General features: G+C 40.5%; 2 protein-coding genes across 5 annotated transcripts; one reads left to right on the top strand and one right to left on the bottom strand.

The window, feature by feature from the left end:
• The first annotated feature begins 249 nt into the window (after window positions 1-249).
• On the top strand, window positions 250-2259 carry Arln (allregulin). Its single transcript, XM_048456936.3, has 2 exons — window positions 250-563; window positions 1474-2259. Coding segments are annotated over exons 1-2 (204 nt in total). The 5' UTR covers window positions 250-360; the 3' UTR covers window positions 1475-2259.
• A 1554-nt stretch (window positions 2260-3813) lies between these two features.
• Usp53 (ubiquitin specific peptidase 53) lies at window positions 3814-58945 on the bottom strand. Of its 4 annotated transcripts, XM_048456800.3 has the most exons (16): window positions 58806-58945; window positions 41013-41675; window positions 34965-35057; window positions 33515-33649; window positions 28613-28726; window positions 28452-28534; window positions 26594-26699; window positions 25311-25457; window positions 24483-24632; window positions 22727-22889; window positions 22150-22299; window positions 21151-21294; window positions 19705-20437; window positions 17872-17948; window positions 8354-8450; window positions 3814-6983 (listed from the first exon to the last, which is right to left on the bottom strand). In XM_048456800.3, the coding sequence occupies exons 2-16, from the start codon at window positions 41154-41156 to the stop codon at window positions 6128-6130; spliced, it is 3192 nt and encodes a 1063-aa protein (XP_048312757.3). In that variant the 5' UTR covers window positions 41157-41675; window positions 58806-58945; the 3' UTR covers window positions 3814-6127. The 4 variants fall into 4 exon arrangements, with proteins under 4 accessions (XP_048312757.3, XP_085533884.2, XP_085533885.2 ...); XM_085677758.2 differs by having other exon boundaries at window positions 28452-28726; XM_085677759.2 differs by lacking the exon at window positions 58806-58945 and adding an exon at window positions 45128-45251 and having other exon boundaries at window positions 28452-28726.
• Window positions 58946-59480: the final 535 nt, after the last annotated feature.

Genomic DNA, 59480 nt, shown 5'->3' with positions numbered 1-59480 from the left:
TTCGCAGCGGGCCCTGGGAGTTGGCGCGCGTTCCCGAGGAAGTGGAACGAGGCGCGCGCGAGTTCCTAGAAGAGCGGAGCGCCTGCGCATGGACGGAGAGGCGGGACGAGGCGCCTGCGCGTAAATGGTGAGGCGGGCGGGGCGCCGGCGCGCGGTCGGAGAGTGGGGGGGGACGGGGCGGGGCGCCTGCGCGTGGACGGAGAGGAGGGGCAGGGCGCCTGAGTGGTGGGCGTGGCCTACTGGCGTTGGTTGCTAGTCTGAGGCGGGCAGAGCGTCAGACTTAGTCCGCTTCTCGTTCGGCCATAGCGGAAGTGCGGAACCGAGCGGCTGTCAGGTGCGCCGAGCTGCAGCGAGAGCGAGATGGAGATGAACCAGTCAGCTTCAGGCACCGACGGTGTCCGCGAGCGGGGAGGCTCGGGCGGAGCTGAAAGAAGGGAGCAGAACCGAGATGAGCGGCGTCAGTCCGGGACGAACGGGCTCCCGAAACACTCCTACTGGCTGGATCTCTGGCTCTTCCTCCTTTTCGACCTGGTGTTGTTCATCTTCGTGTACCTCTTGCCCTGGTGAGTGCGGAGTTGAAGTGTTCGGGGTTTGGGGGTTGCTCCTGGCTTGTCGGGGAGGGGAGACAGCTAGAGTTAGCCGAGTAGGGTGTGGAGCTGGGAGAGAGAGCGACAATGGACTTCCTTTGCAACCCTGTCAGTGTGGAGGAAACTTGGCTTCCCACTTTTGCTATGTCTTGGGCTCCTGAATCACCACGAAGGAACTGAAGTTAACTTCTAGAAACGTTAGTCTTTTATTAGAAGCCGTAGTAAATGATTAGTAGGGTGTAATAGATTAAACGTGATTATAACTAAAAATGATTTGGGTATCGTGTACGTGCAAAAGCAGGCCATGTAAACTTGACATGTCTAAGCTTTGCCAGTTTATGCAGGTGTGTTTATCTTCTAAAGTATTTCTATTCCTAGTAAACTTGACATGTCTAAGCCTTGTCTATTCCTAGTAAACTTGACATGTCTAAGCCTGTCTATTCCTAGTAAACTTGACATGTCTAAGCCTTGTCAATTTATGCAAGTGTGTTTATCTTCTAAAGTATCTATTCCTACATCTGCCAAAGAATGGAGTATCTTAAACTTCTTTGCCACCCATTTCCAGCCCCCGATTTTGTGGCAAATTAGAAGGCAGAGGAAGGGGTAGGTGGGGAGGATGATAGAGTGGTGAAAGGGTAGGATTTTTTTTTTTTTTTTTTGGTAACTTTTCCTAAGTCATTTTGGTAGAGATAGACATTTCAAGAAGAGCGAATGTTCTGATTTTCACCTCTGGATAGAAAATTCAAGACTTCATGACCTAGAACTTTTGTTTTTCCTTACCAATGTAAATTATGTAGGGATAGGCATATGATTAGGTGTTCAGCTTGGCATTAAATGTCAAAATAAGCAGATACAGGAAACGGTAACCAGTGTTTGGTTTTTACAGACTGCTTTGCCGAGATGTCAAGAGCGTGTGGCTTCTGGGGTGAATCCTGACTACTACAGACTTCTTGAATAAAGAGGATTTCCAGCAGCTGAATTCCAGACCTCTAACCTTTCCTTAAGGCCTGACCTCCTTAAAATAGCACCATGTATTTCGAGCCTGTTTTTAGTGCTTGAATTAATATGATTGTAGCTAAATGATATATGTATATCTATTTTTAATAATGCCTGCAACTTAAGAACTTAAGGAAAATGTGTGTGGAATTTACTCAGCACATGAGGTATTGGGCCCCTCACTGTTAACCAGGACACAGCGGTCAACAACAGCAAAAAAACATTCCTTTGTGACACTTACTGTCTTGAATATTGTTTTAAAAATAAGCTATTTTACAATATTTATCTTCTGTGGTTGGGTAGAAACGCAACGGTTCCAAAGTAGCCACTATATGTACTTTGGAAGCTGTTCTTTTTCGTCCTAAGATTTGGGTAATTAGAAATTGGTTACTGTTGGTTTTAATGCTATTCAGTATGAGAAATGTCTAAGATATAGGGGGGCTTCTCCCTTATAATTAAGTCATAATATTTGGTAAATTGTTAACAGCTATGTCTTCAGGATATTGTTGCATTTTCCTGGATAATTTTTCTGTAATTGTCATTTATAATTAAAGCATTTGTATCAGAACACAGGACTGGGAGGACACTGAGTATACCAGACTGTGTGACCCGATTTGTACTGAAATTGTATTAGAGAAACATTTTTCTCTAATAAATGTTTAAGTATACTGCTGAATTTGGTTTCACTGTGTCATATTCTCATGATAAAGTAGGAAGGTTAATAGTCCTGACAGAAGCACACATGCACTTTATTCTCTTGAGCCCCAAGCTAGCCTACCACAGCTATCAGATCCTCTGAAAGTTTATAGTATGGAGACCTTAGATGATGGTTAATTTTTGGGTCACTTTGGGCCACTTTGGGCTAAGGAGTTCATGACAGATGGTAAAACAGGTATGTTTTATTCCTGGGTATGTCTGTTTCTGGAAGATAAACTAATATGCTGGAAAAAATGGTAAAGCTACCCACCGCCATGTGAGACCACCCAGTCCTTTGAGAACCTGGATGAAAAGAGAAGGAAAGTTCTCTCTGCTGGGACATTTGTGTGGATACCATCCTGGGATGAATGAAGGCTGTGCCGAGCTACTCTAGACTAAGAACAAGACTCTCGGATCTTCAGGACAAGCAGGCTGTTCTTACCTCGGAGTTAGGTGCAGCTGTAACTGTTCTGAGCGCCATGACATCCAGCCACCGCCTTAATGCCTCCCCTTAAAATAGCTTCTGAAAGCTTTTCTCTTGACGGCTGTGCCCACTGTAGCTGTACAGCTGTATTTAACTATTCCTGCCCTTTTCATGATTCTTCTGTCGCCTAGTGCCAACCTGTCAATAGTTTCCAGGTGTGGCACCATGTCTATGAACATCAGTTCTCAGGCTTTCAGACCCCGGCTAGTCCCCCTGGTTCCCTGTCCTAAGGTCTGAACTCGAACTCAGCTTTCCTAGGCTTCAAGTCTACAGTGAACAGCTGAGACTTCTGAGCCTCGATCATGTGAGCCAATTCATGCTAAATTAATCCCTATCTACCTACCTACTTAGCTATTGTGCTCTTTCAAGAACTCTGCCCATAATGTGAAATTTCAGAGTACCTGGTAGCTGTAGTCGGCTGGCTTGGGGCTCAAGAGAAAAAGTGCACTGTAATTGGGTAATTGGCACATAAGAGCATGAAGGCTGAATCTCCTATAGATATTAATTTTTTTAGTAAACTGTGGTGCTCACACTTTGGAAGTTACTAGAAATATGTAAATGGAACTTCAAGGCAAGCTGAAAATTTGTTCCCATCGAAGATAGCAAAAGAGTAATCTGGTAAGTTCCTTTGTAAATTCACTTAGCTCCTAAACATGAAATAGCTTCTGACAGTTCCATCTGAATTGGCTTCGGACTTGGAAGTTTTTAGGGAGATGTTAACTTCAAGTCACAAGATGTAAAGAGTCCAAGTACCAGGCCACAAACACAAGAATACATTGACAATGTAGAGCCTGGGCTCGCTTTGGCTTTTACATTTTCTTTTCTGACACAGGTCTTACTGTGTTGCCTGTATACATGGCTGGCCTGGAACTAGCTTTGCAGGCAGGCCACGCTTGCCTTGAACTCCAAACAACTCACTAACCCTCCTCAGAGCTAGGATTAAGAATGTGGGCCTCTGTCCAGCTGATTTTTTTTTTTAAAAAAAAAAAACAATTTGAAGTGATTGGAAAACAAAAAAAATTTCATGACACATGAAAATCACATAAAATCTAGATTTTGATACCGATAAAGCTTTATTGAAAAACAGCCACACAGCAGTTGTTTATGGCTGCTTCCAAACCACTATGTAACTATTACAGAGATCTGCTGTCCGTAGTCCAAATCATTTATATCTTGTCCTCTAGAGAACAGCTGCCACTTTCTCTACGAGTTGTGCTTCAGACTTTGCTGGGATTTAAATCTTAGAAACATCCTGGGCTAATATTTTATGATCTTTATTTTTTTTTAACAATTTCCCAAAGAATGTGTAATGTGTGCAAGGAGACACAGTTCATAAATGCAAAAAAAAGACCATCTATATTAGCTTAAAAATGAGTTAATTTTTTTGAGCCAAAAGAAATTCATTTCACATGAAAATACAATATTCTGGAGATAACTATTTGAAACATGATTGCATTATTTAAGAACTTAGAAGCTTATAACATGGAAACATTGATAAAAATAGGCACCAGAGGAGAAGAAATTTATACAATTGGCCAATATGTAGTGAAATCTATCTGTGCTGAATCAACAAATGGCTAGTTTCTACTTCAGTCAGAATTAGAGAATGCAGAGGGTTTGTAACTGAGTAGTGCATTAATTAAAGTGAGAAACAACATTTCTGCTCGCAAACTCAACTGAGTTGAAAGGGTGTATCTATGAAACTGCTGTAAAATACAGAAATTAGTTTAATGTTTCAAATAATACATTCCCAACAGGGAATATGGACCAAATAGAAAACATTTTTAAACTTAAAAATATTTTATAAGCTATTAAAAATAACTGAAGCTCTTTTCTAGTATTTTACAATGTTATAAAAGCAAGAATTATAAACATTGACATTTCAAATACAATTTTACAAACTTTACATTATTTACAAACTCTTCATACTAAAAGCTGTTTAAAAATAAGCTTTAGGATCAATTTCAATTTGCTATTCAAGTGTTTCTTAAGAGAATACAAAGTAACGACCACCAACTACTACAGCTAGAAAAAACAACAAGAATTGATTAACAGTGTGAATTCAGAATTTTATAAGAAATTCTCAGTTTATCTAGAAGTACTTAAATACACTTTGGATTTAACAATTTATGGGGCTCATCAAGCTATTGATTTTATCAGTTTACCGAGTTTTAAAGTAATGATTAGAAAATTTACCCATTTAGAGATATTATAAAGACAACTAATTTTGTAGTTCTCAATTCTCTGGAGCCGGCTTGAGGAAACTCTTCTAAAGCCCAATTATTTATTGGCCTCTTCCAAAATAAAATCATAACCAATAAAGCAATTCAATTAACTTACTTTCAACATAGTAATAAAAATTCCTTTCAATATAAACTCCACTCCATGGTGGAAGTGAATAGAAAATTACTATTGAAGAGAAAAAAAGAATAACATTTCATCAAGATTAAACCTTTATATAAAGGCAAAAATTTAACCTAAGCATTGACAATCTTTAGCAATCTATAAGTCACCAAGGCAGTAATTACAGCCACAGTCCCAGTAAGAAAGCCCAATGCTAATTTGTAACACTGGTTATTAGCAGCCCAAAGTAAATCAAACCAAAGGGAAGACCTTTCACATTTCATACAGAACTAGAAAACAATTTAACAAGATAAAGAATATACTGCAATATTCTTAGCTTTAACTTACATGATGCAAATATTTTTAGTACAAATTATAAAGGCTAATTTATGTTAAGCAGATATTCTGAAAAGTTCTAGAACAAAATAAGTTTTATATGGCCTTGAGATTTTAATTAAAAAATGTTGATCATTAAGGCAAATGCTTTCCAGATGATAACATAACAAATCCATGGGTGTTTTTAAGACACTTGAAGGAGCCCATGTACTAGACTATCACAGAAGTCAAAAGCATGGGGGATAGCCATATTTGGGTTACCCACTTAGAAAGTGCTCTGAAAAAGCAAATACTGCTTTCTCTATACAAACTGCATCTCTTAATTAGCAAAATGCACCAACCCACATATTAATACAGGCTAGTATAATACTTACATGTCTACTAGCCAAACTAAACAGGAGGCATGGCATTTGCTCAACTGTCATATACAGCAAATGAATTTTACCTTTCTTACTTTTCAAGGTATACCAAGACCACTTCAAGGAAATTTCTAAACTCCTTAGCAAACTCATCATCATAAACTATGTAGGGTTAACCTGGTTAATAATTTTCAATACCGGCTTTTGTTTTATATATCGTTAGGTTTGGTTAATTTGTATATTTTAAAGGCTGGCTCATTTATCTTACAATGGACATCAGGGTTCATAGCTTTGTTTAGATGGGCAGTGGGGAACCAGGATGGCCACTATGTAATGGATCCTTCTACGCGCTCAGTCTGAGACAGTGAATTATTACAATGGCCGCTGCTCTCTGGGAAACAGAGCTTGGGTCTCTGGTGATATTTCAATCTGTATGTATCAGTCATGCAACTATCAACTGAGAAATAGGTCGTTAGTGAAATTGCTTCATTTGGGCACACAGAACTGGAGTACTGATGTGGTTGGCACGGTGCGTCAAGTGCTGCTTCTGAGTCTGCCTGAGAATCATGAGCTGCACTGGAAGGGTAGTTGTGGGCGGTGTGCTGCCTCCCTTGGACAGCTTCTCTGTCGCTTTTGTGGATCATGTGCGCACTCCCTTCTGAGCTTGGTCCTGATGCAGTACTCAAACTGTGTTTTGGAAGATTGGAGGAATTAACTCTAAACACCTCTGTAAGTCTGGTATCAGGTATAAATTCCGCTCTCTCTATCTGTGGCACACTGGGCGCAGAATATTTCTTTGGCGGCAAAGGGGGTGGTGAGCTGCGGCAATGGGGTTTTGGCATCTGACAGCTGTCAGTGTTGCAGGCCGACTGCAGCGTGTGTCCTCTGGATAGAGGGTTCTCCGAGCAACATTGCTCAGCAGTTCTCCCGTGTGAAGACAATGACGACGGGGAGACTGTTTCTTTACTGCTGACTCTTGTTCCAGGCACAGAACTATCATTAGTGTGAAATGGCAAGCCTGTTCCTTCAGAATTTTCTACTTCATGCCAGTCAGAAAACTTGGTCCCATCAGAGTTTCCCATTTTTTGTTCATTGGTCTGGTGATCTCTTGCACTATGGTCCGTGTGTGTTTGTGGGCTGGCTGAAGGGAAAAACTTGTCCCTGCTTTCGCTGATATGTGACCTGAAATTTGAAAATAAAAATACAAAGTAAAGCCAAATAACCACATAGGGAAACTAAATATTTATCTTAGTTTGATTTTCCCAATTTACGGTTTATAGTTTTACAACACAGCAGTAGAAATGGGGACTGTTTTGTAGCCATGCCAGAACTGCACATGTATGACTACCAGAAACATCCATCACATTAAGAATCATTATCTCTGTTTCTGTATGTCAGGGTTGTGGGGGTGGAGAGACTGAAACCAGGGTCTGTCCATGCTAACCATGCACTCTAGGATATCACTACACAGTCAATCCCCAGATCACATTCCTAGTAGTTAGAAATGTGATCTTAAAAAACATTTCAAATTAAAAACACTGAAATTACATTTATTTATGATAAAATATAACATACAATTTAAGTTAAATGTTACAAATGAATAATTCAAAACTTTAAAACATTTCCAGCCAACATTACAATGCTTATAGGCAGCAGAGGTAGAGAACTTAAATTCTGATATATAATGCAGGGTTTAATCAAAACTGTCTTAAGGTAATTGGTGATTTTAAAGGAAAGAGAAATAAAATTATTTTCTTCTATTGTAAAGCTATTTTTCTTCCATGAATTATTTGGGTTGAAACAACAGAACAGCATGGCTCAGTAAATACAGCTATGACGAAATCTCAGTTTCACTGCTTTCATATGTCACCTGATCTGAACCGCAAATGTGGTTTTCTGTAAATACAGCAGATCTTCCTTACACACGGTTTTAGTATCTAAGGTCAACTGCAATGTGACTCATTAAATGCAGAATTCCTGCCATCATCAATTCAGTTTTAAACAGTACAAAGCTCTGAGTAAATGCCATTGAAGACCTGACCCGTCCTGTGTGCGGTCTGCCCATGCTGTCTGAGTCCTGCCTACATTGATGGCTGCTGTGTCTTACCCAGTGCATGTGCCCACCTAATCCCGGCCTCCAAGCGCAAGCATAGTGACTGATGAGCTCTGAGACGCCAAAGGAAGTGCTAATATCTACAGTAAGAACCCGAGACCACGGAGAAGAAAATGAAAGTCATGCTGGTTTTGTCTACACCTCAAACTACAAAACCATCAGTGCTACAGGGTAAATAACAAAAGGGATTGGCATCTCTAGGTAAGTATAAGCAAAAGCCAAGGACATTGGTACTACACATGCATTAAAATAATAAAGAACTGTACCCAGCAGTTTGTAGGCATTCTACCTTAGGCCTACATGCTATTAAATAATACTGGTAAAATGTGCATTGTAATGCTTTTAGATTAGAAATATACCTACATGTCTTCTGCCAGAGTTCCAATTATATGTAGATTAAGGAACTGAAATTTTCCTATTTGTAAATATCTATGGTTACCTTTTTATGAAATGGCTTTTTATTTGCAGATGTGATTCTGGGTGGAGCTCATGACATTTATCACCTGCTTCCAAGTCCTGGGTTTTTTTCCTAAAACCTGGGGTAGGAATGGGGGGAACATAAAATTATTTAAATTATCTTACAGACGCTATCCTACTCAAGTTTACATTTATGTAAGTAAGCTAACGAAAAATATGCAATCCTTTTGTGCAAGTAAAGAACAAAAAGCACATTCTTCAACACAACTAAAAATAAGACACCCACCGCCCCCCACCCCCACAATTTTTCTGTTTGTTTAGTGAAACCTTTTATAAGCTCGAAGCAAAGCTATTTGTTCTTAGTATGTCGGCAATCCCAGAGCAGTGTTATTCTGGCTCATGTGTACTTCCCCATGGCATGTGCTTTACTGAGAAAATGTTACGGGAAGTATCCTGCATCTGCAGACATGGTAACTCTAAGCATGCCTATTACCATTACGGCTGCCTCCTTTATGTGATGAGAAGCCATCTGCCTTACCTCATGGGAATGTTTAGGGACATCAATTGAATTAAAATGGTGGGATGGTGTTAAAAAGCACAGAAGACAAACTCCTACCTATCAAGGCATGTACATCAATTTTATTAATTATCATCATCTTTGTGTACAAACAGACTTTGCAAGGCTATATAACTTGCTCAAGATTATATCGGTAGCAAATGCAAAACCAGATCTGTATAATTCAAGCCTGTGCGTTCCCTCTCCAGTGCTGGGGATGGATTTGAGGGCCTTCTACACAGCAGGCAAGCACTCTACCACTGGGCTCGATCCAGGCTCATGTCCACACTCTTCTCTTGTGTGAGTTAACTTACCCTCGATTCTAACAATGACTCAAGTGTTTTGAATGTTAAAGGTGTACGAAAAATAGCTTTACAACTGATTAGATATTGTTAAGTAACACTGTAAATTCCAAATTCAGATTTTCTATTTTCCTGTTTAAAAAATATTTAGTAGTACCTGGGAGCCAATATTGTAGCATGTAAAAGACAGCAGCTCTCCCTCCTTCTAGTTCTTTCTAACATCGGGTCTTGGAAGACTGTCCACTAGACAGGCCTTAACAATATTAATGTTCAGAGTAAAGTATCTGGGCAGCCTTACTTAAAAGAGCTCTTAGTAACTTCTGCCTCCATCTGACCGAGAAGGTGGCGATGGCGGAGGCTGATTAAGCACAAGCAGTTACCTAAGGGCATCCTTGTTTCTGAAGCAAACGTTTGAGAAATCTGAGAATCTGAACAGCTAAGCACAGGAGACCTGAGGCAGACAGGGAAACATCACTAAAACCACAAGGACAAAATTATAGCCCAAACTTGGAAGTAACTTTGGAATTTAGTAAATTACTTTGTGAATCCCTTAACAGCAACAGCTGGAATTTGTGCTTCTAGCAACCGTGTTATTCAGTGCCACACACTTGTGGTTTTCAACAGAACAAAAATTCAATGAAGCACTGGAAGCTGGCTCAGAAGGTGACACCAAGTCTGAGAACGTGACTTTGATCCCTGGGACCCACGAGGCAGAGAGAGAGAACTACCTCCCTTCCAGAAGCTGTTCCTGTGATCTCCACAAGTGAACTGTGGCCACGATGTGTGTGTGCATGTGCAAGAACATGTGCATGCAGATACGGGTATACACACACGCACCTACACATTGTTGGTGATACTGTCAGTGGTAAAATTTAAGCTTTTGTATAAAATTTTGGAAACCGTGTATCTACTATCATAATTTTTGCATCTTCCTAATACTCATATTCATGGTGATATTAATAAATAGCTAAGAATAAAATTTATCAGTATCTTAAAGATTTGAGTAACTTAGCAAAGCAGGATACCTTCCCCAAATTTTAGATGTTACAATATCATGCTCCATAAAATACCCTTAAATATAAAGTGGAAGTACCAGTGATTTTAATGAGTGGTGTCTGAAATGTACCTACTCTGGTTTCACAGTTTATACTGCAAATATCCTTGATGAAACAACCACTTTGGTATGTAGAGTCATAGAAGAGTGCTGGCCATTTATAGAACAAACAACAAAACCTGACATTTTCCAGCTTCCTTTCTGTGTGAAACTGGACCTTCTTCATAAAGAAGAGGCCACCACTCGAGCGGTCTGCATGCAAACTTCTGTAAGGCTGCGGCCGGGCAGCACAGCCATTCCTTTCTCAGTCTGCTCTGGTTCTGGAAGCACTCTTTTAAAGTCAAACATTTCCCACCCATTACTGGGTTTGCCTTTATTCATCTTTCCGAAGTTTGATCTTCAGCTCCAAAGAAGTCTTGTTTATATCAGCATGTACTGATTTTTCTCTAAGTAAACGAATACTTTTACATTTTTATTTCTCCACCATCAGCATAGGAAATGCCGACATAATCCTCAGGAACAAAATCTGCAGACCGACCCTGTTTTGAGATTATGAAGAGCTCGGAAACACAGAACCTGCCGCACTTCCTGTCCTAGTTCTTGACAATAGTTTTGTTTTACAAACGCCAGTGGTAACCATTCTGCCAGCAATCCCATTCACACTGAGACAGGCTGGGGAAGTCAGGAGCTTAGCCAATGCTATCCATGGCAGGAGAAGCACAGTTAGGAGAAAGCCTCGCTGTTCTCCTTCCCTGTGAGCTCGCATTTGCATATGGCATTAATCTCTAAACCCCCATCACCCATCATGCTGACGAAACTAAGACAGTATGAACACCTGATAATATGAACATTCTTCTTCCTATTTTCATGTTTTAAGGTGCAGCTTAGGTAGGCAGGCCTAGAACTCATGATTCTCCTGCCCCTGCCTCCTCAACACATCCTACCAGTATATGCCACACAACAATATCTTTAAACAAGGTAATGCCACAGAAAATACCCAACTACCTAGTGTTACCAGTTCACTATACAATTGAGAATTCTCGTTTTCTTTTGTACTTTAATTGACATTTCACCACCCACTTATCTGTCCCCATTCATTCCCCTGTCCTAACTTATCTGTTTGTCAGATCTATGAACTGAAGGCTACAGAGAAGGCAAAAGGAGGCTGAAGCAGAAGCTGACAAATCACTGAGGTGCTTTAACTTAGGTGCCTTTTAGTCCCTAAATAGAACTTCTGGGTATTTTATAAAACAAACGAAACCGATCATTCTAAATTCAACCGGAAAGTACAGCTGTTACTCTAAAAGAGATCAATAGTTATAATCAGAAACTTAAACTTTTAAAAGTGACTTAAAGCTGTAGATTAGCATTATTTAATCATCGTACATTGATTAAAATTTATTTAACTTTGTGCCCAATAAATACAAGTATTATTTGTAAATATATAATAAACATTTTAAAAGAAAAAAGTTAATTACTTAAAAGAAACAAACAGTTCCTTCCTTGTACCGATTATTCACACACTAAGCAGCAGGAGGCAGCAGAGGGCTTATAAACATATCTGAAAATTTAATAGCACTGTGGCAGGCATTCAGCCCAGTGGTTTGAGTTCAGAATTCCAACTAACTTAAAAATAGATGTGTTATTTCTCTCTGCTGCTGACACAGACATCCACATGTCTTTACAGGGAGTTTTGGCTCCAACGTCTTTATAAACCTGACAGTCCAATTTTAACGTTAACCCAGCACAGAAGAAACCTCAGTACTAAGGCGAGCGACTCTACCTCATGTTTACTGCTTCTGTAAGAATGACAGACACAATATTTCAGACACTGAAATATACGCTTTGTCTAAGGCTTGTGTCTAGAACAGGTTCATGGAGAAATACACTCACATGAGCCAAGACAGTACAATCTTCAGTAGATGTAGTGAGGTTTAAAAACACAACACTAATTATTACAGTTCTCAACTTACATACTTATTTCAACTTATAATTACAAATGCTAAGCATTCAAGAATAGGAATCTAAACACTGTCTTATTTACAAATAAAATATAATTAAATATTTCAGGAGAATCATGAAACTTTTAACTTTCTAAAAATATTTTATCCATGTACTAAAAAGATAGTGAGATAAGTTAGTATATAGCAATCTGTGCTACATAAGACCTGAGCTTTGTGATGTTATAAACTAAAACAGTAGAAGTTAGTTACTTCCTTTATCACTGGGGTTATATTCTAAGGAAAAAACAAATTTGTTATTTTATTATAAATGAATTCCAATACTACAAGTTTAGTTTTTTAAAAATGCATAGATTATATTTCATAACAGTTCAGAAAAGATTAAAAACTAAAAGTGGCACAAAGAATATACAAATGCCCCTCAAATGATATAGTAACATTTAACACCCCTTTAAACACCAGAAAATAAGTTACATACATTATCATCTAATACCTCAATGCTACCTCATCACACCGCCATTTCTACCACTTCTTCCTTTCATAATTAATGACTTCTGGCAAACAGGCTGGTGCTCTGAAGTTCTGTCTCGTTTGTTCCTAAAGCTCTCCAGCTCTCGGGTTCCTCCATGCAGTTCCTCGCCTGTTTTCTTTTACATTTCTGCAGCTACTGAGACCCGGACCCTTCAGCAGCCGCTCCCTCCAGAGGCTCTGACTCCAACTGCTTCTCTTGCTCAGCTTCCTTGCTTTCTGTCCTCTCTTATTTAGCAGTTTCCGGTTTTTCTGAATGATCAGTCCATATATAAGGTATTCAATACCACACGTAATGGTTACAAAGCACATTATTTCCTGATTTCTGGACTTGGTCTTCACTGAACAGTAAAACTTATTTATCGAGGTGATGAGTTCAACAACGTAAAGCTTAACACCATCTCTTCCACTTCCCTCTTACTTTCCCAGCGTATCTAGTTATGCTAGCCCCAACATGGCTCCCTCCCTCTCTCATCATGTATGCCTACCCACTACACTCAAGTCATCTTCCTGGACATGGCTAATGCCTTAAGTCATGACCACATATTTATCTTTAGGTTAAGGCAAAATTCAAATAATTTTCTCAGTGCTCAAAATTCACCTTTACACTGCTACCAAAGAGCACAAAGCTGCAACCTGATACAGGTCCTATTAATTCCTCTTGTGATCATCTTGAAACCTCCACGTCTATACCTCTCCAGGCTTGCATATGTCAAACTTCCTATATTCTTCATGCATGATCATTTCTTCTGACAGCGTACTCTTTGGATGTATCTTTTTATTGCATTGGAAAGAATTTGAAATCCCACTAGGAATTTAGAAGAGAAGCTAAAATCTTCAAGTATCATTATGGCAACTTCAAGAATATCCTTGTATTGCAGCAGAACTCACCGTATGGTGATAAGGCTACAAGAATCTCTAGTAATAAAAAGCTGATGTCCTTGACACAGGGCAGATATTCACAGACACACACAGGAATACAAAATTTCAAAAACAAACAAACAAACAACCCCCCCCCCCAAACCAAACAAACCACCACAGTATTTGGCAGCACTAAAAAAATGACTGTGAAGACGTTCACAGTAACAGTGTTTACAATAGGCAAAAGATAGCAACAACTCAAATGTTCATCAACCAATGAACGCATAAGCTTTAAGAAAATGAAGTTCCTGGACAGCAACAACAGACATGCCACCATGGATGGGGAAAGCCCAGATGGCCTCAAGCCTACACAAAGAATTGCAGGCTACTATGGAATGGTGATAGCAGGGACTGGTTATCCAGTACCAAATGGTCAGCTCGGAAAACATGTAAATAACGTTCTAGACTAAGCAGATTGTATTTATCTACTCAGGAATATACATGTATGTACACATGTGCTTATAGTAAAAAAAGGCATAATGGACTTGAAAAAGAGCAAGGGACACGTGAGAGCTTGGAAGGAGGACAGGGAAGTGGGAAATTATACAATTATGTTATCATCTCAGAAAATTAAAGAAAATGAAGTTCTCATGTGTGTTACAACATGGATAATCCCTGGGGTCATTATGAATAAAATGGCCCAGATACAAAGGATATACATAAGCCTATCTACATGAGGCATTAAGAACAGCCAAACTTGGTGACAAACAGCCAAAAGAACCAGAGTGACGGCTACAGTTTAGTTTCTCCAGGGGAGAAGAGGAAGCTGTTTAGTGCAAAGAAAGCTTAGCTTTTGATTAGCAGAGTTTCGGAGATGGAGGCGGTGACAGCTATGACACATAAAAATAAATTAGAATGATAAGTTTTGTTAAGTTTTCTTTACTGAACTCTCACATTAAATGTGTAAAGTCACTGCGAACAATAAGGGTTTCATCATCGAGATCTCCGTGACCGTGTGTTTTCATTCCCACCAGGAAACAAGGAACATTCACTGAACTTGCAGTTATTGTTCATTTCACTGGCCTCTGCTGTGATTTCTGGCCAACCTTTTACTGTTTCCTGTAATACTTGTTACTTAGACTTTTATCGGGTTTTTAAAACAAGCCAGGCATTTTACTATGGGAAGGAAAAGTTACTTCCTTAATATAAAGTGTTTCCTCCTGATATCAAACATTTGATGAAAACAAAATAAATTATCAAATAATCATTTTCAAGGCTGTAACCTGGAAAATAAACTCCACAAAAACCTTAAGGAGGATAAGAACAGAAGTGTTTGATAGCTGGCTCTTTACGGCTCTTTACTGTGAAAGGTACACTCTCCTTGAATTCTAAAACTCCAAGCGCTCTCCTGCATCTCAGCAGCACCGCCCCTTTCCTCCCCCACGGGCCCTCACGTTTGTCTGGCTTATAAGCGGCTGTAGATTTCTAGCAAGTCACCTGTAACAGTGCCGCACCATCACATATTGTTTCCAATCTGATCCTTTCCTGATGACTGCTTCTCAGTCTTTCTTAAGTCCTATGCTATCATTTCTGCTATTACACCCACTTCATTCAGCTCTAGGCATTTGTAAAACTACATATTCCCATTTCCCCTACTATCATTACAGCTATCACACACACTTAATTCAGCTCTAGGGATTTCTTAAAACTCAGATTCTATTCTTAAAATTAGGCCTCCTTATAAGAGTTACCTTAGACAATGGGGAGTGAGTAGAAGAACATGCGCCACTTCTAGTGTGACATTTAAAGAGCCTAGAGGTGGTTTTCCATGCCGTATGCTCCTTTCATTCCTACAATTACAATACTGCTTGTATGAGGCCTTGACTGACACCTAGGAAAACACCCCATGTTGACCTTTTCTGCACAGATATGAACAAGGCTTAAACCTGTGACAAGACACTGAAATCTTGAAGATAACACCACTGTGTAAGTGTTACAGTTAAAACTCCCAAACTGACTGAGTCCAGAATCACTTAGGACATGAATATAAAGACTGGGGGACGGAGGTAGGAAGACACACACTAAATACGGGCAGCACCATTCCATGGACTGCAGCCTAGACTCAATATGATCTTTCCCTGCTTCCTGGCTGCAGATGCAATGTGTCTCAGCTACCTCAGCTTCCCGTGGTCGCCCCATCCTCACCATTAGAGCCCTAATACTCTGAGTGTAAGCCAAGATGACTCAAGTCACTTTGTCAGGTATATCACAGCAACACGAACACTGACTAACACAGAAAGTTAGAGCCTGTGTACCCTGATTGAGGTTCCTCTTTCTCACTGCCTAGAGTAGCTAATGCCATCCTTTAAAAGCCTTTGAGCATGAACTTCCCTTATGGCAGGGAGACCAGCTCTGGCTTGCCATTTGGTGAGGGTATTTGGTATCTTGGTCTCAGTTCTGGTTCACAATTTAAAGTAGGGGGCCCATCATCTACATTCTGGCCTCAGTTCTGGTTTGCCCTCTTAAGTTAGGGAGTGCAAAGATGTCAGTGCCCACCCTAGATCACCCTCAGCAGAGAATCCAGTCTCCACCAGTAATATTTCCCTCTACAGCTCTTCTTTATGTATAGACTACACAGTCACTGTGGCAAGCCACTCTGGTTCCTCACTGCTCATATCCTCCATATCCTATTCAAACTGTCTCCTCCAACCACTACAAAGCCCAGTGAAATGACCTAGCTAAAATTCCTGACACACAATTCAAATAAACAACTTAAAATATGTTCACATAACTCAAAGAGGACATGAATATATTCAAGAACACAAACAGCTGGATAAAATGAAGAAGTCAATTCAGGATATTAATAGAAGCCAATAAGGAGATAGCAATATTAAAGAAAAAATAAATCAAAATGATAGAAAATAAAAATACAATAGGCGAAATAAAAGTTCAGTGGAAAGCTTAGCCAATAGAGTGGATCATGTGAAGGAGAAGACTTCAGGGCTTGAAGGCAAAAGAGAGGAAAAATGAATAGAAATACTTTCAATAAAATCACAGAAGAACATTTCCCAAATCTTGTGGAATAAGAACATCATATAGCTAGGACAAGAAAAGAAACCCCTATCATATAGTTAAAACACTAAATATACAGGACAAATAAAGTATACTGAAAGCTGCAAGTGATAAGGGCCAATCTACAAATTAAGACAAGTCCATCAGAATAACTGTCACCTTCTCAATGGAAACTTAAAAGCCAGAGGACCTGGAAATATGTAACTCAAATTCTGAAAAAAAAAAATTACCACTGCTAACCCAGCTTAACATATCTAGGAAAACTATTTATACTAAATGAAGGAGAAAGGAAAATTTACCATTACAAAAGCAAGCTAAAGGAATTTATCACCCAAGACCAAGTCCTATAGAGGATACCTGAAAGATTTATTTTAGACAGAAAGGAAAGATAAGAGGTCCACAGAGAAAACCAAGAAGGCAGTAGTTATACAAGAGGACAAACAAACAAAACCCCTATGAAACCAGACCTACAAAATCAGAATGAAAGGGATCAGTACACATTTTTCAACAATAATTCAATATTAATGTTCTTGGTAAAGACAGAATGTAACAGATGAACTATCAGATAGAAACTTCCTTTCTGCTGCTTTCAAAAAATATACTTTGCCATCAAAGTATCTTTGATGGCATCATCTTAGGATTCATCTTAGGATGAATGAAAGGGTGGAAGAAGTTCTTCTCAGTGGGAAGTACTTCTGTATTTGTGTTGCAAATACAGTAGTTCTGTATTGGTTGATGAATAAAGTTGTTTTAGCAGAGACAGGAAATCCTAACAGAGACAGAGTAGGTGGAGCCAAAGAGACGCCATGTAGCCTTCAAAGGAGAAAGATAACAGAACACTACCTGTAAGTCATAGCCTCATTGAGATACATAGATTAATAGAAATGGGTTAATTTAAAATGTAAGAGCTAACTAGAAATACGTATAAGCCTTTGGTCAAACAGTGTTGCAATTAATATAGTTTCTCTGTGATTACTGGGGTCTGGGCAGCTGAGAAATGAAAGCTCAGTCTCTGTTTACAATGAACAGGGATGTGGAAGTATAAACCAAATAAGCCCTTTCCTCCCCAAGTTGCCTGAGCTGTGGTATTTCGTCACAGCAATAGAAACACTGAGCAAGACATAGGTACACCATAACAGTGAACAATAAATCATTGTAATTCACTCTTTAATGACACCATCAGGCATATTTAAAAGAGATTTTTACCTTCTAAGTAGTCTTTGCTCTGATGAGATATGCACTCCACACTGTTTATATTTAGACTGCTCATCTTAATCTGTTCACTGGAAAAGAAAACACACACCAAGCACATCAGCTATTGTGGGTTATCTTTTTTTCAAGAAAAAAACACTTGTTAAAACATTACGGCATGCTATTCTTAGAATTTAATGTAATGTTTGTTATTGTTTTACTTTGTTTTACAGTTCAAGATGACCTCGAACCCACAATCCTCCTGCCTTTGCCTCTGAAGTGCTAGAATTAGTGGCACGGCTTAATGCATACTATTTAATTTATAGCTTATAAGCACTTGAATGTAGTTACACTCCTTATGACGAAAAATTGGTTTGTAAGTCAAATTAATCTGCCCAATAATTAAGATGCACGTTTGTCTTTAGAAAGTCCTATTCTTTCTACTGTGTGTGCTACTGCATTTCCAGAAGTATATGAAATTTAGTGCTAAGAAAAAAGTTCCTTTAATTCTTGATGGAAACAATTATTTTAATGGAACATAAGCAGCTGTATAAACCTGATTTTTAAAAATGAATCAATGTGGTCAAGCACTAGGTAAAATTAGGTATGTTTTTGAAAAATTAAAAATAGGAAAAAGTAGTAAGAGTGATTCTAAGAAAACATCCACTAGACAGAGAGCAAGCATGTTTGGGAGATTACAATAAAAAATTATGTATTTAGAGTTAATGAACTGATCACAAATTTATTTTGCTCAATTACTTTATATTTACTTCCATGGAACTGTGTTATAGGTAACAGTTTTGAGATATGAGTGTGTGTGTGTGTGTGTGTGTATGTGTACTGACAATATATACATATATACATATATAATAATATAACATATATTATCTCTGACATATTTTATATATAATATAAATAATCCAACAATGAATTTAAAAAGTTCACCAATCAGCTTAACTAAAATACCAATTTAAGTCAACACTTTAAAGCCTGTACTAAAAGATCAATACTCGAGAGGAAAAGCTGGCTGGACGGTGAAGGGCACTGGCTGCCCTTCCAGAGGATGAGTTCAAGTCCTAGCACTCACACGGCAGCTCACAGCTGTCTGTCACTCGCGGGGCTCCAACACCTTCTGGTCTCAGCAGGAACCACATATATTTGGAGCCAGACATACAAGCCAAACACCCCCCCCCAAAACCAAATGAGTTTATTTTTAAAAATCAAGTTGATAATAACGAAAATAAAGCTATACTTTCGTAGTTTTCAAGTTTCCTAGAAACAGAGAGCCGTTATTTTGGAGTCAGGAAATAACTATTAAGGTCGACAATATGAGCTGTCAAACAGGCTGCAATATACTAGGTCTCTTCACTCTAAGTTCACACCAAACACAAACTTGTAAAATTATTCCAAACGATTACCAAGGAAGATGGTGAGTGCCAAGGAGGCAGCATGGAGGAAGACGGCTTACCGAGCACGAGCAAATCAATACACTTAAATAAAAGCATATATCTCACTTGCCTAAGCTCAATCCAAAATTTACATAACAGTTTTAAAGCAGGAAAATATCTCTAAAAAAAGATAAAGAGGGTCTGGAGAGACAGCTCAGCATTTAAAGGCACTGTTTGCTCTTCCAGAGGACCAGAGTTGGGGTCACAGCATCCCTGTGAGGTTCAGTCTGTAACTCCAGGTCCAGGGGATTCACTTTTGGCCTCCATGGGCACACACACAGTAATATTCCTACGACAAAACCCACTATATTATATACACACAAACAGAAAAGTAAAATTAAAAAATAAAGCAATAAAACCCAAAAAATACTGAGGGAGAAATTGTCGATCTGTGTATTACCTGAAGGCTTTGACAGCAGCGGTCTCCATTACTGTCCCACTTCCATCAGCACCAGGTGAGTCCAAATTAGCAGATCCATTACTGACATGGTCGCTGCTTTCATACCCAGACTCTGTCCTTTGCATTTGCCAGCTGTTACCAGGACCTCTGCTCTCTGTGGCACTTGTATTTTTCTCTGCTCCTTTCCCATTAGTTTCAAGGGAACTTCGGCTTCCTGCTTCCTGCTTCATTTCATCTTCATATATGGTCATTAACCCCTTCTGCTTTAGGTTTGCTTTTGGCCAATTACTGAAACTCTGATCCTTGCTGTATTTAGGTCTGCTACTGACATCTGACTTATGCCTAGGGCTATGTTGCCTTTTTTCACTTTCACTAAAAACACTATCAACATTTAATGTTTCTCTCATGGGTTTCCAGCCACGGTGGCGGTTTTTAGTCCTGCTACTGCAGCTGCCCCCTTTGTCCCTTGAGTCTTGACTGCTGTCTGTATCATATCCAGTGCCACTGTCACTCCTAGCCTTGCCTGTTGCTTTCTCTCCAGGAACAAGAAGATTCTGGGATTTGCTTGAGCTTAACAGTTTCCCGGAAGTGTGGCTCTCATGGGCAGCTCGGTCAGGTTTGCAAGGTCCTTTGCCTTGACTATGGTAGAGATGGGGGTTGCCCTGTTGTCTAAAGCCATCCAGGGCAGGAGGTGATCCAGATTTGAGAGGTGAGACGTCTTCATCAACCAAATCTTAAAAATAATAACAGCATAGACACACATCAACCACCTCTCACAGCCGCTCAGTGAACACAAGCTAAACAACTCGTTGGAAATGCTAAACCCATCACATGTAAATAATAAACATTAAAATATATCATATACTGATTTAGGATTAAAAAGGGGATTATCTGCAGTCAGGTGTGATGTGGGATATCCTTCTGTATATGTATTGCTCTTATTGGTTGATGAATAAGGCTATTTGGGCCAATGGCTTAGCAGAATATAGCAAGGCTGGAAGAGATATATAGCGAGTAGGTGGAGTTAGAGAGACACCATGTAGTTGCCAAAGGCTGCCTATGGATCAGGATGTAAAGTTCTCAACTACTGCTCCAGCACTGTGCCTGTCTGCTTCCTATCAAGATATCCATGGACTCACCCTTAAAACTATATGTAAGCCCTACATATGCTGTTATTTGAAAAGAGTTGCCCTGGTCATGGTGTCTCTTCACAGAAATACTGTCTCTTAGCAGTAACTAAGACATATCTCAAGACTACAATTAAGTAACTGGATTTTTTTTTCATATTTTTCTATTTAGTATAGAGGCATTCAAGAAATCAAACTGACAAACATGCAAATATATAAAATGTAATATATAAATATACACTGTATACTACAAAACTCCATTTTAAAATAAGATTTTTGCTGGTTCTGTCTAAAGTGAATTCTCTAAGAGCTAACTTACCCCTGTGCCGGCCTGTATCTTTCCTTTGTCCCTTTTCCAAATCTTTCCGTTGAGAAGAAAGTGCATTTTTCTGTTCAATGGCTTTGAGAGCACATTCTCTGGAAATATCTTTTATCTTTTCTCTTTGATCATTGCTTAACTTAACTGTAAAAAAAATATTCTTATAATAATACACAGCATTTTTTCAAGTTGTTCAACAAAAGTAAACCCTGAATTAAAAAAGAAAAAAAAAACTACACTTAAAAAAGTCATGGACCAGTGAGACGGTTCAGTGGCATGGGGCACTTGTTGCCAAGCCTGACAACCTTGGTTCAATTCCTGGGACACACATGATAGAAAGAGAGAAACAATTTTCAAAGTTGTCCTCTGACCTTCACACACACACACACACACACACACACACACACACACACACACACACACACTGTGTTATGCACTTTTATATATACAGTGTACACACTTGCACATGCACACACAAATGTAATTTTAAAAAGCAAAGTACATAAACTCATTTTTATGCTTAACTAAACGTTCAGCATGATTTTCTGGACATTGGAAAACCACATTTTCTTTGAATACATGTTATATAGTATTTAGGGAAAGCACTGTAAATAAAAAAAGATGAAAAGTGCTATTGAATTAAAGAGGCAGAAAGCATTTTCCATGTTCTAAGTATTCTTATTTATTAAATCTCTGAGGCAGGTAAGAGATATAAAGCCTCACGTAACTAGAAGCTGGTCAAAGTTTTCAAAGCTGTGTGACCTCATGCTGTCCTGTGCCACTGCACAGGCTATCTTGAACTGGTCAGCAGAACTACAACTCTCAGAGAAATGCACTCACAAAAGGACACACATCTACCTACTATTTTCTCTTCTTGAGCCAGGCAAGGCAGTTTAGCCTTTCTGTTCAGTTCTTACCAGGAAATGCAGGTTCAGTAAGTGAGTAAGAAAGAGTGTTCGATTGTCTGTGAACAATGTACACGGGGCAAGGGAAACATACCTGGTCCTCGCCTTCCACTTGTCTGCATTTGTGTTCGATTAAATGATGACGTATCAGTTTGAAGTTTGTGATTTTCTCTTTGTTTAGCCTGACCACCAAATCCGTTTTCCTTTGCATTATCTGGTTTGTAACTGATAGGCTTTCCACATCCTTAAAAAGACAGTTAAAGATGCATCATTCCTTTCCTTCCCATTAGAAGATGTTTAAATCACCTTTTCAGACATTTTAAATACTCTAGATAAAATAACTTAACGCTTAAGGGGCTAATACCACTCGGGGATTGCACGCTTTGCTGCTTTGAACTTTCTGGTCACTAAACCATTTACAATCTCAGAGTTAACCCCCACCAACTAGCCCCTTCTGTGTTATGGGTGCATCACACTGGGTGATTCCTAAAAGGGCTTTTGAGGCTACTGACAGGGAAAGGTTTCTTTGAAAAGATCAAAAAATATAGTAGAATTATTCTGAATTTTACTTGACTGAAACTCAATTTTAAAATATACTCAATATTCATGCTACATTCAGCATTAAATATTAGTTATTTTATAGTAGTATACAAAAAAATACAAAGAATTACCCATATTTTCTGCAACCGATTTGGAATGTGACCAGTGGACAACCTGCCTGAGTGCGTCCTCAGTCGAGACTGCTGTGCCGTCTGGGTTTGCATAAAACAGCAGAAGCGGCTGTAAGTGGCATCGCATGCACTTGGAGACTACATCTTTCCATCTGGTTCCAATCTTAAAAAAAAATCATAAAAAAAAATAAACACAAACTAATTCCTGAAGTGTGCAACACAAACAGGGAGAAACTGAATTAATTCACATTTCAAAGGCTTTCAAGTGGTAACAATTCAAGTATCACGAGTAATTTTAATAACTAGCCCAAATAAAAGTTTACAGATCTTTTTTTTTTTTTTTTAAACCAGATTCTCATTTAAAAAAAAACTTGACAGGCAAGGGCCAATGAGATTGCTCAGTGGTAAAAGACTCTCGCTGCTAACCCTGATGATTTGGGTTTGCTCCCCAGGACCCACATGGTGGAGAGGGGAACTGACTCCCACTGGACTGTCCTGTGACCTCACACACATACTGTAGCACGCATGTTCCCCTCCCCACATATACATATAATAAACAAATGTAAAGAAACATCCAGAGGCAAAATAATACTTTCTGTACTAATATTTAATATTTAACTTTTATTTATATACACATCTCAACCTGTGCCTGCTCGAACTCACGGCAATCATAGTTCAGCTGTCAAGTGCTGGAATTACAGGTGTGAGCCAACATGTCTGGCCTAATACTAAATTTTAAGCAGCTTTTCAAATGCATCATTGACTGACTAACAAAGCATCCAAGGCTATTCAACAGAGAAATATAAAGGAGTTTATTCAACAAATGGTGCTGGAAGGCTGGGCAGCCCACAGAGAAAGCAATGTCCACCCAAGGTTCAGAAAATAAACATCAGCTCAGGAAAACTAAAGAGAAAATCTTCACCAAATGAACTCAGAGAAGAAAAAAAGTAGAAAATGGTCTTCATCAACTTAAGTAATAATATCTGTTTTGGAAAGATGTATCATTAGGAAATGGAAAGTAGCCAGGTGTATTGGCACATTCCTTTAATCCTAGCACTAAGGAGGACAAGGCAGGGCATCTCTCAGAGTTCAAGGCCAGCACAGTCTGTACCATAAGTTCCAGGCCAGTCAGTGCTACTTAATGAGACTCTGTCTCAAGAAGAAATTGAAAGTAAACATATAAATAATAAAGGACTTGTGTATAGAACAAAAAAATTCCTAGAATTCAGTAAGATATTCCAATTTGAAAAACTGGCAGAACGTTTGAATAGACAACATATACAAACACACACACACAGTCACAAACACACAACCAATAAGAACATGGAAAGAATGCTCAAACTACTATTAACCACAAGGAAAAACATCTAAACATTATAGTGAGATGTTTTATTCACAGCATTCCAAAAGATAGGTTGAGCTATATAGTAAATTCTAGATTAGATTGGACTGTAGTGTGAGGCACTGTTGCAAAAAAGCAAAAAATTTATCAAAAGGTATAACATATAAGATCTAACTCCTTATTGTATAGACACAATTTGAAAGACAGTGCCTTGAACTGTCTCTACCCTAAAAGATGCTATTCTAGAAATGGACTGGATTAAAACTTAAGTTGCAAAATAAATTAAATTTTAAGTAATTATAATAGTAGCTTATCTTCACATTCGTTAATCTAATAATTATAGTTATAATTGTTATTACGCATTTCTCAAGTATAAAAAGGTACAATGATTTCTGCAGACTGTGAAGGTCTCACCTCCTTCACGTGTGCATCGTCAAAAAACACCCACTTGGCGCTCTTGGTATGAAAAGCAAAGGCACAATAGTGTCGGCTGGTGTAACAGATCATCCCAACAAGGTGAAGTTCACTGTCTGTGGCATTTTCATCGGTCACCCTATAAAAAAGCTATTTAAAAATATTAATGTATATTTATTATTGTCTCTTTAAAAAGAGAAACAGTGAATCACAGATTGGAATCACACGTACAGACTGGCCTTCGCCACCATTTCTCCCGAGGCACGCTGACACTGAACTGTGACAGAGCACTCCCAGTCTGCACGGAACCTTAGGTCCCACACGCTGAATTCCCCATGCATTGGTGCAGTAACTGTTGCTCTAGCAACACACAAATGACACTGCCTAAACCCCAGGTGTGAGATGATGTACACATTCTCAATTAGATACCACATTTGAAGAATTAACTATTTAAAATCTTAATTGAAACAATAACAAACTCAATATAGCAATTTTTAAAAGCAAGTATGTATCAGGGAGATCAATACATTGATTAATTTTAAGCCTTAAGCCCCTCCTTTATCACACTCATGTCCAGTGGCATCGATCATCACTCCAAGGAGAAGGGGCATGAGATGGTTTAGTTGGTAAACTGAAAGCTATTTCTAATCCATAGACAAAGATATTATACTTTGTCTGCCTTAAAATTATCTTCATCAGAGCACATCTGGATATCAATATTTCCTTTAAAAGATTTAGGTTCTGACGAACAAAACTGAAAACCATGATATAGAAAACATCTGAAAGGAATTTAAAGGCAGTAAGGAAAGGAACAAAGAGCTGTGATACCCCAGGAAGGTAGAGATGTGTGGCTAGACTTCGAACCACATCTTCAGTTAAATCAGAGTGCTCAGAATCCCAGACTAGTCCAATGGTAACAATCTCCGGGCAATTCATTAAAACACGGCGAATTTTTATTTTTTGGCCACAGTTGCTCTAGAGAAAAACAAATGCAAAGAACAAGCTTTTAAATTACCAATTACTATATATAGCTTATATTATACAATGAAAATCAAAGTGTATCTGAAATTTGTTTGTTCAGTTTACTAGAAATTGACTTCTAACTAGCTATTTGTCTTTACTCATTAAGCAAGAACTTACTTTTAACACATTTGGTATTTTTAGATGTGTTAAAACAAATATTCATCCTGAAACAACAACAAACGCAGGAAGAAAACCCTCAAGGTTGTTAGCAGCTAGATGGTGTTCAGGAGGCTGAGCCAGCCTGGACTATGGTATTATAATCTGTCTAAAAACACTGAAGTCATTTACAATACTATGGGGAAAAACCTCATTCCTCACATTTACTCAAAGTAACAACAAAATGATTCCTCTGCAGTCGTATGATAAATTTCAGCACTTTATTAGAAAGAATCCAATCGGCACACACTCTTAGTATTCAGACATCTGCATTGGCCTGCCCTCGGGGTTCTGACAGGCTAGGTCCTCAGCCGCAGCCACTAAGAGTGCCTCCTTTGCAATTCACTAAGGTCCCTTTAAAAAGGGCCCTGCCCACCTTCCATCTCTCTCTTCTCTCTCTGCTCCTCTCTCCCTTCCCCTCCCCTCCCCTCCCCTCTCCTCTCCCTTCCCCTCCTCTCTCCTCCCCTCCCCTCTTCTCTTCTGCTCCTCCTGCCCACAGAGGCCAGCCTCCCCCTCCCCTTCCCTCTTTTTATGTTCTCTTTCCCTTAGTAAAAACCCCTCCATGTGAACTCTGGCACAAGGCATTTTTCTCTTGCACGTTGCTTATTTCTAAATTACAACACTGGTTCTGTGACCAGGAATCAAACTCGGGTCACAGTGGTAAGAGCACCAAATCCTAACCACTAACTCAAGTGATCTTGGTTTTGGCTCAATCTCTCAAGCAGCTGGGACTACAGATGTGGACACAGTTAAAGAGTTTTAAAAGTAATAGTGCTAAGATAAATAGCTCATGTGATGTACAGTTATCTCCAGTATCATTAAATAAAGACAAATTTTTATACATGTACAATTGGTATTTACATGATAATTTCTGAATGCCGATTTTCAAGTTTAGACACAGAAGTACACTACTATCCGCCAACTGTACTCACAGGACACTTCCGGTAGTCATCTGCTGTATTTGCTGCTTGCAGCAATTCCGCAAACATCTCCGGTTTAAATCGCTCATGCCTTTCCATCATTCTTTCAACTTCATTGCTACAAGAAAAGTAGGAGTCTTAATCCAGCCTAGCCTATAAACTTACAAAAGATCTACAAATTATACTTAAAAATGGGTATTAATATATACTGATAGGTATGAATTACTTTTCTGTCTGAAAAATTAACCATACAATAAAAAATTTGAAAAGTACATGAAATATTAAAGACAAATATAGAACCCTATGAGATTACCCCTTTTGATCTGTTATCCAATTTAGCCAAGGCTGGCCTAAACTTGTCGAAATTCTCCCAAACACGTGGTTTACAGGTCAACATGTCCAGCTAAGCTGTGTCTGGACTTCCTGGATGAGGACAAAACGTTCTGTATGGAGTTCTAATGTGAGTATTGTGCTTATTCTACTAATTAGTAAGTAGGAATTTGACTTTAGATTCTACCCTAATGAGCACAAAATTAAAGAAAACTTTCTTTCCTTAGCTCAAAGCTCTCAAAGGCAAAGCTAAGCTTTTCAGCTGGGAGATGCTGACTCCACCAGCGAAGTCACTTAAGTGCTACACTGTGTCTTTCACTTCTGCTGTGAACACTAATGGCTGTGTTAGAGCTGGGACAGACATTTTCCTATATTCCTGGGTAACTGCCCCCACCTTTGAAAACATCAAGGCGTGTGAAACCTTAAAACAACTCTTTTCTCTTTTTGAAAGCTTCACAGTTCCATGATTTAAAAATTCACAGTATTCAGTAACCAAGAGTACTCCCTAACACACTGTACAGGTAAAGAACACACTAAGAGTTTGATAAGCATTCAAATTGCACACGGCAGTTTTATAGAAGAGGGCAACTGTTCATTCTGCAATCAGACAGATGTGGGTTTCAATCTTAATCCACCCTCATGCTGGATAAATTTACCAAATTAAGCTCATTAAATTGATAAAGGACTTGCAAGGAATTTTGACTGACTGATGTTACATAAAATCTAGGATAGATTTTGAATCTTATCTAGGTCCCTGTTTCACGGAGAGGGAGAGGCAGGAGCTGGCAGACAGGCAGTAGGCAGGGCAGAATTTTAAGGTGATTCGTGAGGTCTCAAATACAAGAACCTACATAAGGACTATGTCCATGCTTTCCTTTCTTTTTACTCCATCCCAGCTTTCACCATCATAAAGGAGACAATGAAAGTGGTGGGAACCACAGCCACTGCAAAGGGAACATCTTAGTAAAGATGAGGTAACGTGTAGCTCATTTACCAGCGAGTGTCTCATTTCAAGTTCACTCACAATTCCAAAAATCTGCTATAAATACAAATCGTATAAATTCTGTAAATTTCATTAAATGATGCATTTAGTCTGAAATGTTCCAAAATCTAAATTTCTTGAGTGTTGAAATCATGTTATGAATAGTAAATTCTAAACCTAAGTTTATGCAACAGGTCACGCTTAAGATGCAGAATCTCTATAAATACTACATTAAATTACCATCAGATTATGTATATAAGGGAGGTATTAAACAAATGAATCCCATCTTTAGACTTGGGTTCCACCCCTACGATACTATATATTACATATTTGCAAATATTCCACACTGAAATTTGAAACTTTAGTGAAGCACTTCAGATAACCTGTATTAAGCTAAATTCTAAGCCTCTAGCTGAGAACGCTAGCGCTGAGGCTCTTGTGAAAGCACACCTGACAGCGTCACAGGCAAGTGCATACAATGTTATAATTATGCAGAATAAACGTCACTGTGCTTAAACGTGTTCTTGGTCTCTGTCAAGCATGTCTGAGAGGCCTTACCACAGGGCTGTTGTGGAAATGTACCGCACGAACTCTGTGAAGGGCAGAGGGTCTGAGGAGGCTCCACAGCTGCGGCACACGCACTGCAGGCAGAAACACAGGCTTACTCTACCAGTCTCAAGACAGGAGTCTGCGTCTATCAGACAATCAGGACATCTCACCTGCTCATACAGCGTCATGGCAAACTTCTGATGAGTGACACAAGATTTGGATGTGCACATGTCTGCATCCCTGCTTGGCACCAGGTGAAAATGAATCCTTGCCAATATATTTTCCTAATTAAAAAAAGACACAAATGAAATAAGTTGCTCATCTTGTAGAGAATATTTTGATATATAACTACTTTTAACCAAATATTTTCCATGTGTAAATGCAGGAATGTCACAAATGCTAGCTTTTCAATTTTCCTCAACAATCACTTCAAATGTTCAAGTATTCACCTTCTACAGTACTAGCTTAATAAATGAATAAAAAAAAACCAGTTAAAGCCTTATTTTAAATACCAATCAGTGGTTGATGTCTAGAATTCAATATCAGAAACATTTCCTACATTACCAGCATTCTCTTAATAAGTAAAATCAGGTAAACGTTTTTTGAAAAGTGTATTGTAAGCGTATGTGTGTGCAGATGCATGTGCATGTGGAGGCCAGAAGACAGCTTCAAGTGTCATCCTTAGGAACACACACAACATCCTTTGAGACAATGTAAGACACTGAACTGGAGCTTACCCGTGAAGCTAAGGTGGTAGCAATGAGCCCCAGGACTCTCCTGTCTCTGCCTCCTTAGCTCTGGGATTGCAAGTGTGTGTGAGCATGGTGGACAGTTTTACATAGAACTGAGAAACTCGGGTCCTCAAGCTTGTTAGGTAAACCAACTTGGCTATGTTCCCAATCCTAATTACCATTTTATATTCCTACTTGGACCAAATAGTCTATATAACTTAAGGGACTCAGTGGCTTTAATTATACCATAACTCATGCAATGTCCTTTGCAACAAATCTATAAAATTTCAAATTTATACCATGGATCAGTAAATGGCAATCTGTTTTTTTCCCCCTAAGAATAAATCTTTTTACTTGCTATAACCCTTGGTACACCTTCTTCAGGCAGGGAGTCCTGTCTTGCACTGTTCTTACCTACCCATTCTTAGAGCTCCTGAACTATGTCAAGTTAGACAGACTAGATTCCTCATTACAACTCAACTCCACCCACATGGGCCAGCTTTACCCATCTCCATTCCAAACACCTGGTCTCCTCTCTAGGGAGGCTCCAGGTTCCTGTGCCAACTCCACTCATCCCTACTACCCAAGGACCACGCTCTCTCCAGGGAAGAGTACTAGACTCAACCAGCAATGCCACCTACCCCCGAAGCTTGCTGAAGATCATGTAGCCAGCGCCTGCCTTCCAGCCCTCCACTCCTGGCCTTTCTCTTCATAGAGTGATCCTACACAGTCACCATCAATCCCACCAGCACCCCCTACCTGAAGCCTTTCCTAGACTCCTGGAGATTGACTGTGAGCATCCTATGCCTGTACAGGTCTGCTTCTGTTCTAGGTAGGAAACACACTTGAACTCATCAGCACAGCAAAGATCTTATAAACAGAACATCAGTAGCACAGGCCTTAAGACAACAATTAGCAAATGGGGCCTCAGGAAACTAAAACATTTCTGTACAGCAATGGGCGCCATCACTTGAATAAAGAGGAAGTCTACAGAATGGGGAAAAAACTTTGGTAGCTATACATCTGAGAGAGTTATGATCTAGAATATATAAAGAACTAAAAAAAAAAACAAAAAAAGCAAAAAACCCAATTTAAAAATGAGGCACAGAACTAAACAGTTCTCAGAAGACAAAAAAAATTAATGGCTGAGAAATATTTTTTTTCCGTTTTTGTTTGTTTGTTTGTTTTTTGAGACAACAGGGTTTCTCTGTAGCTTTGGAGTCTGTTCTGGAACTAGCTCTTGTAGACCAGGTTGACCTTGAACTCAGAGATCCACCTGCCTCTGCCTCCTGAGTGCTGGGATTAAAGGTGTGCACCACCACCACCCTGCAAGAAACACTTTATTAAAAAAACTATTTATTTATTATATATACAATATTCTGTCTGCATGTATGCCTGCAGGCCAGAAGAGGGCACCAGACCTCATTACAGATGGTTGTAAGCCGCCATGTGGTTGCTGGGAATTGAACTCAGGACCTTGGGAAGAGCAGGCAATGCTCTTAACCGCTGAGCCATCTCTCCAGCTCCAAGAAACACTTTTTAAAAATGTTCAACATCCCAGTGTAGATCTCTGGATCTACTTCCAATAGTTGCTGGATGAAGGTCCTATGATGACAATTAAGGTAGTCATCAATCTGATTACAGGGGATGGCCAGTTTAGGTGTCTTCTCCACTATTGCTTAGAGTTTTAGCTGGGATCATCCTTGTAGATTCCTGGGAATCTCCCTAGTACCACGTGTCTCACTAGCCCTTTAATGGCTCCCTCAATCAAGATAACTCTTTCCTTTCTCTCCCTCTCTATCCTTACCCCTTCTTGAACATCCTGTTCCCTCATGTTCTGTTTGCCCCCTTCTCCCCTCCCCATTCCCTTCCACCCATCCTTCTCCCTCCCCACACACTCCCAATTTTCTCAGGAAATCTTGTGCTACCAGAAACCAGTCCAAGAGCAGGAGGAGCAATAATATGAACAAAGGAGTCAAGACCATGATGACGATACTCACAGAAACAGCTGACCTGAGTTAGTGAGAGCTCACTGATGCAGAACTGATAGAGGGGAACCTGCCTGGGACCAAAATAGGCCCACTGAATGTGGGGGACAGCTGTGAGGCTTGGGCAGTCTGTGAGACCACTGGCAGTGGGACCAGGATTTATCCCTAGTGCTTGAACTGGTGTCTTGGAGCCCATTCTCTTTGGAGGGATACCTTGCTGAGCCTAGATATAGGGGGAACCCCTTGGACTTGCCTGGAAGTGAAGTGTTAGACTTTGTTGACTCCCCATGGGAAACCTTCCCTCTCTGAGGAGTGAATGGGGGTAGGTGGGAGGAGGGGAGGGACTGGGAACAGGGATAGCTATGTAAAATGAGAAAATTTGTATTTAAAAAAAAATTCTTAATAGAAAAAAAAATAAAAAGAAATGTGTAACAGCCCTAAGCAACCAGGGAAATACAAATTTCAAACTACTTTGTGATTTCATCTCTCCCTAGTCAGAAAGGCAAAAATAAATAAGCAGATAAATGCTGCCCTGGGTATGGCAGAAAAGGAACCCTGCTCACTGTGCAGACCAGTGTGAGGGCTCCTCTCAGAGCCAAAGACAGACCTACAATCCAGCAATGCCACTTGTGGGCCTTAACCACAGGTCTTCCTATCCTCCTCTAGGGACACCTGCCCAACCATGTTCACTCACAATAGGCGGGAAATGGAAACAGCCTAGATGTAAATCAGCTGATGAATGATGTTGAAGATGTGACCGTTTAACAATGGAACATTATTCAGTTATTATGAAAAATGAAAGTAGGAGGTAAATAAATGAACGTAATAATCATTTTGAGTAAGATAATCATTCAGAATGGTTTGAACCTAGTGGCTAGCTTTCAGTGCTATTAAATGGACATAGTATTAAATGACACTGTGGTGGAATGACAATGGTTTATAATTTCAAAACTTGGTACCCTGTTTTTGGAAAGAATTAGGAGGAGTGACCTTGTTGAAAGACGTGTGCCACTGGGGGTACGCTTTTTTTGTTTGTTTGTTTGTTTTTGTTTTGTTTTGTTTTGTTTTTCGAGACAGGGTTTCTCTGTAGCTTTGGAGCCTGTCCTAGAACAAGGTCTTGTAGACCAGGCTGGCCTTGAACTCACAGAGATCAGCCTGCCTCTGCCTCCCCCAAGTGTTAGGATTAAAGGCGTGCACCACCACCGCCCAGCTAGGGGTAGGCTTTGAGTGGGCTAGAAAAGCCCATGGTCATTACAGGTTAGATCTCTGACTCCCGTTTGTGGATCAAGATGTGGTAATCTCTCAGCTACTGCTCCAGTGCCATGCCTGCCTGCCTGCCTGCCTGCCTGCCTGCCTGCCTGCCTGCCTGCCTGCCTGCCTGCTGACATACACCCCCACCATCAGAAATCATGGATTCACCTTCTGAACTATAAGTTCCAATAAACATTTTCTCCTATGAGTGGCCTTGCTCATGGTGTCTCTTCCCAACAACAGAAAAGTAACTAACCAAGACAGACTCCTAATGACTTATCATTATATCCACAGGTTAATAACCTCTCAACTGTCATTTAAGAGGGTCCTATTTGCAACAGGTAGTGATTGACACAGAAGCACACACAAGCCAAAGTACAGCGAATAAGAGACTGCAGACAGCTCAGTCCTAAGAGAATGTGTGCATGTGTGTGTGTGTGCACGCGTGTGTATGTATCACATACTCAGTCCTAAGGCTCATGGATCATTGCCAGTGTCAATGCTGTAAGAGCCACAAACAGTGGACAACCACAAGGAAACATTGTCTTTTGGACACAACAGAGCAGTTGCACATACAAACTCAGAGATTTTAACAGAACACATAAAACCTGAGCAAACTGAAGCCAGAACAAATCTCAGCAAAGGAGAGGGGAGGTGTGCACAGAATCCACCCTTAGCCATGTAGCTTTTGGCAATTGTCATTTGCTAGGACAGGGAGAGACTGTTTCCTCCAAGAGTATAGTAAGTTCAGTAAGTCAACCACCCTCCAGTAAAACTACACACACAAATTGTTCTTGAAACATTAAAAACAAAATAGGACACAAAGTTGGATGGCTGATATATAAGTTATATAAGATATATAAGCATTCTATGTATATTTTTATAAACTAACATGCAGTAAAAAATCAGTAAATAGTCAAAACCCAGTATACAACATCAAACAGAGAATGATTTAAATTCGATTTTGAGGAGGAACAACATAAAGACACTAATCAGTTCTGACATTTTTCACTTAATAATTTTTTATTTGCCTTCAAATTTGCATCATATCAGGAATTAAAACTACTTTTCTAACCTCTTATCGTTTGTAAGAGATACTTACAAAGCACTCGGCAGCATCGTCCATGAGGCCAAGCTGAAATCTCTGCTCATCTTTGAAGCTTTCTGCAAGAGCATGCCTTATGTTATCTGAGGGAAGTGCTTTTTCTCGACTGTGTTGAAACTGTGCAAATATTGTCTAGAAATCAAAAGTACATCAGTATGTCTAATTGCCAACATTACAAACACTTTAATAATTTCACAACAGAGAAATTCAAAAGAGCATAACCATACCCAGAAATGAATACAGAACAGTTAGTCCTGAAATTCCATACAAAGTTAATTATTCGGGAACTGACGCTCAGAAGGCAAAACACCCACTTGGATACTGGAGTCTGAAAGTCTGAATCCCCAGAAAACACACAAAAAAAATCTGGGTGGGCACAGAGTGCCTGCAAGCAATCCCAGTATGCAGAAGGCAGAGATAGGGAGTCCCTGGAGCTAGCTGGCTAGCCTGACTCCCCCAAATACAGCTCCATGTTCAACTAGAGACCCTGCCTCAAAATAACATGGAGAATGACTGAGAAAGCACCTGACACCCAAAGTTGCCCTCCCTACCTCCAACTCCCAGCTGGGGTTATAGGTAGATCCATGCTTGTACAACAAACTGAGCCGTCCTCCCCTCCTCTGCAACAGCCCTAGGCTGGAGTCGCCAGAACTCCCCTTTCCTCTGAGGTCCTTCTCTCACCCCTCCAGCTCTCTCGCTCTCTCGCTCGCAATGCTTCTGTGTCCAGACCTCTTTGGTGTTCATTGAACAACATTTTGAAGTTGTGTCTAAATCCACCTGGAAGATTCTTCTCCCACAAGGCCCTTTACTGAACTCCATCACCTATTCTAAGTCTCAGGTCAAATGTCAACCTCTTGGTGAGGGTTTTCAGGCTCCTAATACTTCCAGTTCTTTCTCTGATTAATACTTCCTCCTCGGCCATTCACGTTCTTTCTATCACCTAACATACTCTCCATTTGGCATACACATTGTCTCCTATTCCACAAAAAGCTATTAAGGCTCCATGAGAGTGGGGTTCTATTGTTGTTTGTTAACAGGCTCTATGTATCTCAGGGCAGCCTTGAACTTGGAATTTACCTGCTTATACATCCCCAGGTTGGGAAAAAGGGAATTGTTACAAATTATGCTCAGTGAAGTAACCTAGGTTATGCTCACTGCATTAGGCCAGAAATGAGAGCAGCACCTAGAACTCAGTAATAGTCGAAAACACATTCATTAAAATGAATAAACAACAACTACAAAGAAAAATATTCTCAACAGTTTCATATTACTTAAAATATCAATTTTTAATTATCTAACACAAAACTAGAAGACAAAATCCTGTCATATTTTAAGCATTCATCTTCAAAACCGTAAGTCATTTGACAATGAACTTCATCCACAGCCAAATGAAGCAGCCATGAAAATAAACATTTTGGAGTAATGACAGTAATTACTAGACAGTTACCTTCAATGCACAAAATATACAGGCATCGCCCTGACACACGTGTCCAGTCAGAACTCTCAAGCTTCTTCGGAATATATCTAATTGCCATAAAACCTAAAAAACAGATTTAAATGAAAAACAGACTGAGCTTGTTCTCATTATGAAACAAGGGCATATTTTGACATTTTAAAAGCATTAAAATAGTAAATGACTTCTTTAATCCCTGTACATAAATGGACTTGCATAACCACTAGTAACAATGGGAAGCACAAGACTACACAGAAGAAATTCCTACCGACTCACATGAAAAGCCATGGCGGGCACAGAGCACGAGAACAAAGTTCTCAGTTAAGGGTCAGGACAGGCAGGAGACAAGGGACACTCCATGGAGAACTTGGCCGAGACATGAAAGAGGAAGAGGTCATAATACTTAGCACCACCGGAAGTCTGGGAAGGAAGTATAATTAGACTTTAAAGCTAGGATGTACTAAATAGTGGTCAGTGCGTCCTGCCAAGAAGAATGGGTATGTGTGTGGTCGTACTAAATGAGAGCGGCCTGTGGCAATGGGGGCATGGTAAAGAGGAAGTCGAGCAGCGTGCTGAGTGTATTTGCTGCAATTACTCTTTAGACACTTGCTACTAAGAGAAAGGCAGACAGCCAAGTGTCAGTGCTGAAAAAAATCAGTTCACTACCTAAAAGCCATTTTTGTAAAACCTGAATTCTACACAGTGAAATAAATACTTGTCTCATACACTTCTTGTGGGGATTAAATAAACAAAATGTAAAGGATGTACAGCAGGGCCTGACACATAACTGGTACACAAGTAATTAGACTAAAAAAGTTCATTAAGATTCCCTGCATCTTTTAGTAATTTCTTCAGGTAATATGTTATAAAAACCAACTTCAAACATCTAAATTCTCAACAAAAAAACAAGATATTAGTAAAAGGTTAATAAAAACAAAATGAATGTTTTACCAAACACTTGGTAACTTTCTTACATATTATCCCTTAGCATATCACAAAAATATAAGATTGATATATATTTTCAAAGGACTCAACCAAGACAAGGAAGATTAATGATAGCAAAATGTCTAATAGCACAAGCTCTGAAGGCAGAAGTCCTGGGCTCCAGCTCTGGCTCTTCTATTGAGCAGCTCTTGAACTGACAGACAAAATGTTTACTGTAGCACCTATCTCCAAGCATTGTAAAGGTTAAAGGAAATGGTACATGTAACAGTAAGACAGGGATCAAATACACAGTAAGTACACAGCAAATGTTAGCTATTAAATATAACTTTGCTTCTAACTCAAAGAATTCGCCAGTGTACTAACATACTAAACATATTTTAACTGTATGCTTTATCATGTAAAAAAGTTTTAGATTATTCAGTGAATAGGACATGCTGTTTCAAGAGTTGAAGTACCCTCCATGGGTGGGCCTCCAAGGTGATTATTTAATGCCAATCTCAGTGCCAGGCATGGGTATCTCCCTACCACTGATTGGTCAGGGAGCCCCTAGAGGCACCTCAGAACACATAGGCATAATATTATCATTGCTTTTGGTTGCCCACCATAACCAGATGATGAGATGGTACCTGATGAAGACACCACCCACTTCCATTGCAGGACACAGAGAAATCAACCTGACAGACTAGGAAACCCTCTACCTCCTGACTAGCATTCAGAGTGCTGGAAGGTACCACGCAGGCTAATAAGGGGAAGAAAAGACATCGATAGTGGCCTTTCTGGACCCTTCCAGTTACAATAGTGATCTTCCGGCCACACTGAATGCACTTGTGCAGTAACAGCATGACAGTTATGAGAGTAACCAACTGTTTTCTGATTGGCTACAAGGTCTGCTTCATTTCATTCCTAGTTCTGTAAACTTGTCAAAAGGTCATGACTAGGGATATCATAGACTCTAGGGTGAGGAAAACTCATATTAAATGGTTATCAAATTAACTTCCAAATCCGTATGCGCCGATTAGTGCTGCTCTCAGAGAAGTTTCTTTTTACAGTAGGTAACAATGAAGGCAGAGACTCAGTATCTGGGCAATGGACCAAGTGTAAACGATAGCTAGTACTAAGCTGTCAGATGAAGAGAACTCGGAAGTGCAGACTTCTAGATATGACGTGGTTTTGGCAAATGTCACCTGACAGGACCTGTGGTTATCTGCAAGGAAGACCTACAAGATCAAGCCAGTAAAAATTCTGGCATGAAGAGGGAAGGAGCTACTGAGACCCCCCACCCCACCCCCAGCAAAGGAGCTATTGACACTGACGGCTGCTGAGGAGAAGTCACTTTGAGGGAGAAGAGGCTTCTAGTGGGTTGCTCATGCCACAGTGAAAGGCCAAATCCATGTACACACGGCCAGTACTATGTGGACGGGGGCGGAGGGGATGAGGATGAGGATGATGACAACCTCCACGCCACCACTATGACATGAAACTGCGAGGTGACAAGCTGGGGAGTCCCAGAGAAACTGAAGGGAGGGGGTGGGGGATGGATATAAGACTATATTGTATACATATATGAAATTTATAAAAAATAATCTTTTCTGTATTTAACATAGTAGTATAAAGCCTTAAAATCCTTATCACAAAATTATTTTAATTATAATTCATCCTTATCTTCTTTTGTAAGATACAGTCTATCGCCTGATACAATAAGTCTCAGCTAACTGCTGAACTAATTAGTTTTTAATGACATATACTCTTTTAATTTCTTGCATGTAGTTATTTAACATGATTCCTAAAAAAAATGTGTGGTCTTTTGATATTTATACAATCGGTCAGTTTATGTATCCCCCAAAATTCATACACACGTTAAGTTTAACAAAAGAATATACACTCTGATCATATTCCTCACTTTGAAACACTATAAAACTACACTGACAACTGAGAACTGGTATATAAGCCTTACACTGACCCATACCTTTTCACAGCTGCATCTGAAGTTGCTACAGCCTCACAAGATGTATTCCTCAATCTATTTCTGAGCAAGCTTTAAAACAGTCATGGGGCCAGTTGTTAACAAGATGTTTTCTGACAGAAAAGTCTGCTTGAGTAGCAGCTTTGTCGATGAGAATTGGCTTTGCAGATCAGCCTACAGCAACATCTCAACGCTGGAGGCTGCTAGAGAAGGCAGGGCAGAGTGATGCTGGGTCTCACCTGGGACTGCACAGCCCCCTCAAGTATTCCAGTAAGTACAATACGGAAGTCATCCTGGGCCAGAAAATGAAACACCCAAACTAGAAGAAATCATGCTGAGAGCTTGTGGAGGACCAGGATGAGACCTAGCCACCAACACCTCTCCACCTAGCCACCAAGAGTCAAGGTAGAAAAGTCAGGTTTCACAGAGCGCTGGCTGAAGAAAAGAAGTGTCTGAGAATACATTAATGTTAGGAGTGACTAAAACCCCCTGTCCAAGAAACCTCAACACCAGAATGATCAGACTGTTTTCAAATAAAGTAATCTTGCCCCAGAATAAAGTTCAAAATTATCTTTAGGAATCCTAAAATATCTATAACCCCACAAGGTGAAACTTCTGTGACATACCCTACACACACACACACACACACACACACACACACACACACACACAACCAGAACTTCAAAATATAAAACTATCTTTCATATAAAGGGCAAAATTAGTAGACAAGCACAGAAAAACAATTCATAGGCTAGAGGTTAAGACTGATCACAGGATTCTGAGACATGAAGACACATATCTAATTGTTTGCTAATGAAAATCAAAGTCTAAGATAAAAAATGTAGTAGGACAAATAGCAGACTAGACAATGCAAAGACAAAGACTTGGAGATATGGAGACAGAACCACACAGAATGATAGGGAGGAAGAAAGACTAAGAAGGGCACATGCATGAGCTGTGGGTAACTCCAAACAACATGTGAGCACATGTATGAGCTATGGGTCACTCCAAACCACATGTATGAAACTGGAGTCCTCCAAAGGAGGACAGACAGAACAATGGCCTGGACCAATAATAGTAAATGAGTTTCAAATTAAAATTACAAATTGACAGCTTCAAGAGACTCAACAAACTCAACCATGAATGACACTAAGAAACTTGTAAAGATACAATGTCATAAACCAGGGATAAGGGAAAACCTGAAGAGGGGCCACAGGACAGGACATGACATACAGAAAAGGAAAATCAGAACAACCGTTTTCAACAGAAACAATGAGCATACAGAAAGAAAACTGTCAGGAGGTGTTATCGTCTCCCCCACTTGAGACACACCCAAGGCTGGTCTTCCAAGTCTGATCTTCCTGTCTCCATCTCAAAAGAAGCAAGATTAAAGGCATTCATGACCACATCCAGCTTTAATCTGTTCATCTTGCAGATAGGAATGAAGTACATTTTTTTTCAAACACACAAAAACTAGAATAATACATTACTAATAGGCCAGCACTATTTTTAAAAAATGCTAGCAAAGGTCTTTTAAGCAGAGAAAAAAATTGTGCATTGAAATGTAGTTCCATTTAATGTAGTAGGAAGCACCATAAACACTATATGAAAAAATAGTCTTTATGGCAAAGTTCCATGGAATGTCCATTTAAAAAGAAAATATGTTACCAAGAGAATATTTCTACTTTCTTGACTATGAACATTACCATACTTGGAATTTGTTTTTGTAGCATGCTTTTGTCTCCCTAAACCACCCACCCACCCACACACACACACACACACACACACACACACACACACATTGTGGGAACTAAAGAAAAGGAAAAACGTAAAGCAGAAAACAGGAAAAGACCTGAATTGACAGCTGGACCCAATGAAAGCATCTGGAGCTTAGATTTCCTCAATCCACTGCCATTCAACAAGGGTTTTCTTTTCTCTTAACGGTGCCAGCAGAAGGCCTGAGGTGGGCAGAACACTGCTGTTTGAGGTCCAAAATGAACCAGAATCAATGTTTCCTAACGCCTCTGGCTCCCCTTTCTGGGTGAGTGGGTGCGCGAAGGAACTTTCGGGGGCACTTGTGTACCAGGTGGAGAGTCACTGAGAACAAGGCGACTCGGAGCCTGGAGCATGTGACGCATCACAGACGTGTCTATTCACTATACTAGATATGGCTCTCTACCTTAGTGTTAGGAAGAAAACATTTGGGACTGATAGAAAGCAAAACATATTACATAAAAGAAAGATTATTTAAGAGAGCAAATTTTACAGTCATTGAAATAATTTTTTAAAAGGTATGAAATAAAGAAAAAATCTTTTGTTAATCTAAAACAGTGATACTCAAATTATGACTTCAGAGGCAGTTTAAGGGTCACTGGGAGGTGAAGAGAGCTGAGCTACTGAAGTAAAATAAACCTGTATTATTTCAACCTAAGCAGCTTGATTCTTTTTATCTCATCTACTGGGATCTACACTAGACTTACTTTTAAAAGATGCTGCAGGAGAGGGTTAGTTAATTAAAACAGAATGTTCATTTAAAAATACTCCTAACTTATTAAACATTATGAATAAAAATTTTCTTTACATCAGAACAAAAGTATTGTTCTTTGAAAAAAAATATCATTTCCGATTATTATAAAAACCAAAATGTTCAGCGAGATTACCTTGTGTCTCATTAAAAGTGACAGGAAGGTATTCCAAGGCTGAGCAGAAGGCTCAGTTGGTAAAGTGCTTGTCATGCACGCCTGAGGACCTGAGTTCAGATCCCTGGACCCACGCAGAAACCAGCTATGGTAGCATGTATGTAGCCCAGTGCTGGGGAAGGAGGAGAGGCAGGAAGTTCCTGAAGCCCAATCAGGCCAGCCTAGCTGAATGGATGAGCTGCAGTCCAGTGGGTGACCATGCTTCCTAAAAGGAGGTGGAAAGCAGCTGAGGAATGACCCCTGGTGCTAACTTCTGACCTCTGCATGTGCACACATATACCTGCATGCTCATGGATATATGAACGGGTGCACACACCCCCAACACACAGCCCAATACTGGAAGTCATTCCAGTTAATGAGGAATTAAAAGAATCATTAAACAAGAGGGCCCCTAAATGTGCTTTAACAGCTGAAACAAGGAACGAAGGGTCTCACCTGTACGGCGCTGTTGAGGAAGCAGCTGTTCTGCCCTGGCTCATTTAACAAGCCGACCGTAGGGGCTAGGGACAGCAAACTTCCAGCCTGATAGGCTTTTCCAAGATTACCACCAGGCTTCCGTAAGAATTTTACCCAGGCCATTTTCGAGCAACTTCTTTTGCATTAAAGCTAAGTAGTTAGCTTATGTGGTGTTACTTTGGACGACAAAACAGGTGATGTCTTGAGCTGTTCACTGAAACCCACTGCGGTCCACGGTAAGACTGTGTGCTTCTAAGTCCATATCTTCCCTGACGGTCGGCATTTCTCAGGACGTTGATAAATCAAGGTAAATGTGGAAGTTCTCAGTGCTAAAAAGCAAGGTATTTTAAACAAGGCCTTACAGGTTTTATAACTCTTAAATTTTATAAGTTCTACACATTGATGAAAATAATTTTAACTGCTAAAAATGATATGATGAATGGATCATTTTCTTTAATGTTTAAGTCATTAGTCCTGATGGGCTAAAAATGTAGAGAGAAGGTGCAAGGTACAGAGCTGGCATCTGTGGGGTTCTTCTGGGCATGTTTTCTTTATGTTTCTCTAACAAAGCAGCTTTTCTCTGATCCAGGTGAATTTATCAAAGGTGATTCCATATTTCATTAGCGTGACCTCAAAGCAAGTCTACAAAAAAAAGAGAAAAGATATGTTTGAATAAAAGTTTATCAAAACATTCTCACTTATTATTTCATATAATCACTGAATAAAGAATTACAACTCATCATCAGAAGGATTAGAATAGCATTCTGAAATATGAAAACATGTCATTTAGAATGTTTTTTTTTAAGTTGATAGGACATTAATCACTACCTATCACAAGACTGCAATGTTCAGAGGAAGGTTCCATAAGAAAAATGTTCTCTAAAAAAAAAAAAAGTAAATTAGATCTGTAGTGGTATTCTGTACTTGCCAATAATAAATTATTATATTAAATAAATATGCAATCTATAAACAGACTTTTTCTAAGAAAGTTAGAGTTTATGTAAATTAATATCATAACTTACAAACTAGACAGAGTAAATAAAAATCTCTAGTAAAGTATTTCTTTTGTTGTTGTTGTTGTATGTATGGTCCTATTTTCATGGACTTGAAAGGTTCAATTCCTGAACTAAAAACAAGTTCTTGCTATCAACGTTTTCTTTAATCAGCTGAATTTCCTCCTTGCACTCTTTCATTTAACAAACACGAACCAGGCCACGTACTGTACTGAGCAGTGAACTACACAATGGAGTTCAGACAACGCTTCATACAGTGACAACACACTGGATTATGGAGGGCATGGGCAGCATTAACTGGGGAAGGGGAAGGAAGCAGGATAGGACGTGTACCTTACATTTTAAGCTGGATGTTGAGAAATGACTAAGCAGCTTGTATCTACATCAAGATTTGAAGGAGGGAAAGCCAGCTAAGGGCAAGGACCCAGTCATGTGGACAGAGACTGCAGGTAATTACCTGGATCGAATCTGGTCTGCTGGAGGAACATAAAGAAGCCCAGTGTGGCCAGAGAGATGCTGCAAAGGGACCATAGGAAAGTGACTGCATAGGGTCTTAACAGATGCCGTGTTAACTCTAAGTCAAAGTCACCGAATTCTATCTTCACAGCACAAACAGATGAGCGACTAGGTCAGCCTACTATCACCGATCAAATACCCACTTGGTAACAAAGCACTAGAGAAAAAGAAGAAAGACACCAGTCTCTAAAGACTCACTCCACAGACCTTGTTTCCAGGCCAGCTTATCAGCTGCCTGGTCTCACATAAATTCTTCCCATCCCAGACTCAAGACTTGCTCACTTCAGAAATGGGGTAACAGTAATAGTCCTGCTTAATGAGATTAAATATTTTTAAAATTATAAAGTATGTTAGCCTTTTCCTCTACTTAACTCTCTCTAAGTTTGTAAACTCCTCTTAAAGAAATCTAAATGTTCCTGAAACACATCATATACACTGTTTCTAATAAACTCAGCCATGTTTTTACATTAATAGAGCTCTGAGTGAGAATGGCCCCCATAGACTCACATGTTTGAATACTTGGTCCCCAGTTGGTAGAACTTCTTTCAGTTGGGAAGAAGTATGAGGTGTGGACTTGTTCAAAGAGATGTGTCACTGGGATAGGGCTCTGAGGTTTCAAACACCCATCTCACCCCCAGTTAGCTCTCTCTCCTCTTGCTAGCAGATCAAGATAAAACCTTACTGATTCTCTGCACATGCCTGTTCACTACCACGTCATGAAAGTGGTGGACTCCTATCCCTCTGGAACTGCAAGCCGAAACCAGCTCTTCCTTCTGTAAGCTGCACTGGCCATGGTGTCTTATCACAACAAAGGAAAGTAACTGGTACAGCAGCAGTTTTTTTAATTCTTACCTTAAATTGTGTGTGTGTGTGTGTGTGTGTGAGTGTGTGTGTGTGTGTGTGTGTGTGTGAGTGTGAGCGTTCACATACCCTGAAATGGGCACAGAGGTCAGAGAACAGTCTCTGGTCTTGGTCTGAGCTTCCTGCCTTGCTCGAGACAGTCTCAGCATTGTTTTTCTGCTATGTAGGCCAAACTGGCTGGCCTGCGAGCTTCTGGGAATTCCCGTCTCTGCCTCTCAGCTCTCTGTAAGAGTGTGAGGATTAGACACTTGTGCTACATGTTCAACTTTTATGTGGGTTCTGGAGATTCAAACTTAGGTCTATACACTTGTACAGAAAGCATTTTTATCACTAACTCATCTCCACAGTCCAAAAATTTCTATTTTTAATGGAAAATCATTTTAAAATTATATCCTTTCAACAAAACTTCATTGTCACCAATTCTATGCCATGAAGTAAGATATGTAAAGCAATTACTCCCTTTTAAGAACTCAGGTTTGTGAGGGGCACAGACACAGACACTTTAAAAACACTGTGCCTTCCATTCCCACGTAAGATGTCAAACAGGAATGTGTTCAGTGCTGTCCTCTGGCTCGATGGCTCCCAACCTGAGAGTTGTGACCCTTGGGAGTCAAATGACTATTTCACAGGGGTCACCTAAGAACACTGGAAAACACAGATATTTACATCATGATTCATACCAGCAGTCTAATTACAGTTCTGAAGTAGCAATGAAATAATTTTATGGTTGGGGGTCACCACAACATGAGGAACTGCATTAAAGGGTTGCAGCATTAGGAAGGTTGAGAATCACTGGTCTAACCTATCCCTAAAAAGTGGACAAAAGTCAGCTGTAATGCAAAGCAGGGAGAAAGTCTGAGAATACCAAACGTGCCTGGCTCTAGGAGGAGGAAAGAGACAGCAGTTAAGTGATGGAAAGCACCAAATACCACAGAGCAAGAAAGACATTCCTAGTTATAACCTTTCTATTCCAGAGAACTCTCAACCCACACAATGCAAATACAGGAAAGTACCGATATCCAGGGCTATCTGGGAGATTCTACATCAAGACAGTATTACAGGAAAACCTGTTTATGAAGTGGTAGCAGAAACAGGCACAGCCCCTTTGTGCTCTGTCCTGCCCCCACTACATAGATTATTCTAGAGCACCACTCCTGTTAGCAGGTAATAAGAAGCCCCTTAGGAATAAAGTTCCAGACTTCATGAAGTCCCTCCATCTCTCTGCCCCCTGAAATCAGCCCACATATATATTAGAGCCTTGTCATCTTGCTTCAGCACAGACACACAGGGCTAGGTGATGACTCGGTACTCCTCAGGTAACTACGTGGACAGAGCAGATGCAGGCCAGTGAGATGGCTCAGCGCTCAGCAGTTGAACACACATGGTGGAAAGAACAAAACGGTTCACCTGAGTTGTCCTCTCACTGCCACATGTGTGCTGAGGAGTAAATATATATACAAAATCTCTCTCTCGCTCTGTTTCTAAATAAATAAATATGCAAAAAACAACAAAAAACAAAAAGAGGTAGAGAACTGAACCCTCCAATCACATAATGTGATACTTTGAATATAACTGGCCCCCACGCGCTCAGAGCTCACTATTAGGAGGTGTGGCCCTGGAGCAGGTGCGTCACTGTGCGGACTGGCTTTGAGGCCTCCTTTGCTTAAGCTTTGCTCAGTGTAGAGTCAGTTCATTTTCTGTCACCTGCAGAATGAGATGTAGGACTCTCAGCTCCTTCTCCAGCACCATGTCTATCTGTACCCAAATTAAATGTTCTCCTTTATAAGAATTGTCGTGGAAATGGTGTCTCTTCATAGCAACAGAAACCCTAACCAAGACAATAGAGAATGAAAAAACAGAGTTAAGACAAACAATATAGTATCAACTAGTTCACAATAATGTGTAAATTACAAACAAAAAAAATTTGAAAAGATGGGCCACCAGAAAATTGAATGAAACAGAAGAAAATATTTATGAGAATTAAGTTCAGGCTATATCCATAGAGTGACTTATCTCTCAACTCCCATCAGAGAAGCTTATGTTTGTAGTAGATGGGATTAACACAGTGGTCACAACTGGCCAACTATAGAGAATAAGAGAAAAGAATACTCAGCCCTAAATGGAATATATACTCCCCATTCTCCAAAGGCTTAGGGATCACCGTGGAAGACAGTGTGCAAGAACCAGATGTAGTCTATGACTTAAAGCAAACAGTGTCTCCTGTACAGTGCAGGGAAGCTATACATATTAACATATGAACATATGCACAGTAATTGAGAGAGAACACACAAGACCTCCGTAAGTTCAAGCCATATCAAATCCACAATGGAGAGGAAGCTCCACTTTAGCTGAGGAGCTACTGACAACTGATAGCATCTAGGAGAGGGACAGTCGGTTTCTTTTAAGAATGTAGCCCCTGAAAAGTAGATCACACTCCAAAGGAAGGTCACACATGCAAAAATATTTGGGCAACACAAATTGGTCTGGATGGGTGGGGAGGAGGTAGACCGAGAACAGTTGGGGGGTGTGGTATAAAACTAAGAAAGAACTACTGAAATATTTTCAAGTTCTCATACAAAGCACTAAAAAGCAATGCAAACACACACACACACCCCCACTAAGCATGATTTAAAAGTCAAGAAGCATGAATATACTCAGATTCACCAATGATTCCTTGAAAGAAAAGGTAAATACTTCTAGAAAGAGGTAAGAATTTCAGAGTTCAACTTGAGAGGTGAAAACAAACAAAAGGGTGACTTAAAGTTCAAATATAAAATGAAGAAAGAGAAGTAGAGTAAATATTGTCAAAAAGAGAATGAATCAAACTAAGTTTCTGCAAAAACTACACTAGAAAAATCTTCACGAGACTGATTAAAGAATAGGGAGCTATAAAACCAGTAGAACTGATAAAGGAGAAAAGACCATAGATATGTATGTGAAAACATTGTAAAAGAAATGTCTAAAAATTGCGCTAAAAATTTAAAGGTCCAGATAACTGCATAGCAAAATATAAAATCCTAAAATTAATCCAAGAAAAAATATAAAACAAAAAGACTAAGTAGTTGAGTTAAAAATAGAAAAGAGATAGGCATTGTCCCACTGATAGTGGTGCCAGAACTGGACTCAAAGTCAAATGTTACCTAATTTTCAAAGACCCATTACTTCCCAATGCTAAATTATTATAGATCACAAGGAAAAACAACTACATTTTGAAATAGCCCTTCATATTCAAACATGAGCCCCAAATCATGAAGGTAACATAGCCTTCATACCAAACATAAGTCTCAGACCAATGTGACAGAGGACTGTAGTTGCTGGAAATTTATAGACAAAATTCATCAAAAGCATGAAAGATGGTTGATTCCAAATGGAGGCCTGTATCTGTGCCTAAATAAGCATTGAAGAGGAGACGTAGAAGAGAAGTAACACACTCTTCATAATAGCCAAAACGTGCAAATAGTTCAAATTCCATCAACAGATGGATGAATGGATAAACAAAATGTGGTGTGGTCATACAATGAAATATTAATCAACTCAAAAAGGAATGAAATACTGGTAACATGTAACATGGATGAAAACTGAAAACAGGCTGAGTGGAAGATGCCAAGCACAGAAGACCACAGATTGCAGCTCCGTTCACACAGTACAATGGTGGTTGCTTAGAACAGAAGTAAGAAGGGACTGCTGGGTTTGGAAAGGAATGACAGCTAAGAGGTACAAGGTTGTTTTCCTTTTTTCTTGGAGGTGATAAAATGTTCTAAAACCATAGTGATGGATGTACACTTGTATGAATAACTGAAGACTACCGGCATGGACTTTAAACACGGTATATTAGACGGCAGCTCTGGCTTACCCTGGTCTGCCTAGAAGGCTGGCCCCTGAGAACTCAACAGGCTTACTACCCTAACTTACAAGAGTGAGACTGCACTAAGCTACAGACAACTTACTGATCTTGAACATTTATTTTCCATTTGGAAGGCCAGAATTTTGGTATATTCTCAGTAGAGAACGAATATGTAGCCACCTTCCAACATAAAACACGGTCTCTAGCAGATTTCCTGGGAGTCACTGTTGGAGGAAGAAGGGTCCTGCATAAGCTCATAAGCAGGAGGCCCCGGAAACCCATCTTTTGTGTGCTTACTTTCCTTTATATCCTTTTACTGCAACAAGACCTACAAAGAATAAGATGATACCGTAAGTCCTGAGTTTTCTCTGAAATAGCTAAGAATGTACTCTCCTGTTTCTCCAATTCAGAAGCAAAATAATGCAGTTGTTAAGAGTTACCAACCTGGCAAATAAAAGGGAAATAGTGCTTTCTTTTATTGTTGATTAGTTAAAAATACACACAGATGTGGAGTGTCCTTCTGTTTATGTATTGCACTTATTGGCTAATGAATAAAGCTGCTTTGGCCTAGAGCAGGGCAGAACACAGCCAGACTGGAAGAGCTAGAGAGAAAGTAGAGTCAAAGAGACGTCATGTAGCTGCTGAAGGAGGCAGACACCATGTAGCTGCCCAAGAACCAAGAGGTAACAAGCCACGAGCCTTGTGGTAAAATACAAAATAATAGAAATGGGTTAATTTAAGATAAAAGAGATAGCTAGAAATACACTTGAGCCATTGGTCAAACAATGTTGTAATTAATATAGTTTCTGTGGAGTTGTTCAGGTCTGGGCATCAGGAAACAAATGAGCAATCTGTGTTTACACACACACACACACACACACACACACACACACACACACACACCTGCTATCATGCCTTCTGGCAATATCTACCTGCCAACAAGCATTTAAATTTAAAATATAAGACATACAGGGCTGGAGAGACAGCTTAGCAGTTGGGACACGTGCCACTTTTCCAGAGGAGCAGAGCTGTTCCTAGCACCCCGGCCACGCAGTTCACAACCATTGCCTGTAACAGCAGCTCCAGGGTATCTAACCCCATCTCCTGGCCTTCACAGGCACCAGCACACACATGTGACACATACATGCAACACACACACACAAATCCACAATAACGACACCCACCACCCCAAAACTGAGCGCTGTGTACTGAGCAGCAGCAGTAAGTCATGAAGGAAACAAAAGCAGGCACCCTCAGCAAAAACACACTAGTCTAGCAAGGCATCTGCAGAGGCTCCGCATCCCCTCTCAACATGAATGGCCTTTCTTCTATGAGCGGCAGGGCTTCTTTATCCTCCACTGCTTTAATTCTCTAATCTCCGCCCACCTTATCAGTGTACTAGATACAGGTCCTTATCTGTCCTATACACTGGTCTCCTGCGGGCCACTTTCTTATGGGGTGGCTAGGTCCAATGGACTTGAGACTCTGAAAAGACTGAGCAGCTAAATGGCATGTTCACCTCACAGTGTGTGTAAACTTGTGGCAGGCTGCTCCAAAAACTTTTACTGAACAAACTCTGCTATACACCACTATAGCATCCTGGACTCCTCTCAAGGTTTGAATCCACAGGTCCTACCTTCCTGTTCCTCACCCACTAGTGGGGGTCATACTTAGGGACACCTTTCCTTCCTGCTGGCCCTGCCCCTCTTCTCCGAGGCTGAAGATGATAAACTGTCTCTGTTGTTCCTTGAGCCCCTCTGTCTAAACGGACTCCAAGCTGACTGCCTTCCCTTAGAGCTCTGTGAGGGAACGGCTGTCCGACACTGGATGCGGGCTGAGCAAGAGCCACAAGGGTCCCTGCCATAAGTAACTTCCAAGTGAGAGGAACACCTGGTTCCACATGGGCCAGGATGCTCAGACACTAGAGTAGACTCCAGAACAAAAGTATCATGAAAACTACATAAGAACCCATGACCCAAATCACCTAAAACCCTTTCAGGCCAGGGCTTGTTTACAGCCACTCTCCAGAGAGACCTTGGGACCAAATTAAAGAAAAAAAAAAAAAACAACAAAGCAACAGTGCTTTTATGTAACAATGATCCCATTTGATAAAACAATAAAGTATGAGAACATGTATGTTTTATATAAATGAACATCCAGGCAATTTCATTTGTTATTTGCAATGGGGTTGCTCAACCAACCTAGGGAAAAGAAGAGAAAATCCTGTGCCAAAAATAACTATGATGTGTAGGGTAGGCACATTTACATAATTCATAAAGGTATCTATGTGTGTGTGTATTTGTGTGTTCACAAATGTAAAAAGAAACTAAATCTCTAGAAATGTAATGCAATAATGTTAGAATCATGCAAAATTAAAGGGACTCTCAGTAAATTCAATATCAAATTGTCATGGAGAATTGTTGTAGGAGTTAGAAGTAAACAACAAACCAACAGTTTAAATGACAAAATGTGAGGTTAGTATATAGAACTCAATGACAAAGCAATACACATCAAGCTTAAAAGATGCTAAAATTTAAAGTTCTAAATGCAACAGAAAATACTAAATATAAATCACTATAATACAAAGGACTAAAAAAAAAATAAGAAAACAGTCCTTTGTAGCATGAGGGCCGGCTTGTTGGGGTTTCCGTCCCGCCCAGTACCCCAACAGCCGGCAAATCCCAAAGAGAAATTACACACAGGACTCCATAAGGTTATAAACTGATTGGCCCATTAGGTCAGGCTTCTTGTTAACTCTTATAACTTATGTTACCCCATTATTCTTATCTATGTTAGCCACATGGGCTCAGTACCTTTCTCAGTGTGACAGCTTACATGTTGCCTCTTCGGTGGTCTGGACAGGAATGGCTTCCTGCTTTCCAGGATACTCCTGTTCTCATTGCTCCACCTCTACTTCCTGTCTGGTTTTCCCACCTATACTGCCTGCCTGGCCAATCAGCGTTTTATTAAAATATGATTGACAGAATACAGATAATTCTCCCGCACCATTTCCCTCTTTTTTTTTTTAAAAAACAAAGGAAAATACCCATAATCCATTTGTTGGGAATGTGGGCGTAGTATTTCAGGCTACTTCCTGATGGTTGGGGGCGCTGATGATCTTATGGGGACCTAAAGAAAATTTAGAGTTATAATCAAGTCCTGACTGAAGTATCCTGGGAGTCTTGATCATCTCAGGCTGCAGTCTTGAATCAGTTCTGGATGTAGAACTCTGTCATCTGGGCCATCTGTTCCTGTCGATTTCTCAGGTGGCCTCCCTTGGTCAAAGATGATTTTTCTTAACTCTGAATAAATCCATAGCCTCTCATTTTCTGTGGAAACAAAAGCAGAATCTCTTCTCCAAAGTAACATACCTTTTGACTTCAGTTTTGAAGCCAAGGTATTTTCAAAATACCTATCTTGGGTTAGTTCAGCAGCATTTATAAACAAAAGTCTTTCAGCAGCTGTTGCTCCTTCCTCAACATTCAAACAATTCAAAGAGAGCATAATTGCATACAGTATCAAGATTCTCTGTGTATTCTCCATCTTTATTTTAAACTCTATTTCTTTTATTTTTACTTTTACTTTTTGAGACAGGTTCTCTGTATATCTTTGTCCTGGAATAACACTGTAGACCAGGCTGTCCTTGAACTCACAGAGATCCACTGTCTCTGCCTCCCCAGTGCTAGGATTAAAGGTGTGTGCTATCACACCTTGAACTCAGAGATGCTTCTGTCTCTGCCTCCCAGGCATTGGGATTAAAGGTGTGTACTACCACACCTTGAGGTCACAGAGGTCAATCCCTACCTCAGTCTCTTGAAGTCACAGAGGTCAATATGCCTCTACCTCCCAGGCATTGGGATTAAAGGTGTGTACCACCACACCCAACTACTCTCTTTCTTTCCTTTTAACTTTAAGAACTTTAACTTTTAGCCTGCATATACACACTGTAAACCATTTAGAGGTTTTCTTCCTCTTTGAATCTCTCTTTACTGTATATTTTTCTTTTTCTGACCATATGAGTCTTTAATTTACTAAGCAATATGGAGAGCTGTGGCTTTGACGGCTAGATCCAGCTCATTCCTTAGCTTTTCAGCCTCAAGGCTGAGGTACCAGCCAGAGCTGTGGTTCACTGCCACAACTCTATGACGTTTCAAGGTCCTTGCTAGCAAGCAAGCTGCAGCATTCTGCTCAAAGACCACACTCAGTCGGACTGCCTGCCTGAAAGAGTCAGAGTTTGCTCTGGCAGGACAGCCCAGATAGCCGGCATTTTAAAACAGCACAGCTTTTCTCCTGCTACAGCTGAAAACTGAAAAGAATGCGTTCAGCTTGTCATCAACAACATTTAAGTGTTTTGTGGCAGGACCTCTTTAAAGAGCTGCAAGGTTTTGCAGCTAAAGCTGAGTCAGGAAGCCTCTCTCAGAAGAGAGCGCTTGCTTGCCTCTAGCAAGCAAAGTAGACCTGAGAAATTGCTGCCACCAAGAAGCCATGCTTTACTCTATTCTTTTCCAAGCTTTCTCAGGCTTTCTGTGGATTCAGTTATCCACGTCTGGGCGCCATATGTAGTGTGACGGGGCCAGTTTGTTGGGGTTTCTGTCCTGCCCAGTACCCCAACAAGCCAGCAAGTCCCAAGGAAAATCACACGGAGTCTACATCAGGTTATAAACTGATTGGCCCATTAGGTCAGGCTTCTTGTTAACTCTTATAACTTATGTTACCCCATTATTCTTATCTATGTTAGCCACATGGGCTCAGTACCTTTCTCAGTGTGACAGCTTACATGTTGCCTCTTCGGTGGTCTGGACAGGAATGGCTTCCTGCTTTCCAGGATACTCCTGTTCTCATTGCTCCACCTCTACTTCCTGTCTGGTTTTCCCACCTATACTGCCTGCCTGGCCAATCAGCGTTTTATTAAAATATGATTGACAGAATACAGATAATTCTCCCGCACCAGTCCTTCTCTCCAAAAAGAAACGAGACAAGGTTGCAATAACTACAACCAACAACAACACAAGGAGCTCTCAAGGCTGAACACAAAACAAGCTATACAAGTGGAAATAGGCTAAGACTATACATCAGCAAATGGAGAAGACTAAACGGTGACACACACACACTGCAACCTTGGAATTTCACAAACTGAAACACACTATATACCCATCAAACTGGTAAACTTCATGCCAGGACTGTGGCACTACTTGAGGTAAATGGCTATTTACAATAAATGGATATTTTGTGATAGACTAATGATAGCTATGTAAAGGAGGACATGCACAAAAGCAGCAAATCCGAAGGTTGGTCCAGGAACATGTGAGAAATATCATGGTCCTGGGCAAGGGCAGCAGACGACAGACTGCTAAGGGAAAGAATACGAGGTACCCTTCAGAAAGAAAATCAGCAAAGCATATGAAGTTGAAGGTGCTAGCACTGTCTGGCTTGACCATCTCCAACAGCTGAGCAGCAAAAACTAAGCAAACTACAGGGACCCCAACCCTAAAAGACGCCCTCAGGCTGGGTTAGCTGTTACACTTGCCTTGGATTAATCCCAATCTTTTTACACACTTATTTTCTTCTCTTGTTTTTCTCTGTTGCTTATACTATGGCCAGCTTAATATTCAATAAGATAAAAATTAAAGTAGTTTGGAAGATACTAGTATCAATTTATTTTCACTATCAATATTTTTAAGTCCAGGATTTAAAAACTAGCCTGATTTTCTGAGTCGTGGTTAGTCACTAAAATCCATTCCTCTAGCAAACAGCTGAGGGAGTTTGACATACAATCACTACCACGGCCAACTGTTTCTGATCCCCCCAAAAAGCTCTCTCAAGCCTTTTCAGTCGTAACCTTTGCTAGTGTAGAGGGCGGAAGTAAAATAATGCACACACACACATACACACACACACACACACACACACATGTATGAACACACATATACAACCTTACACAGTGTACGCCCTACTCTCCAAACCATGAAGACAGGCAAGATGCAATCCATTGATGGTATTTGTGTTTTATGACATGGACGATGACAGGAGTTTTGGGGGTTTTTTTGGGGGGGGAGGGGGAGTTGGGCCAATCTAATGATAGGAGCCCTTAAAAGCAAAGAGGGCTTTCTTAGCTTGTGGGGAGTGAGGAGAAGGTGGGCAGATTTCATTCCTGCAGGGCAGCAAGGATGTAGAGGCCACATAAGGTCTGTGGGGAGCCTTTAAGACCAAAGACCCAAGAGTTTAGTCCTACAAGACAAAGAATCTGCCTGTTAGCAGATTCTTCCCTGAGGACTCTGCCAGCCAGAAGCCTACCCACTCGACACTCTGACCTCAGCCTTGGAAAACACAGGACAGAGACCTTGTAGAACCCATCTGGGCTGGCTCACTAAAAGCTGTAAAAGAATGAATAGGAATTATTTTAAGTTGCTAAATTTGTGGTAATTTGTTACACCATAATAGAGAACTATGGCACCAACTGGAGCAAGTATGCATCTGCTTTTTGTTCCCACAATTTTAATTTTCTAGAATTTCACACAAATAAAATTATATGTTTATTTCTATTGAACAAATTCTTTGAGTTTCATTAATTTACTGCACAACTCAGCAACTGTTCACTCCTTTTTTTTTAAGATTAAGTAATGTTGTGAATTTAACATACTAAAATTTGTATTTTTGGATTGCTTCCTACTTAGTTATTGTAAATAAGCATGAACACTGAGTGCAAGCCTTTTACAGTCTGTTTTTGGCTGGTTTGTTTTCCCCATTTCTCTTGGGACTACACTGAGTGGGATTACTGGGATGTATGCTTGCTCATGTGTCACGTCATAAAAAATAATCACCAGAGTGCACTGCAAACTTTCAAATACCAGTTTTCCATTCCCAACACTGGCCTGGGAGAGCTGTAGCTATGCCAGGACTTCACTAACACTGTTACCTCACTCAGTGTCTCTCACTAAGAGACACTGCAGCCTCTGTGTGTCTGGAACACACACTTCTAGGACGAGTGATACTGAGCAGCCTTTCCCAGGCTCAGGTGCCTTCACACCTCTCTCGGGAAAGCCTTACACTCAGTCTTCTAGTCATGCTCTTACTGGCTTGTATGCCTTCCTGACCTTTAGGAATTCTTTAATTTTGAAGTTCTAAATTCTGGTGAAGTCTTACTTATCAAGTTTTTAGATTTTACACCTGTTTTTTGGCTTGCTTTGGCTGCTATAACAAAATACCTTTGTTTAGATATTATAAATAATAAAAACCTATCTTTCACAGTTTTGAAGGCTGGGTATACCAAGACAACAGTGGCTGGTGAGGGCTGACTGTCTTCTTCATCCACACACGGGAGAAGAGTTGAGCAAGGTTACTCCAGCCTCTTCATTCATGAAGGCTTTACTTTCCTGACCTCCCCCAAACCTCACCTGTTAACACTACTGCACTGGGATGAGGTATCCACTCAGGTGTTTTAAGGGTTCGCAAACATTCACACAACAACTATTAATATACCTACATCCTACCCTCTGACCTCACTTCCAGCTACCTGACCTTCGGCATTTTCCATTCCAGAAGACTTGTCCCTTGTCATTCAAATGCATATCAAGCAAACTCCCACTCTCAGGAGCCTTGATAGTTGAATGGCTCTGCCTGGAATTACGAGTGCTCCCTGATCCCAGTGGCTTTGTCTTCTCTCCCTTCTAAAGCCCCACCTTCTAAATGTAGCCTAGCTACTTAAAGTTGCAAACCACTATGACTTCCACCTTCCCTTCCTAACTTCCCTGCTCTAGTTTTCTCTCCCGTGGCACTTCCGACCTTTAAAACACTACATAATTGACCTACTGTGTATTTTACTTACGGTCTCCTCCACTCAGTTCTCTGAAAATGTAAAGCAAATCTCAAGCCTCTTCAGTACTTATTGAAAAGTAAGATATTGAGGGAAAATGAGAAATCTGAAATAGCAAGGACTCTCAAGTGTTCCCAACAAGTATCAGTGTCCAACCTTCTGACACTGAAATATGATGCTGTCACCTACAAACATGTCCAGTTGAACTCATAGCTAGGCTGGGACCAGGCTGTCCTTGGGTTTCAGGGCAGACAAGCCTCGTACTGCACACCACTGCAGACACAAGATAATTTCCCACCCTCTGACAGCCAGCTCAGTGTCAGTACTACACCTACAAGGATGTAGGAGTATTACACCATGCCTATATGGCAGCACTATAGAGGAGGGGAAATCTTGTAGGGCTCAAGCAATTATCTAAGTTTGGGAAAGTTATTAGAAGATAAGGGCTTCATTATGCAGATTAGGACATTTAGAAAAAGCCTAAGCATGAAGTACTGATGGGCAAAGAATGCCTACCTGACTCTTGACAAAGATGGAATCCATGTTCCGATACTTACCTCATAAAATAACATGACGCCCCTAGCCAGAGAAAGTAATAGAAGGGCGCCTTGTGAAGGCCTGAAATGCTTCCCAATTTGCCTTAACCTCTCTTTCCTGCTCAGTTGTCTTCCTAAGATGATGGCTCACATGGCTTCAGGTTTCCTCGGGTACTCTGTCTGAGTTCTATAGCAACACCGTGCAGCTCTTCAGTGTAGCCCAAGGATGAAGTAGCCTACCATCCTGTCAAATCAGAATCTGCTTCACGGTGGTGCGTGACTGGAAGTTGAAAGGAGAATGGGAAGAGAAACAGAATCTGACAAAAGGGCCTAAGAGAGAGAAAGTAACCCACCACCCTTCCAACTTTGGAAACTAATAGGGGGAGGAGATGGCCAGAAATGAGACTTAGAGGAGAAAGAATTCAGGGCTTGCAGTGGTTGCTCATGCCTACCAACCAGTACAGCACTCAGAACGTTAGCACCTCCTGGGTTGGCTTAGGCTACATGGTGAATTCCTTGTCTCAAAAGCACCCCCCTCAAAATAAAAGATAAGGAAAAATTTCTGACTTATGATTACTTAAGTAATTACTATTATTACTTAATACTTAATACTATATTACTATAGCAGAGCTATAGGGGAACAGAGCTAGGTGGAGAAAACTAAGCTGAATGCTGGGAGAGAGAAGGCAGAGTTGAGAGAAGCCATGTAGGCCCACCAGAGCAAGATGGGACTTTACCTGGTAAGCCACAGCCACATGACGATACACAAATTACTAGAAATGGGTTAAATTTCTCTGATAACATTTTGATTTTAAAGAAAAAGGCATGTTTAAAAAAAATCAAATTCACACAGAAAACCAATATATTAAAATTCAATTCTAAGCCTCATAATAGTGGTGCACACCTATCATCTCAGCACCTGGGAAGCTGAAGGAGGAGGACTGTAAGTCTGAGGGTAGCCTAGGCTACAAAGCAAGACAAACAAATAATAAAACTATAAGCAAATACTACATTTGTGATCAGGGACCAATAAAGAATTAGTAGAGAATATGAATTAACTTGGAAAAGAATAGTACAAATGTGTTTGCCTAACCTCTCTATATGTAGTACACGTGTACACACACACACACACACACACACATTATATTATTCCTATTTAAAAAAACATTAACTTGCCAAGGTTAGGGTGTTATATAAAATTACTTACGATTTCAAAAACTTGTAAGGATTTTATATGTGTGGCCGAGCAGTTACACCTATTTCTTGTTTCTATTATATACACACACTGTAAACAAACACTTTAAAAATCACTTAGATACAAAGTGAATCATCTACCAGACTAACACGGCATTTGTATTCACACTAATTTCTGCTTTTCCAAGATGACGCATGTCCTTCCTTAACGCAAGATCTCATGAAGCGCTCCCTATCTTAGCACACTGTCCGAAATGTTTGCACATGCACTATATAAGCTACCAAGCTTGCTGCGGATTGTCATTAGGGTCTATAATTAGGGCGCACCTTATAGTTACAGCTGAGAAACAACAAGTCTGCTAGGTATTTCAGTAACTTCACACCTGGGTCTGCTAACGTAAACCATCACTGTGTAGAGATCAAATGTGTTTTCAGAAAGCTGTGGAGTCAAAACACTCATCCCTTCTCTAACTAGAGGAGGTCCAGTAAGTCTGGAAATGGAAGCAGCTGCCTTTAGTTTCTTAAAGTGCATCATCACCCCTTAAAATAGGTTAGGTTTCTTTCCAGTCTGGAACTTCATCCTGTTAAAACAAACTTCTAAGCCCTTGGACACTAAAACCGCACTTCTTGACACTACCTAGTCAAAATAAATGTCTGAGCGTAAACAACATAAAAAGTATCTTGAATCAGACAGAGTTCAGATGGAAATGGGAAGGGCACTGTGGGCTTTCTTTTCGAGGACAAGAATAAGTAGAAAATGAGTCCTACCCTAAAATTACAAGCTTTTTATTTAAAAACAATGTGACATCTGCGTTTTTTAGAGAAAATGGTAATGAACTGTTAGTGTCACGTACCATGAGTTGGAGACAATCTTCAACTTTATGAATTAAAAAAAAACTAAGGAAAAGGCTTCGGGAGGGGGGTCTCTTGATTTTTACAGTTTGGGAAGTTTACCTATTGGTACTCATTGGTACTAGCATTGGTTTAATTTACATACTAAATAAACCACTTTCGTTAAGTGTCTAGTCAGTAATCATGGCCCTAAACAAGGTGTTAAAGGAGCTCATTTTAAAAGCCTCTAAAAGAATAAGGCAAAACCTTATTTTTCATACTACAGCTCCCACCCACAGTTAAGTCTGTTTGGATGAATCACACATTACATGTGAGGAACGTTTCCTTCATTTTTCCTATTAATTTTTTATTTAACAGGATGAAGGATCGTCATCCCAGACTTGAAGACGACAGAAAATAAAACTGACAACTTAACAATTTAACTAATTCTTCCCATCATACCTTCGTGTCAGCACTTGCTACACCTTTTAAATGTGAAAATCAGCATGCCGTTTTCCAAATGTTTCTGTGCTAATCACAAAGAACTTAAGTTGACGGTCAATGTACCTCAAAAGCAGCGTTGAAAATATCGGGGGGTGGGGGGAGATATATATTTCCAGATATGGAAAACTGCAACAGATAAGGACGTGAGGTTATGTTTTGGAAGCCTTTATCGGGTTCTGCATGGATAAAGCAAACCTCTTGAGAATAACAAAACCTCCAAACAGGCTCAGATTGCAAGCTTTCAGAGCCTCCCGGTTACACCTGTGCAGGCACTTCCTGTTCTCCCGCGCCGCCGCCGAGTAGTTCGGGTAATTGTACCGTAAAGCGCCGCTCGGAAGCTAAACATTAACTTTGTCCATCTCCATACAGCGACTGAGAAACCACCACCCCAAGACTCCAGCGCATCCAATGCAGCCCGCTCCCCCGAGGAGGAACGCCAATCATGCTGGAGCCCCAAAGAAGGCTGAGTGCCCGGGCAACAGCGGGGCTGGACCGTGAGGGACAGGAGTCTGGACAGCACATCCCGACCCAGCCAGATCCCGCCGTCAGCCCGCGGCCACCCAGCTCAGCGCGCCCGATCGGGCTGGCGGGCGAGGGGGAGCAGGCCGAGGGGGGCGCGGGTCCACAGCCCTCCGCCCAGCGGGGTCTCCAGAGACTCACCCCAAGCTCGACCTCCCAAGCGCCGCAGCCTTTACAGTCCCGCCGGCCCGCCTCCGCCTCGCGCCGACACCCACCACGTCGTGACAGTCGAACCGAACCTACGCGCACAGGGACAGCCAGCCACGGCCGCTTTCGGCCGCCCGACGCGCGCAGAGCATGCGCGCACACCCGCGAGCCAGGGGCCGGTCTGGCCAGTGACACCTGCGATCAACAGGTCCCCGGACCCCGCCCTCCCTCCCTCACGTCAGGACGCTCCGCCCCCTGGCGCAGGCCCCGCCCTCCCGGCGCGCCCCGCCCCCGCACGTGAATTCCCAGCTTTCCTGCGGGTGATGCTCCATTTCCGCGGGGCTCCGTGAGGCGCAAGATCCCGCGAGAGCAGGGTTTTTTTGGGGGGGGGGCGGGGGGAAATAGACGTGGCGGGCTCCCGAGCGGCGACCGTGGCACTGGGACTGTGTCTGCGGCAGACGCGGTGGTTGTGCCGTTCTCCGCCTTGGTTTGCGGTTTTGTAATCCGAGTGCGGGTCGGGCGGGAGCTGAGCCGAAGTTCCGCGGATCCAGCCATTGCTGGCTTGGCGCCCCGGGGTCCTCACGGCTCGCTGGGAGTCGGGACGGTTGTTTTGCAGTTGAATGGTCTCCGACGGCGTGATTGTATTTTTCCCTCGCTGGTGGTTTCGTG

This window comes from Myodes glareolus, chromosome 17 (genome assembly GCF_982192425.1).
Source record: "Myodes glareolus chromosome 17, mMyoGla1.1, whole genome shotgun sequence".
Taxonomy (NCBI): Eukaryota; Metazoa; Chordata; class Mammalia; order Rodentia; family Cricetidae; genus Myodes; species Myodes glareolus.
The sequence above is the reverse complement of the archived record's forward strand: the minus strand, read 5'-3'. Positions and strand labels throughout refer to the sequence as shown.

Excerpts from the sequence above, each read along its gene's own strand:
- Arln (XM_048456936.3), top strand. The coding sequence starts at position 361 with ATGGAGATGAACCAGTCAGCTTCAGGCACCGACGGTGTCCGCGAGCGG.
- Usp53 (XM_085677758.2), bottom strand. The coding sequence starts at position 41,156 with ATGGCCTGGGTAAAATTCTTACGGAAGCCTGGTGGTAATCTTGGAAAA. Across the intron at positions 21,295-22,149 it reads AAGTGGAAGGCGAGGACCAG|TTAAGTTAAGCAATGATCAA; the intron begins GTATGTTTCCCT and ends TTTTTTTTACAG. Across the intron at positions 8,451-17,871 it reads GAGCAAAGACTACTTAGAAG|GTTTTAGGAAAAAAACCCAG; the intron begins GTAAAAATCTCT and ends TTCCTACCCCAG.